This window comes from Bidens hawaiensis, unplaced genomic scaffold, assembly GCF_021521415.1.
Source record: "Bidens hawaiensis isolate Kalapana, Puna unplaced genomic scaffold, B.hawaiensis_p1.1 tig00003290_1, whole genome shotgun sequence".
Taxonomy (NCBI): Eukaryota; Viridiplantae; Streptophyta; class Magnoliopsida; order Asterales; family Asteraceae; genus Bidens; species Bidens hawaiensis.
Window position 1 is genome coordinate 211,053 of NW_027491182.1, and position 72,089 is coordinate 283,141.

General features: G+C 38.0%; 1 protein-coding gene and 1 pseudogene across 1 annotated transcript; one reads left to right on the forward strand and one right to left on the reverse strand.

Moving 5' to 3' along the window:
* Positions 1–839: 839 nt before the first annotated feature.
* Positions 840–27,165, reverse strand: LOC143623103 (putative LRR receptor-like serine/threonine-protein kinase At1g05700). The gene is made up of 13 exons (XM_077094084.1): positions 27,075–27,165; positions 26,460–27,003; positions 25,860–26,323; positions 24,188–24,326; positions 24,031–24,102; positions 23,874–23,945; positions 15,638–15,718; positions 15,386–15,552; positions 11,779–11,981; positions 11,416–11,542; positions 11,016–11,078; positions 10,734–10,923; positions 840–1,262 (listed from the first exon to the last, which is right to left on the reverse strand). Exons 1-13 carry the CDS (start codon positions 27,163–27,165, stop codon positions 875–877), a joined length of 2,601 nt encoding a protein of 866 aa, XP_076950199.1. The 3' UTR covers positions 840–874.
* Positions 27,166–67,254: 40,089 nt separating this feature from the next.
* On the forward strand, positions 67,255–68,147 carry LOC143623093 (fasciclin-like arabinogalactan protein 11 pseudogene; annotated as a pseudogene).
* The last annotated feature ends 3,942 nt before the right edge of the window (positions 68,148–72,089 follow it).

A 72,089-nucleotide genomic window follows, 5' to 3' on the forward strand; every position in this document is an offset into this window, starting at 1 on the left:
CAAATTTTCTTCCAAATTATTTAAACATGTACTTTCGATTTGGTCAATCAAATTCAGGTTAATATCACAAATTGAATTTTCTTTTACTTTAGTTTGATTTCCATCTATATTTCTCCATGGGTTTCAATGTCTTTCAGTAATGTTATTCTTTCATGTTAAATGGCTCTCCTTTCACTACATAACATCTCTAGGTAATTTCAAAGGAAAAGGTACGTTAATTTCTCATACTACATTACATGCTTCAAATTAGTTGTCGAAGTTCTTTTTAACGAGATTAGGGATTTTTTATGCTTCTGCAATTAGTTAGGGATGCAAGTTAAGCTTATTCGGATGTTTAAGATGATAATGAATTTATTCAGGTGCATGGTGTTTGAAAAAATGCTGCACAGAACTTTGAACTTACAACCTTATTGTTATTTATTTGTCATTGACCAAGTATAAAAGTTTTTGCCAAATTGCAAAAAGAATGCAATGTGTATGTACAGCCATATATACAACATAATTTTCTTTGCTTATAATACCACATATATCATCATCATCATCGTACTCAGTATATCCCACCAATAGCAATGCTATGGTAGGGTCTGAAGAGGGTAAGATGTAGACAGCCTTACCTCTATCCCATAGGGATACAACATATATAATACCACATATATATGTTTGTATATTCCTTAGTGTTCCTTTACAACAAGATACAAATAGACAACAAACCTTAAGGCCCATTAGGCTAATCAATGGGCCAAGTTGAAGTATACAATATTATTATACATTATTACTATGCAGATTCTCTAGTAGAACTTACAGTGGAATTTATTAATATAAACATACATACTGCACACAACCTGTTTCAAGACTTGACGGCTTCAAGAATTCTCTATCTTGCATTTGGACCGTTCACCGCTTCCACATTAAAGGATACATGTCCACTTTGATCATTTGGTCTATCGTTACCCGCTTTCTCTGCTTGCAAACAGTTCTTGAGCTCTGCTGCCACATTGTTCATGGTGGGCCTTTCGATGGAAGTGTGGGAAACACAAGCAATGGCCAATTCTACTACCTTCCAGGCTGAATTGGTGTTAAACTTCCCCTCTAACCTAGGGTCAATTAGGTAATTAATGTTTCCTCGTGCGACCATTGACTTAACCTGGTCAATCAAGTGTGTGTTCTCAGATGTTGCTCGTCGGCCCGTGATGAACTCCAAGAGTACTACTCCAAAGCTATACACGTCACTTTTCTCACTCAACCAGTTAGTTATGTAATACCTGCAAGACAACTAGCAGTTTAGATTTGGGTAAATTGAACGTTGAAGAAACAGTTTGTTAAAGGTTACAGCAGCATATGACTTGTTCAAATGGACAGCTAGCAATTCATTATTTTTTTAAGTTCTCAACCATTGTCATTTGTTATAATGATATAGGTTGCTAAAATAAATTCCATGTTAGTGTTGGGAATTACTGAACCGGTTTCGGTGAGTCGGGCCAAACCGGGAGTTCGAGTCGTAATCAAACTCGTTCTAATATTAAGGAATAAATAAACATGTTGGTTTATCTATTTAAGTATATTAGATAAAGATAGTTTGTGTTTGAGTTTGAGTAGAATAGGAGTCATCTAGTTCTTATAAATACTCTCTTCTGCACTAAGTTTTTTAATGTAGATTTTCTTATTAATAATATTACAAGTTGGCATACGTTCTGTGTTTTCTGCTGTGTTTCTGATTACCGATTCACCACTTGAATTGGTATCAGAGCTTAGTTATGATCAAGACCTGCTGCTGTGGAGATTCAACAGAGGAGACGTCCGGAGTTGGGTTAAGAGGATAGCTGCAGTGTGACTAGGGTTTATAGTCACGTTCTGTATTCAGAGCCATCAACACCAAAGTCTTTTAATCAGAAGTACAGTCGAACAAGAAGAAGGTCAGACATGGTTCAATCGAGTTCTAGTTCGACATCGGGAGCGACTAAGGACGGTGGGACGCCTGCCCTTCATTGCCCGATGTTAAACTCGATTAATTACACCGTGTGGGCTATGAAGATGAGGGCGATTTTTAATGTACATGGGTTTGGGATGCAATTGATCCTGGATCGCAAGATGCCAAACAGAATAGTTTGGCTGTTGCTCTCCTATTTCAAGCTATTCCCGAAGATCAGGTTATGCAAGTCGGGAACATGGCTACCGCCAAGGAGATGTGGGCGGCACTTAAAACTCGTCACATGGGTGCTGATTGAGTAAGAGAGGCTAGGTTACAAACCCTAACTCAAGAACTTGACAACATGAGAATGAAAGAGATAGAAACTATTGACGAATATTCCAACAGGTTGTCCGGTGTAGCTTCAAGATCTACATCACTTGGTGAGGTTGTGGATGAGACGAAGCTCATCAAGAAGTTTCATACTAGCCTTCCCCGAAGGTATATTCACATTGTTGCTTCAATTGAACAAACAATTAATTTGAAGGAAGTTGGGTATGAAGATGTGGTCGGTCGATTGAAGGCTTACGAGGAATGAATCGGTAACGAAGAACTACATGCGGACGGGAGGCTAATGTGGCAGGTCCGACTCGTATAATAACCGAAAAGGCGATAATGTTCGGGGTCGAGGACGAGGTAGTTATGGGAATCGGGGTCGAGGACGTGGTAGGTCGGGTAGTCAAGATCGAGAGCGGGTTAATAACGAGGCTGGTTCAAGCTTAGGAACAGCCAAGCCTAAGAAAGATCGGTCCAAGGTGCAATGTTACAGATGCGACCAGCTCGGACACTTCGCGTCAGCGTGTCCAGACCGAAAACCACTAAAACAACAGGAGGCGAACGTAGCTGAAACCGAAAGCCGACGGGGTCGTTTATATGCATGAAACAGTACACTTGAACGAGGAGCGTTTAAGGCCGGATTGATATGAAAACGACACCAAGATGGAAGAGGTTTGGAATTTAGATAATGGGGCTAGTAATCATATGATGGGAAATCGTGGGTTTTTCTCGGAGTTGAACAAACGGATAACCGGTAAAGTTAGGTTTGGTGACGGGTCGTGCGTTGAGATTAAGGGGAAAGGGTCGATACTTTTCCAAGAAAAATCAGGTGAACAAAGGTTAATGATTGAAATATATTACATACCGGAACTGAAAAGTAATATAATCAGTCTTGGACAAGCAACCGAGTCTGGGTGCGATGTTCAGATGAAGAATGAGTTCCTAACGATGCACGACACCGAAGATCGGTTATTGATGAAAGTAGCAAGAACGAGTAACCGACTTTACAAGATAAAGTTGAAAGTTGGAAGCCCGGTTTGCTTAATGACGGTGATTGAGAAAGACACGTGGAGGTGGCATGCACGTCTCGGTCATATCAGTTTTAACAAACTAAATTCCATGGTGAAAAAGCAGATGGTATACGGGTTGCCAAATACCCAACATGGAGAAAACTTATGTAAGTCATGTTTGGAGGGAAAGCAAACGAGAAAAGCATTCCAGAACGCTACCTCGTATCGAGCTACTCGGGTCCTAGAACTAATACATAGTGATTTATGCGGACCGATAACATCGACAACACTCGAAGGTAACAAATTTATTTTTGTTTAATTAATGATTTTTCACGGTATATGTGGATAATCTTGTTGAAGGAAAAGAGTGATGCTTTCGACAAGTTCAAGAAGTTTAAGGTGCTTGTCGAAAAAGAAACCGAGAAGACGATCAAAACACTCTGAACCGATAGGGGAGGAGAATTCACTTCACACGAGTTTCAAGGTTTTTGTGAAGATAATGGGGTCATTCGACATCTCACCGCGCCATATACGCCTCAACAGAATGGCGTGGTAGACCGTCGAAATCGGACTCTTATGGAGATGACTAGGAGCATAATGAAAGCATTACAGGTTCCTAATTATTTGTGGGAAGAAGCTGCCCGTCACGCAACATACCTTATAAACCGAGTACCAACCCAAGCTTTATTCAATCAAACGTCGTATGAGAAGTTAAACGGAACAAAACCGAGTGTGAAGCATATAAATGTATTTGGGTGTATGGCATACGCTAAAGTTGAAGCTAAGCATTTAAAGAAGTTAGACGATCGCTCAATATCACTAGTTCATCTCGGAACCGAACTGGGCTCAAAGGCGTATCGTTTGTACAACCCGAGAACTAGAAAAATTCATATCAGTCGGGACGTGGTTTTTAACGAAGGAGCCGGATGGAACTGGAATGAACCGGTTGAAAGAAACGAGAGTGAACCGGGTATGTTCACGTATATGTGGGGAAATTTGGTGCATTCTGGACTTGGATTGATAAATCCTACTAGGAATGAGCCTAGTATTGACAGCAGCCTGTCAGGTTCATCGAGGGGCTCAGAATCTGTTGAGAATGGCAGTGCAAGTCAGACAGTAAATTATGATTTGAGCCCGCAAAGTGCAGCAACAGAAACAGCCCACTTTGGGCAGCCCACAGTCCAAACTAAACTGAGCAGTCAACTAGGCAGTCAACGGACCTAGTAACAGCCTCAAATCAGGTCTAAGCTCAAACCGAAATTCGCAGATCTGAGCGAGTTCATATTTTACCTCGAAAACTAGATGATTATGTTTTGCACGTTGATCTCGACTATGATGAACTTTGGCTTACGACCGATGAGGAGCCAAATTGTTATGACGAAGCGAGAAAGAAGAGCGAGTGGATGAAGGCTATGCGAGCTGAAATTGACTCCATCATGAAGAACGAAACTTGGAGGCTTGTTGAGCCACCAAATGGTGTTAAAGTTATAGGGGTAAAATGGGTATTCAAGGTTAAAAGAAATTCAGATGGTACAATTGTTGGACTCGGTATGCCCAAGACACATATTTTTATTGATGTGGCTAGTACGTCATGATCCAAGTCGGGTTATACCCAATAACAAGCTAGACAAACACCAATAATATTTGTTTATATATGATATGATCATAACAAATGCATATTAACACTTGAGTTATTTGGAAAGGGTTTCCAAATAAAATGTACTTGTGAAATAAATCATATGGGTGATTTATACTTTGAGATAAAGTATGTTACCTACAATATGTTATTGTTGTGTATGACACAATATAAGTGTGTATAACACAAAGCATTGTGTATGACACAATGCAAGGTACATATAAATATAGAAAGTGTTATATAATGAAAATAAGAAAGGAAAGAGGGTGGGCCGCCCCTCCCTCTCTCTCCCTTTGCTTATTTTATTATTATTTTTCTCCTTAGTGGAGACATGCAATGCTTCCTATTGGCTCCTTGGGTGGTGCTATTTGAAAGATTTTATAATCTTTCTTTCTTTGTTTTTCTACTCATAAACAACACAACAAAAACACAAGTAACAAAAGCTAGAGAGGAAAAATCCTCTCAACTCTTCTTTCTCTCTTGGTGATTTCGGCCAAAGGAAGGAGCAAGAAGGAAGTGCTTTCAAGTGTAAAATCCTAGCTTAATCAAGGTGTATTGTCAGAGGCTTGGGGTATGCAAGCTTGAGGACCTTCCCTTTGAAGTTTTTGCCTTCCATCCATCTTCTCCTTCACTCGGATTTGATTTTCTTGAAAGGTAGCTTTAACATGCATGTACTTTTAGTGACATGCATGCGTTTGATAGTATGTATTTCGTATTTGGATCTGGGCTTGGGTTTTGCATGTGTAAAATCGGTTTTATACATATATAATTAACAAGATTTAAAACTTATTTCCGCTGCGTTTTTGGTAAAATAGGGATTTTATCACTTTGATAATCTTGTTAAAACCCAACAATGGCATTAAGAGCCGCTTATACGGATGCATGCTTCATTAGACCCAAAAATTTTCGGGTTTTATGGTGGGGTTTTTCCATATGGCCGAAAATTTTGGGGGTTTTAGTTACCCCATTGTTTTTCAAGGTTATACGTTACATGCATGTGGTAATCTTGAAAAACTAAGTCATTTGGATGATTATTTGTGTTGTTTGGACAAAACCCGAAACTTTCGGTTTTGTCAAGTTTGGGCCGAAAGTTTTAGGGAAAGGGGAACCAATTTTGGGTCATTGTGTTATTGCATATTTGGATATGTAATAGATGTTCATAACCTAGCCATGGCCTTGTGTTTGGTTGAATGTTTGTGTTGTGTTATTTATTCATTCGATATGGTTGTAATATTATTTGGGTTTGTAATCTATTTATTCTTTCAATTGGCTTGTAATAATAAGTAGATTAGGAGCATTTCTTTTACTAGAAAAATGTATTAGGATATATTTTGTAAAAGAAGATGCAAGGAAGGAAGCCCAAATAAAATGGATGGAGACCACAACACGGGGGTGAACACTTGGAGCATAAGGATGCGGGATCAAGTGGGAGTTCACCGACACAAGCTCGTGTCCTTTTGAGTCCATAAGGAGAGACTTTTGACACACTTGTCTTCGGTCAACAAGTGTGGTCAACATTAGGAGGCTATGGTTATGAACTTGTGGTTGTGTATATTTTATGCTTGCATGGTTGATTTACTTTTGTTTGTGTTATTGCAATGTGGTTTGCTAAACAACTTAAAATCAACAACTAGCATAAAATTGGTTCCTTAGAAATCGTTAGGTAATAAAAATGGGTTTTATTAAAGGCTAATGATTTCATAATAAAATGAGTTTTATTAATAGGAACTTTGAAAATGGGTTTTTCAAATGAGTACCATACATTTGAATGCATGCAAATGAAAGGTACATAAAAAGTTTTCCAATCTAGAATTTAGAAAACTAAAATCCCTTTTATAAAATAAGTTGAACACCATCCTTTTATATGATACTCGAATAACTTGGGAACTCGGTGTGGGATAAAGGTCACCTAACCGCATTAGAGGAAACTTGTGAGTTAAGGTGGGTTTGCCATATTTGTGGGATAAAGGTCACCTAACCACTTGTATGTGTAAACTCACACGTGTGTGTAAGTAGGACGACTTAAATTGGAAACCATGTGAATAGGGTCACCGAAGCATGGTGTACAATGGTGTTGATGGGATTAAACATGCCAACTAAGCATGAGATGCTTAACCGATCCCATAAAACTAGAAGTTGCAAAGGGTTGCAATCGTCAAACGTTGACTACCTTGTTAATTTAAATAGTAGGATAAAGGTCACCTAACTACTATTTGAATGTAACGTTGGGTTCTAGCTTTTAATCATTAATTGCCTTGGAGACATAAAAGGGTATTAACGATTAAAATAATTGATATCGAAAATACTAAAATTGAGCTTTGTTATATTTGTAGATAGCCGCAATCAACAATCCACCTAACGTTATTATTCCACCCGTCAATAACCTATCACTAAGATCTATTCTCGACAAGGATCGTCTTAACTATACAAACTTTATGGATTGGTATCGAAACTTGAGAATCGTTCTCAAGCAAGAAAAGAAATACTACGTATTAGAGGATCCTATTCCCGATAAACCTAGCATTGACGATGCCGAAGACCATAACAATTGGGTTAAGCACAATGAGGATTCGGTGCAACTTTCTTGCCTCATGTTGGGAACTATGATTCCCGAGATTCAAAAGGACTTTGAACTTCATAGGGCGTACGACATGATCACCCAACTTAAGAAAATGTTCCTTACACAAGCCAGGCTGGAACGCTTCGAAACGGTTCGAGCGCTTCATGCATGTCGTATGGAGGAAACCCAATCGGTCTTATCTTATGTACTTAAGATGAAAAGCCACATTGATCGTCTCGAGCGCCTTAATTGTCGCGTCTCAAAAGAGTTAGCCACAGATTTGATCCTGAATGGCTTAACTAAAAGGTTTGAGACATTTTTTATGAATTATAACATGAATGGATGGGACAAGAGCATTGGTGAGCTTCATGCAATGCTTAAAACAGCCGAGACGGGAATGGGTAAAAAGGTTTTGCCCATTCTCACGATCAATGAGGGAGACAATAAGAAAAGGCATCACCCGGAACCTAAGGCAAAGGTTGCCAAAGGTAAGGGACAAGTCAAGGACAAGTTCAAGGGAAAGGCTAAAGTGGAACCACCCAAACCAAAGAAGCTAAAGGTTAGCTCGGAGGATCCGTGCTTTGGATGTGGGGAGATTGGGCATTGGATGAGGAATTGTCCAACCCGTCTCAAAGAGTTGAAAGCTAAGAGGGATGCGGGGCAAACCTCGGGTACAACTTTCATGATTCATATTGATCTTAATCTTATTTCCTCTAACACATGGGTATTGGATACCGGATGTGGAACTCATATTTGCAATTCATTGCAGGGATTCAAGGGAAATAAAGGATTCAATTTGTTATTGTTGTGTATGACACAATATAAGTGTGTATAACACAAAGCATTGTGTATGACATAATGCAAGGTACATATAAATATAGAAAGTGTTATATAATGAAAATCAGAAAGGAAAGAGGGTGCCCCCCCTCTCTCTCCCTTTGCTTATTTTATTATTATCTTTCTCCTTAGTGGAGACATGCAATGCTTCCTATTAGCTCCTTAGGTGGTGCCATTTGAAAGATTTTATTATCTTTCTTTCTTTGTTTTTCTTCTCATAAACAACAGAACAAAAACACAAGTAACAAAATCCTCTCAACTCTTCTTTCTCTCTTGGTGATTTCGGCCAAAGGAAGGAGCAATAAGGAAGTGCTTTCAAGTGTAAAATCCTAGCTTAATCAAGGTGTATTGTTGGAGGCTTGGGGTATGCAAGCTTGAGGACCTTCCCTTTGAAGTTCTTGCCTTCCATCCATCCTCTCCTTCACCCAGATTTGATTCTTTTGAAAGGTAGCTTTAACATGCATGTACTTTTAGTGACATGCATGTGTTTGATAGTATGTATTTCGTATTTAGATCCGGGCTTGGGTTTTGCATGTGTAAAATCGGTTTTATACATATATAATTAACAAGATTTAAAACTTATTTCCGCTGCGTTTTTGGTAAAATAGGGATTTTATCACTTTGATAATCTTGTTAAAACCCAACAACAATAAATAAGCACAAGGTCCGTTTGGTGGCGAAAGGTTATGTTCAGCAGCACGGGATTGATTTCGATGAGGTATTTGCACCCGTAGCTCGTATCGAGACCATGCGCTTATTGATTGCTTTATTGGCTGCCAACGAATGGGAAATTCACCATCTAGATGTGAAAACCGCGTTTTTACACGGTGAGTTAAAAAAAGACATGTACGTGTCTCAACCAGAAGGCCTTGAAAAACGGGGCGAGGAATACAAGGTCTATAAGTTGTTTAAAGCCTTGTACGGGTTGAGACTAGCACCGAGAGCTTGGAATACCAAGTTGGATCAGATATTGAAGGATATGAAGTTCGTTCGGAGCTCAAAAGAACAATCAACAATCGGTGTACCGCAAGACAGGTGGAAAACATTTACTAATCATTGCTGTTTATGTTGATGATTTATTTGTTACAGGCACGAGCTTCAGCATTATTAACAAGTTCAAGAAAGGAATGGCATCTAAGTTCGAGATGTCAGACCTCGGAAAATTAACATATTACCTCGGAATCGAGATTTCACAAGAGCAAGGTGGAGATAAAATTAAGCAGGAGGCTTATGCGAGGAAAATTTTGGCTCAAACCGGGATGGAACCGAGTAACTTGACTCTCGTTCCTATGGAGTTCGGGTTGCAGTTTTTGAAAGCTGAAGATGAAGCCGAGATCGACCCAACCGAATACCGAAAAGTTGTCAGCTACCTCAGGTATTTACTTCACACCCGACCCGATCTCGCATACTCAGTCGGGGTGGTAAGTCGGTACATGCGAAGTCCACGAGAGCCTCACGGGTCAGCTATAAAACAGATTTTGAGGTATGTAAAAGGAATTGTTGGGTTCGGGATTAATTATGAACGAGGAGGAGCGAAGAGGTTTGTTGGCTTTTGTGAAAGTAGTCATAATATTAACCTGGATGACGGTCGAAGCACGTCGGGTTATATATTTTATTTTGGAAATAAGCCGGTTTCATGGTGTTCGCAGAAGCAAGGAACAGTGGCCCTCTCATCTTGTGAGGCCGAGTATATGGCTGCTACAAAAGTAGCATGTCAGGCGGTATGGTTTCGCGAGTTACTAAGTGAGTTGTTGGGTGAACCGCCTCAATGAGTAAATCTTTACATTGACAATACCTCGGCTATTGCACTCGTCAAGAATCCCGTGTTCCACAAAAGAACTAAGCATATAAAGTCTTGTTATCATTTTATTCGAGAATGTTATGAAGCTGAAGAAGTAGATGTTGTTCACGTCAGCGGAAGCGAGCAACGAGCTGATATACTAACGAAAGCGCTAGCAAAGATCAAGTTCAAGGAAATGAGAGATTTACTTGGAATTGAAGAACTCCTGAATACGGTTCAGAATTCAGGGGTGAATGTTGGGAATTACCGAGTCGGTTTCGGTGAGTCCCGACAAACCGGGAGTTCAAGTCGTAATCAAACTCGTTCTAATATTAAGGAATAAATAAACATGTTGGTATATCTATTTAAGTATATTAGATAAAGATAGTTTGTGTTTGAGTTTGAGTAGAATTGGAAGTCATCTGGTTCTTATAAATACTCTCCTCTGTAATCAATTTTTTGGTGTAGATTTTCTGATTAATAATATTGCAAGTTGGTATACGTTCTGTGTTTTGTGTTTTCTGATGTGTTTCTGATTACCGATTCACCACTTGAGTTAGTCTGTATATCGCAAATCATTCAAAGTTGGTTGCTAAATTTAGAAAAAAAGCGTGTAGTTCTATTATGTGCATCTTTCAAATTGAAAAACTTTGAAGAGAAAAACTTACTCAGGGTCGAGGTATCCACGAGTGCCGACAACTACTGTTGATTCATGGGTGGCATCTTCAGTTTTGAAAGCCCTCGACATCCCAAAATCTGCTAGTTTTGCTTGGAAAACGTCATTCAACAATATGTTTGAAGGCTTCACATCTCTATGAACTATTGGTGGCCTGCAACCATGATGCAGGTACACGAGCCCTATGACATCAAGCCGTGCATGCAAAAATTGTTAAAGTTGTGCTTTCAAAGCCTAAAAGAAACAGCCTGCATTAAGCAATCTAATAACTAACCTTCTGCTGCATCACATGCAATTTGTAACCTTGTTTCCCAGCTCAAGACACGTGGATTTCCATCTGATCAAGTAAAAGAAAATGCAAGGATATTATTACTAACGAGTTTTAGAAGAGCATGAATCACATAGCCACACAGGACATTTGAATATTAACAAGGGGGAGGGTGTTGTTTTCAAATGGATAAGCATTTACACCTACCACAGAAAAATGCGGGTAGGTCCGATAAATGAAACCTTGTAGTGACTAGCTAGACAAAAAGGTAAGGTGATAGATTTTCACCTTTTTTTGACATAATTAATTTTTATCAAAAGTGTGAATAAATCTTTTGAAGAAGTCACTAACTATGAGATATAGTGGTACTTAAATTAAGGACGATACTTCAATTACATTGAATTACCAAATAGATGCTTTTCTAAGTTCCCATTAGCCATGTACTCATAGATAATCCCCTTGTGGGTGTTGTCATTGCAGTATCCAACAAGTGAGGTTATGTTTTTATGACGGACATCCATTAAAAGCTTGACCTGCAGACAAAAATTTCTTTTATGGTTTATTTTCTTGCTATGACCAACTCTTTTTGTTACAAAAGATCGAGTTTGCTTCAACAGTCATTTACCAAGCTATTGTTTAAGCACCCTCACTTATTTAGCCAAGTGCAATCGTAATAAGTAATATATACCAGTAACATAACTAGTACATGAAGAGCTAATGGTACTTTTAAGTACAAATAGAATGCCATGGCAAAATTAACATAAATTACCTCTGCCTGAAATTCCTTATACCCTTGAACTGATGATTCGGTAAGCATCTTCACAGCAACCTGGTCCTTACCATTATATCCATGGTACACTGTTCCAAACCCTCCTTTCCCAATAACTGTTTTGAAGTTGTTAGTGATACTCTGGACCTCAGAATATGTGAACTGCTTTCTAGGTGTAAACAGCTCATCTTTTAGGTTCAAATCTACATTCATTGATTTAAACATCAATAGATTGAAAATTACTTCTCCATGTCCTAAGACTTCCTGTCAAACTAGAATTATATTTGTTCATACTATATATATATATAGTATATATATAGGGATAGGATAATATAAAAACTCACTCTACTTAAAAAAACTCTATCATGACCTTTGATATTGAAAGTGTACTATGATCCAATGGTTTAAATTAAACTAACATACTTTTTCACTTTATTAATATTTAAGTATCATGAAAGGGTATAATAGGAAGTATGGCAATTCCTCAGAGTCCATCTGACACAAATACATTCATTCTCTTATTATTTGCCTTATTCTTTTTTGTTTAAAATCATAATTTAAAATTTTACTTTCATAAAAAGGTGGTAGCCTTATTTGTGTGGATAAGGTTTAACTTTTAATTTGTTCTTTCTTTTATATTTTGCTTCTTATACTCAATGCATATATTAGAACGGCAAAGACGTAAGTGTATCTCATATGGATTTTATTTCACATTTTCATTTTAAAACCAAATTGATTTGGTAAAAATTGAATTTTTTTCACTCAAAGCATTTACATAAAAAGTAACAATATTAATAAAAAAAAGTAATATAAAAAAACTAAGATGTACTTAGTGACATAAAAATGTAACAACAAATTTACATATTTTAATAAAATTTTCATATTTTTAAGTTTAAAATCTAAAATAACTTACATATTTTAATAAGATTCACATAAAAAGTGACAAATAATAAAGAAGTAACATGATAAACTAAGATGTATTTAGTGACATAAAAGAGTAACAATAATACAAAAATAACATAAAAATTAAGATATATTTAGTGACATAAAAAAAGTAGCATAAAAAGTAAAAGCTAAGATGTGTTTTGTGACGTAACAAAAAAACAAGAATATAATAAAAAAAAGTTACATAAAAAAATTAAATTAAGATGTATTTAATTACATATAAAAGTAACAATATAATTATAAGAAAGTAATAATAATACAAAAAAGTAACAAAAAATTGAAAATATTAAAAAAAGTAACAATAATGAAAAAAAACTAAAAAATTAAACATATTAAAAAAAGTAACATAAAAACTAAAAAGAAAATTAAAGAACATCGCATATGAGAAGACATGATCTACCAAATATTAAATAACTTTTGATAATAAAACAAATAAAAAAGTGATCTAAATAAAAATCAGAAACCCAAAAAAAAAATTAAATACAAAGTCTCACACACACAGTGATATGAACTCAAGTTCAAACACCATAAATAAACAAAGAATACGAAAAAAGATATATATAAAAAGAAAATGAATTAGACAATAAAGAATATGCTGACAAATACAATTGTATGAGAGAGAAAAAAGAATTAAAATGACACAAATGCCCTTAAGGTAAAATCTAACATATTTGAGAAATTAAAGATGTGACAAATTATAGACCAAGTATGGGGTTTTTAAAGTTTTTATAACTCAAAGGAGTTTTCAAATTATACATTTCCTATATATATATATATATATATATATTGAAAGTATAAAATGAAAAACCTATTTGAGTTGTGAAAACCTATGAAAACCCTATGTAGCATATTTTTTTACATATGTAATATATGTTGCTACATTTAGTACAAAACATTGAAAAATTAAAAAAAAAATTTGTTTTGCTATTTTTTTACAATTTTTTACTAATTTATACATATGTTCTCAGGAGAGATAAAAAGTTATATTTACATTTATATTTTTTATTAACTTTAATTTTGAACCACAATATTCAAATGTTATTTAAAAACATGTGGTTTAGAATGAGTTTTTAAAGTTTTTACAACTCAAGTGGTTTTTATTTTAACCTAACCCATATATATATATATGTCTGTGTGTGCGCGCGTGCGCGCGTATAATATGTTGCGTGTGTGTATACTATGTTGCTAGACATCTACCACCGTCTAAGTTGAGATATGCTGAATCTTGTTTTAAGAGTGAAATGTTTGGATCTACATGCAAAAACATACCATGACAGTGTTGACATTGACATGTGATTATAAAGGGTCACACATTAAACAATTTAAATTGATTCAGCGTATCAAGATAATGAGTATTGTTTAGTAAAACAACTAATATAATTTATTGAAACATAATTAAGTGTGTGTATATAAACATACTTATATATATATATACTATATATATCAATCAATTATGATGCATGATTGTTCGTAAAATTCTTAACTTCAATCGTTGTAAATCCTGACCCGTTAACTATTTATTTAAATCATTTTAACCAAATGGGTCAAGTTCACATTTCTTTCAACTTTGGGGAGACTAGTCTCAATAAACGTCCATATCCTCCCAATTTTGTGATGTTCCTTGACATAATTAAGATGCTTAACTTAAACAAATAACACATCACAAAACGCTCATTAATTTTAATTATATACGTCTCAACAAGTCAAATGAGAACATGGCGATCGCATTATAGCATATAATCTAACTATGCCAAACTTTTCAACATACAGTATTCTTAAAACATATATAAACCTTAAATCATGAAGTATGAACTCACCGTCATTAGAATCTCCTACTTGTTGATCGTTGTTCACTCTATGTTGACCTCCTACAAGTCAATTTGATCATATATATATACATATATATATATAGGTGGGTTCTAGTGAAAACTCCTTTTAAATAGAAAACTTAAAAACTCCTAAAAACTTCTAAAAAACTATTTTTAACTTAAAAAAAAATTTTCTTTTTGAAGTTTCTTTTTTTTCCATTATTCTTATATGTTGTTATTGGTTCAAAAAAAAAAAAAAAAAAAACCTTGTCGGTATAGTGCGCTTGTGTAATAGTGTGCATTATATATATGTAAAAGTGTTTGTATTGCATAGAATACAACACTATTGCACATATTTGATACACACCATTGTATATATGCAATATAAGACTAATACACACATTGAATACATATTAGTACGTATGTGTAATACAACATTAACGCACATGTGCAATACATCGACTTTTATTTTATTATTTTTTTTCATATAATACAACACTACTACACATATACAATACACAAATATTGAATATATGCAATAAAACACTATTAAACTCAAAATACATAGTAATACACATGTGTAATTCAACGGTATCACACAGTAATACGTATATGCATTACAGCGGTTTTTTTTGTTTTTTTTATATTTTTCGAGTGAAATATAAGAAAATAAAAAAAAATGGCTAAAACAGAATTTTGAAAATATTTTTTTTATTTTTAATTAAAAATAATTCTTTAGGAGTTTTTAAATTTTCTCTCTAAATGTGAGTTTTCTCCTGATCCTCTCCCTATATATATATATATATATAGGATTAGGATAATGTCATAACGTTCAAAATACCAATGTTATGTACCTTTTGTTTTCCGTTGTTTAATTGTCCATATGATGGCTAATGCAATTAATAGCATGATGACACCACCAATTGTTGTTGTCACTGGAATAACAACGTTAGTACCCTTACTTTTTCGGCATGAACCCTCAAGACATGAGCTTTTATCTTCCTCACTGATTGATTCAATGCTGATATTGCAATTAATGTTAGAACAAAGGATACAATTATCTGTTTGATTTTTCTTATGGTTCAGTTTCAAAGTGAGGAGCAAACCTTAGAAACAATGATCCTTTATTTGACTTTGCTAGAAGTTCTGCTGGAAGTGGTCTTGTGAAATTGTTTCCTTTTAAGTTGCTACAAGGGAAACCATGTAAGATCATTACGCATTGTGTGAAAGCTTCTGATATTGTTAGATGTATAGCATCTAGAGTTTATGGTTTCTTCATGTATGAGGGTTCCTTTTATCTACTATTATTATTTAACATATATTCTATGTAAAATGACGTGTGAAACTCATTTTGTACATATGTTGGCCGACTAATAGTGAAGAAAAAGAAACATAGAACCGTGTTGACTAGATTATGATCTTTAACAATTGATCGAATAAGAACACAGATGAACATAACTGAAAACAATATGAACTTTATTGATAATATAATGATACAACTTTAAAATTCTCAATGATTTGACTCTTCACCATCAACCCTATTTGAACACCACCAACAGACAACCTAATTTGACATTTGTCATGGAAGTTATATACTTTCCATATTGACACTTCTATACGATAAACTTACATAGACATTCTAAATACATACTAAACATATTTTGACACAATTACACTACGTATAGAGGTTATTATGTCAGCAATAGTATCACTAACCATGATTAATTAAAATGATCGGAGTCTCCAAATTTGGATATAATCAACATGCTTTTTTTTACGTATTCTTTTAGGAATTATTAATATTCATTTTGAAATATACGTAAGACAAAATCCAATGAATCTTAATCTATTTATTTCAAATACCCTACTATAACCTATAACCATATCGTGGTCTTTCGTTTTATAATACCTCGGGAGCTAATGAAACTAGTTAGTAAAATTGAACTGTCTCATTTCTCGGGCAATTGCAAAAAAACTCGAGTTCCTTTTGGATTTCCTTCTTGATCAATCACAACTGCAGCATTGTCATCATATCGTATTATCATACCATTGTCATGTTTAAGTTCTTTACAAGTACGTACACATAGGACCTCCGTCCCCGAAGCGAAGAAAGAGGAGCAGGAACAAGAGGTTGTCCTCTCCCGCCCAGTAGTTTCGCGACTACTACCATGGTTGTTGCCAATGGAGATCCCCCATTCTGAAAGGTTATTGGGCAGGCCGTTAGGTCCAAGGTTGTATGCCATAACTATGGTCCGATAGATTCACTACTTCAGCGCCATTATCGAAAATTTCAGGCTGAGCATCTCTTTCTCATATATCGCTCCACACCAAGAAGATAGATGCATACCTGTAGCAACAACAAGATGGTACCATAGGCTTCTTTGCTGGGAGCATTTTGGGGTATGGGTCTAACCATCTCAACTCCTCGTTTCTGGCATGCTATAGTTATTTAAGTCTCTCGACGGTGGGAATGGGAGATTACCGGTAAGCCAGATGCTTCGCGAACTATATTCTTAAGGCATTTCATTACACTTAAATCCCCTCATGAAAGGCGCACTCGATACCATTGATGTCCAATAGCTTTGATAGTAATTACTGGATTTACTACTACTTCGTCCATTGAGTATAAAAGAGAAAATGATGGTATAGTAATGAACATCAGCATGATACTAGGAAATATGGCCCGAAGAATCTCGATAGTAGTTCCATGAACAATCCTTTGCGGGATTGGATTTTTTTCTCTTTGGAAATGCCATAAAGCGCGAACCAAGATTCGTGAGACGAAAACCAAAATAAGAATGAGGAAGAAAAAGATATCGTGATGTAAGTCTATTATTCCTTGCATCATAGGCGTTGCCGCGCCTTGAGATCCTAATTGTCATGGTTCCGTTGCATCACAAGGAGCAATTGTGAGAAATAGTCATTCTAGAACAATCATTTGATATGTTTCATTCTTTAACTGATTTGCTCCAAAAAAATGGAGAGAGCTGTTCTTGCTCTTCCAATTCAGGAAGACTTATTTCGTAAGTTGGTCCAACCAAGAAAGACATGGGAATTTTGGGCGTCAGGTTCTTCTTCTTCTCTTACTTACAATATTTCAAGTTCGATGAACAGATCGCTCCTAAAATCAGTCATGTGATCTTATATACGATACCCACCAAACGTGCCCCAGCTATGAAGAAGGACATCGATGCCTAGGCCGAGGCTAGTCCTAATTCTATGCTTGAAACCTAAGATAGAGCTAGAGCTTAAGCCTAATTATAAGTTTCATCTAAAGTTGAAGGCCCTCCCTTGCTCATGAAAGGGCTCTGCTGCAATGGATGGCAGAGGGTCCGCAGTACACGAAGCACTAGAGTGATCCAGTAGCCGGGAAGGGGCGTAGAAGTTCCCACTGCTACACCACACTACACTTAGCTTTACACATTTACAGAGCTAACCCCTGTCCAGTTCCTATTAGAGCTAAGGGGGCTTTAATCCTTATTCTTTATCCTCATCTTCGCCCAGGCTAACGGAGCCTTACTTATTCAGGGAGGAGAGTGAAGCCTTGAGAAATCCAATTTGAGCATCGCGTTGCTTACTTTCTCCCCCATAATTTATTAATCCATGCCGTTAACATCTTCATGCTTTATCTTCATTCTCCAAGTGAATGAGGTCTTCATCTTCTTCTTGATCTTCATTACTTGCTGTTTGATCTTTCTCCATGTATTGATCACCATCATGTGCTTCCCCATCTTTAGAACAAATGTGTTATAGCAGATTCTTCTATTGAAACTTCAGTTTCTGTCTTTCTGGTAAATGACATCTTCTTTGATCCTAACTTGAATAGATTTTTCCTTGTTTTTAAATTTGTCTTGATTATCTTTATCCTGAACTTGTTCAGCGTACTCTTCAACTTGTGTCGTTCCATCTTGTAGAGTCAGATATGGTTATGTTTGGCCACGCTAAACACGGTTCAAGCCAATTGGAACGAGATGCCTCAAGCATTCACCATCAAAGGTCAAGACTACAAGTTGCAAGGACCGCCACTGAATCTTAAAATATCTACCACTTTCCACCATCTCACGCTAACCGTTTTGGAAACACTCACAGAAGCAGCCAAGGTGATTCCATCTTTTCAACTTGAGGACAAGTTGTTTCTCCGGGCGAGAAGTATTGACACAACTCCACCTTATCAGTTGGTCGACCAATTTGGGTTCAAAAGGTCTCGGGTCATTTATCTTGACCAAGTCAATTAGGAGCAAAGGTTTAGTATTGAACTAGTGATGGGTTGACTATTGACTTCAAAGGCTGAATATTAGAAGGCATTAACTACCAAAATTATGTTTAAACATTCTATATCTTTTTCTAGTTTAATTTGTCTTGTTTATATTTATTATCAAGTTTATCCTATAGCTAGAGACTTACCATCTCAATTTGGTTAAATCAGAGATTAGCGCCTCTCAAATCGGGCCAACTATCTTATAATTTCGATAAGATAAATCCTTTGTTTTCTGGGTTCTATCAAAATTTCATTTAGCCTAGTAAATTTCAATTATCCAAATAGTTTGATGGCTACCAAATACACAAACATTTTAAGTATAGTGTTTGTTCACATATTAGGGTCACTTTACTTAATTTACTGTGTTAGTTAGCTTATCTTTCTACATTAAACGAGGCCTGAACCTCACAAACAATAGATAGAAATTATATCTCGAATGTGTTGCCCGGATATGATCTTTAACAATTGGTCGATTAAGAACAAAGATGAAACAAAATTGAAATCAACAATAACTTTATTATATTCTGATGATACAATCTTTACAACATTTCTAATTGATTTTGACTCATCACTATCAACCCTATTTATACATAATGAACATGCATGTTCGTTAAAAGTCGTGACCCTTCAAATCTAACCCTAAGCTGACATCTGTCATGGAAGTTATAAACTTTCAATATTGCACTTCTATACCTTATACTTTCATAGACTTTCTAAATACATTGGGATTACTCCATAGGATAGTAACCAAGTTTCAGATTTTTTCCAATCAGATCATTGATGTAAAGTTTTGTTCTATTTAGGTCACTTAATCTTTATTTAGTGTTTCAATCCTAGATATTTGACCTATATAGCAGGTTATCTAGTTTTTTTTTTTCTATTTTCAAATATTTGACATTGCATACTAAACACCTGTTAACTTAAGAGGAGTGCATACTAAGCACTTGTTAATATAAGAGGAGTGCAATGTAAACACCTCTTAACTTAAGAGGAATGCAAAGTAAACACCTTTTAACTTAAGAGGAGTGTAAAGTAACAACTGTTAACTTAAGAGAAATGCATACTAAACACTTCTTAACTTAAGAGGAGTGCATAATAAACACCTGTTAACTTAAGAGAAGTGCAAAGTAAACACCTCTTAACTTAAGAGGAGTGCATAGTAAAGACCTCTTAACTTAATAGGAGTGTATAATAAACACTTGTTAACTTAAGAGGATTGTAAAGTAAACACCTGGTAACTTATGAGGAGTGCACGTGTTTACCTCTTAAGAGGAGTGCATAATAAACCTAGATAACCCGTTATCCAGGTCAAATATTTAGGATTGAAATACTAAATAAAGGTTAAGTGGCCTAAATAGATCAAAACTTTACAATGGTGATCTGATTGGAACAAAACTAAAACTTGATTACTATATATGGAGTAATCCCAAATACATACTAAGCATAGTTTGACATAATTACAATATGAGCCCTAAGCTTTGACTCGCATGGATTAATCAAATTATAGGCCAACATCTCCCCCCCCCCCCCCCAATTTATTAATCCATGCCTTCAACATCTTCATAGTTTATCTTCAATCTCCATGTGAATAAGGTCTTCCTTCTTCTTGATCTTCATTGCTTGTGTTTTGATCTGTCTCCATGTCTTGATTATCTTCATCTTGAATTTATTCACCGTTCTCTTCTTGATCCTATTTATCTCTCATAATTTCCATTAAGAGTGTCGTTCCTCGTCTTCTTGCACCAAATTAGATTATTCTTGTGCTGGTTTTTTCTTGGACAATCTCTTGCATAGTGTCCTAATTCATGACAATTGTAACATTCTACTTCTCTCAAATCTCTTCCAAATATGCTTTAGTCTCTAGGGTGCTTGACTCTTCCATCATAGTCACCATAATTGTTTCTGAACTTTCTACGTGACATATCTCCTTTTATTCCCTTTCGTGGACGATTTTCTTCGACTTCATCTTCGTCATCTTCTTCTCTAGGCGTTTCCTTATGACAATTTCCTCGTGACGGATTAAACCTTACTCTCACACGATTTCCAAATCTTCTTTCACATCCTAAGTTGTTGTCATGATGTGAATACAACAACCTATCTTGACTACCTCCAAGGCTTACCTTCATGAGCCTTATCCTTTCCTCATAGGTCTTCAACTTCCCAATAATCTCATCTATCAAGACTTCATCTAAGTTGGTACCTTGTTCTATCGATGCAACAATCTGAATAACCTGATCTGGCATGGATTTTATGAGTTTCCGTACAAGCATTGTTTCATCCAAAATTTTTCCCAATTCACTAGCCTTAGTGACAAAGGTATTAATCTTTTCCATGAAGGTATCTATCGTGTCCTCTTCCTTCATTTTCATCTTTTGAAATTCAATCATCGATGATTGTAACGAGCCTTTTGCACTCGTTCAATGCAGATATGCCTTTTCCTCAACACTTTCCTCACATCCTTAGTCGTTTTGCAATTTGCCACTTGCAAAATAACACACTCTGGTATCGCTTGATATAGGTACGTAATCGTTGCCTTCTCCTTTCGAAAATTCGGTTGGGAATCACCAGTAGGTTCAATCAATTCCTATAAACCATTCGCCTCAAGTATAATTTTGATTTGAATCGCCCAAAAAGTGTAGTTTGTTAACTTTATAATAGGACATTAATAATGGGTTAGCGATCCTACTTATTTGTGAATAACCATTGCGTTGTTATTACTTGTCCTCCCGAATCTGACATACTTTCTATGCGTATAACTTTAATGGCTAGGGTTTCCAAACTATCCGTATAGGAAAACCTAATGGTTGCATATACTAAAATACAAAAATTCATAATAAGATTTTGCCAACTGATGGTTGGGTAAAAGTTAGTTATTATTATATATTAATTAGTTAATTTTAGTTAAATAAATGAACGAACATTGGTACTTCAAGCATTGTTATGTGTTTTCAGGAACTTCGATGCTATGGAGCTTATTGATAATATTTACGGGCTTGGAATGAAGGTTTAGAAATGAAAGATGGAAGTGCACACATCACGAAGCATTAAAGGGAATAAAAGAATTTTTATGCTGAAAAATTTATCTTCGCGATACGCAAAGATGCAGGAGGGGCAACTTCGCGATACGCGAAGTTGCAGGAATCAGACGCGACTATTTTGTCCTTCGCGATACGCGAAGAAGCAAGCCAGAACATCTTCGCGATACGCGAAGATGCTTAAAGTTGGCAAAAATTAGGGTTTGCCTTATATAAACGATTTTTCGACCCCATTCGGCATATATCGACTTCCAGAGGCAGAATAGGTGTTCTAGGGCTACTTTCATCCATCCCGAAGCTTCCGGTTCCATCATTGATCATATGTTCATCAAGATAAGTGCTTTAACGATTATGTCGATGTCCGGCTAGTCGTGTGTGTTCGTTCTAGGCTAAGGTTTTGTGTGAAATACTGTTATGATCAGATTCTTATGCTTAATAATTATAGCTTGATTGATTTTATATGAATTTGTCTTGCTTAATTAGTTATTTGGTTGATTAAAGTTTGTGTTTGCGATTATTGATTTGTTTAACGTTTGTTTGGATGTTCATCAACATTTAGGGTTTAAGCTCTTGTGTCATTGAACTAAAATCATCAAACCTTATCATTGAGTTAGTTGTCCTAGACATAGAACTGGCAACTGTGCTGTCCGGGTTCATTTGTGTCAACAATTCGGTTAGGGTATCGTTTGTCATCATAAATCAAACCATAGGACTAGCAATTATTATAAATCCAGAGACTAGAAAATCTGTGATTAATGTATGGAACACATAACCCGAACCTAGAATGAATACTTTTAATTAATATTGTTTACAAATCTTTTTAAGTAATAATTAGTTTTAATTAAATCTTTTTCAAAAAATCGGTTGACATCGTCTGTCCGCTTAAATTAAATAAATTAGTTATAAGTTAATAAACTTGCACTTTCCTTGAGTCCATGTGGAGACGACCTTACTTACCCGTACTAGTTATAGGTTTTTAAGTCTTTAATTAAATTGTTTTTTAGTAGACCGCGACAGCCTACGTCACCAACCTGAATTTTTCTATATTAACCGAAACCTGCAATAATTCCTTTTGTCAACCTTGATTATTCCTAAATTGATACTTGTTTCCTCTTGAAACGTGTTATACGGAATCACCGTCGATTATCTCTCAATCGATACTTGTTTCCTTTTGAAACGTGTTATACAAACTGATCAAATCGAAACAACCCTTGTTTATCTTCTTATTGGTTTAACAAACTCAAACAGACTTTCCTACTTTTGTGGATCTGATCACAAAACATGCGATCCCTTGTTCTTTCTCTTTGGTTACCCGGAACCACAAAGCACCGCGTTGTCTTATGCCAGAAAAATACCACAGCCGCAAACCACCATCGTCCCTTATCGCTGAACACCACCACATTGCCGGGATCCCCCGTCACCGCTGCCTGGCCTACACCGCCCGAAATACCACCGCTGATGCCTTCTTTTATTTCCCAGAAATCACAACCGGCCACCACCAAAAATCACAACCCTCTTTTGTTGATATTAAAACCGGAATCACCACTAATTTTGAATTGATTGCCGGAATCCACCGCCAATCACCACCGCTTGTCTGATTTTCGATTAACAGATCAAAGAGCCTGATACTGATACGATACCGATTTTTGCCCAAATATGATCTTTATGAATTGATCGATTAAGAACAAAGATGAAACAGAATTAAAATCAACAATTACTTTATTATAATATGATGGTATAATCTTCACAACAATTCTGAATGATTTTGACTCCTCACCATCAACCCTATTTATACACACAACTAAACAGGTACATTCGTTAAAATTCATGACCCTTCAAATCTAGCTCTAATCTGAAATCTGTCATGGAAGTTACAAACTTTCCATATTAACACTTCTATACCCTATACTTACACAGACTTTCTAAATACATACTAAATATAGTTTGACACAATTACAATATGACTCCTAAACTTTGACTCGCATGGATTAATCAAATTATAGGCCAACAGAATATGTGATTATAGATCCTATATAGCAGTGGACTTACAGAATCCTCAAGTGGTCTTGTCGAGCGAGAAACTCTGGCACATCACCTGTCAAGTTATTGTAGGACAAGTCTCTAGAAAAGAAACAAAGGGAAACAAGCACTTTGAGAAACAACTTAATTTGTTAAATAAGACTAGAATTAAAAGAGAGAAACTTACAGTGATTCTATCATAGTGAGATTCGCCAATGCAGTAGCTATCTGTCCACTTAATCGGCTAGAAGAGAGATTCCTGCATTAAATTTGCTTGAGTATTATTGATCGTGATTGCAATATTGAACTGTTACAAAGTGACGCTCGTGAAATGGAACACATACAGGGAAATGATTTTAGCTGCCCGTAGGTCACCATAGTTACAGCCAAGACCATCCCAAAGAGATTCACTTGGGATGCATGGATCGCCTTGCCAGTTTCTCTTTAATCCATATGTTGACTTGATATTCCAGATTGCAGCAGCTAGTTTAACAAAAAGACAAAGGGGTAAGACATGTTTAAATGCAAATTAACGAATGCTACTGGTAACATAGATCTTATTTTAATAAATATCTTGTGTTCCCATATATGTACATCCAGTGAATAAGTTTTGTTTTACGGTCTCTCTCCTATTAAATGATGATCTTAAACAATTAAATATTTCAAATGTACCATTAAAATAATACAATTTTTATAAGTTTTTATTTTTACAATTTTCCATTTATGAATGATAAAATAAAAAATATGTTGTTGTTAGAAATCAAACTCACTACCTTATTTTTAAAATGTGTGTAGCTTACCAACTCAACTAAGATGAATTGATATTAGTCTACTCTTTTTCTTAACTAGTATAGATTCACAACCTTCCATTTTGATTTCTTTTAAAATACAAAAACAAATTATTCATACTAATTTATGTGTTTTTGAAAATTATGTATATCTTATGATTCCATAAAATATGTTACTATGTAAATTATTAAATTTAACTTTTTTTTTTAATTTTTTAACCACCCGTACATCACACGGGCTCTATCTTAGTTTATTCTAATTTTTTTGCTGAACTTACTAAATCATAAAAAATTCCAATTATATCTTATGTTAAAATACATTTATAATTCTTAAATCTTTATTATTTGTTATTTGCAGTTCTTGGGGATTATTTTTTTATTTCAGCAAAGTCTAATGACGTCCAACACTAGGGCTGTCACTTTTACCGAAACCCGAAACCCAACCCGAAAAAACCCGTACCTCAACCCGAACTAAACCGACCCAAAGAAATCGAACCTGAGAAAAGATTAACCCGAACCTGTATCAAAGTAATTTGGCTTGGATCTCCGGTTTGATTTATATGTTTCGGGTCAACCCGAAAAACCCAAATAAACTTTTAGATTTGAAATTAAATATTTTTTTAGGTATAATAAGTTAAGTATTAGCCACTAAAGTTATCAGAATTTGGCTCTAATCGACTGTTGTCATTCTAACTATTATGGATCGATTGTTTATTATTAATTTATGTTTTCTGTTTATTACTAACAACAACCTAAATCGAATAACCAAATCAACTCCCGATTGAATATTATTAAGGCTCGAGTTAGTTTTACTCTTCTTTTGAATTGTTTGATCAAGTTATGTTGGTTTGTTATTTGATTATTTGTGTTATAAGCAAAGAAGAATGTGTTGTTTTAATTAATTTAGCATTGTAGTTTTTAAAAGTTTTTTGTTTTTGTGTTTTTTCTTTTGTTTGTTTGTTTTCTAGGATACTCGAAACCCGATTAACCCAACCCGAATTCCCCAAACCCGAAAAACCCGTGAAAGATTTGGGTTGGGTTTTGGGTCAAGATTTAAAACTCTGAAACCCGAAGAACCCAACCCGAAACCCGAGAAACGAACCCGAAGAACACCCCTATCCAACTCCAACATACAAATCTTTATCAAAATTGTTGGTTTATAACATGTTGGATTAATTTAACCCATGTAATAGACGCATTTCTAACCTAGTATATAATATATACATACCGTCCTGGTCATCTGTTTGCTGTCGTTGGAACTGCTTTACACGGTAGATCTCCATCGCATTGACGAGAGGGGGGAGGGTTGAACTAAGTGTTTTATTTATTTTAAATGTATAGCTCGAGGAACCAGTACGAGGAAGTTTACTTTCAATGGAGATTGTGTTAGTTGATGGAGAAAGTGGTCCATACCAGAATTCCTCATCCAGATAAATATTGAATTCTCTGGTCTCGTTGCTTTTAAGTATTTCAACTTCAGCAAAGTGAAGATAGAAGAAATACTTTTCGTTGATAGTAGCATCAAACGTCAAGTATATATCATTTGTGGAGATAGTAGGTGTAATGGCAGTGCTCATGACTTTCGATGGCACTTTAAAATACCTTGGAGATATTGTATCAAAAGTCTTTGCAACTCTAGTGCCACGCACAGTCCACCGATACCAAGTTCGGTCATACTTATCATCTACGTACCTTTGTCAGCAAAAAAATGAACATAACATAATTACAAAGTTAGTCGCTTGACACGAAAAATTCATATAATAAGAATTCACTAATCTTGATGTATAATCACACAGCTTGAGCATTTTAAGAAATTTAAAATTCTGACCTGACTCGTTCAGTTGAACCAAAATCAGCGCGGTTATAAGACAGTTGAAGTGATGCCGATGGAGGCTCATCCATGCTGATATCCATAAACCTCAGTTCTATTGCTGAAATGAAAGGATTTGATTCACCTGTCTTTACAAGGCAAATGTGTATGTAATCTGATGAGGCCAGGTGTATTATCTCACGGTAAAGTTCATCAGATGGATCTGTACTATAAACTTGTCCCCAAAAATCAGCTCCAAGATAGAGATCAAAATCTTGGGTTTGATTTTTAGAGTCGTAGTTCCCATACATGAACCACACCCTTATCAAATACCTATTATTCTTCCCTTGCTTGGGTTTGAGAATGTAGCAGCTTCGTTTGTTTTGAGGAAAACTCCTAAGAGTTTTGAGAGGGAAATCAAGGTTACTATAGACATATTCAGGCAATATTTCTGCAGTTACTCCACCTTCTATGAAATCTGCATCTGAAACGTAGGTTATGCCTGTTTTTGCATCGGTGTATTTTGAGCCTTCAGCTATTCCGCAATTGATGCTGATGAAACCTGCAAATAAAGTTATAAATGTTAAGTGCATTTGATATACATATTTCTTTAAAGAAAACATTCGTAGGTACCCGATTGATCATCCTGAGCATGAACCATAGCCAACAAGGTGAGAGCCACATGAAGAATCCAAACACTATAGAAACTTCTCAACATTTTCATTTCTACAGCAAGAGATATCAGGCTGAAGTTTATACGTGGAAGTATATTTATAACTTAGTTAGTGTTTACATATTAAATTGTTTGTATGTTTGTATGAGATCAGGCTTATGGGATTAAGAAATTAATACAAATATTGCAACTTGTGATGTTTATAGTGCACTAAAAGAATAGTAAACACAAATTATGGAACTAAACTAACGATCTTAATAATCAATTTCAACTTGTGATGCTCGTTCTTTTATTAAATAATCAAATTTCCCGCTGAATGATTCACATATTGTTTACTGAATGCTTGGTTCATTTACATGCCTACCCTTGATCCATATTAAATTGTTTGTATGTTTGTATGAGATCAGGCTTATGGGATTAAGAAATTAATACAAATATTGCAACTTGTGATGTTTATAGTGCACTAAAAGAATAGTAAACACAAATTATGGAACTAAACTAACGATCTTAATAATCAATTTCAACTTGTGATGCTCGTTCTTTTATTAAATAATCAAATTTCCTGCTGAATGATTCACATATTGTTTACTGAATGCTTGGTTCATTTACATGCCTACCCTTGATCCATATTAAATTGTTTGTATGTTTGTATGAGATCAGGCTTATGGGATTAAGAAATTAATACAAATATTGCAACTTGTGATGTTTATAGTGCACTAAAAGAATAGTAAACACAAATTATGGAACTAAACTAACGATCTTAATAATCAAATTTCAATTTGTGATGTTCATTCTTTTATTAAATAATCAAATTTCCCGCCGAATGATTCAGATATTATTCACTGAATGCTTGGTTCATTTGCATGCCTACCCTTGATCCATTATCCTTATAGAGTTATAGTTTACCTATTTGTTCCGCTCCTTTTCTTTAACCCAACCCTTGACCCACTGTCATTATAGCTTACATTTTTGTTGTACTTACATAAGAAAAAGTGCATCCAAAATCAAGATGTACATAAGAAAATGATTTGATATTTCTAACTAATACATATCAAAAGTCCTTTGGTTTCTCTTTAATCTTAACATGGTATCTATTGGACATGGGTCACTATTATATTAATAAATATATTAACAAAACAAACAAAGAGACTCTGTATATAGGAAACCGTTGTACATATACCGTATACAAATCTAACAAGAATAAGAGTAATACTCAGGTATTAAACCTTATTCATATCGAGCTCCTTAGCTAGTTCTTGACTATCAAATTCTCGAGCAACCTTCGACGAGTTGTAGTGCGGAGTAGCCTTGATCATCATGTAGAAACTGCATTGTCGATCATCTATCACGTGTTGCCCGAGACCCGAACATTATCTCTGTGTCGTCTCTTCCTCCACTTGGTGAATCCGCCTTGATCACTCAAAGACATCTTCATCCTCTTAACTGCAAAACTGAACAAACATTGTTCCCGGTGGTTGAGGATTTCTGTTAAACAGATGTTCCTTAAAAAAGATTTCGGGTACTTCTGGGAGCCCGTCTGTTTCCCGGGTACAACAGCCGAAGCATTGTGTACTACCGGGATTACCCTAGCACTCGAACTATATTTGTAACGAGAGTTTGGGATTGAGTGATGGAAACGAACTAGTCTGAACTTTGGTTGTGACTACTAAGTTTTGTGTATTATCATTGAGCTGCCATATGTGCTTTGCATGAATATGTTATGGTTATGATTGCATGTTATCTCATCACCACCTTTCTATATATAGAAATGCATGAGATGAGTCAGCACAACACATGGTAGCCTGTGGAGAACGCATCACCAGGAATTGACACCTAGCCGCTGACTCATCACAAGTACACGACGCATATGGATCCAACAAACTGAGGGTTGATAAAAGATGGAGTTGTGGAATGAGACTAAAGCCCATGAAAACAGTAAGTGCAATGTGGCAAATCTCACACACATGTTGGGGTGACTCACCATTCATACTGACACTTTTTAGGCAAACACATCATTATGTCATTGTCAAACATCTAGCTAGATTCTGACTTCAACTAGTTGGCATTCAAGTCTAATCACCGATTAGCTCATTATAATCGTTGTGTACTGCACTAGCTCACACGTTTGCAATAATCTTTATTACCAAACATTCCAAGTTCAAATGCAAGATACCCCACATTGAAGAGTTATTGGAGATGGTATAAAGAAAAGCTCTTTCTTTCAATTACCATGGCAAGCTCTTACTTTTCCTTTATCCAACTTACTGACGTGATAAAGAAAAACTTTCCTTTCTACACACGTTTGATATATAATTTCAATCATCTAAATTAAAGAAAAGCTCTTGCTTTTGTCATAGGTTTGAGATATCATTTCAACGGTATCATCTCAATTACCATCCCCTACATTTCTTGCATTTTAACATAGTTTGTTTAAGTTTACTTATGATCGTACATCGACACTCATGATTTGAACAATGCCAGGACATTGTATCAGTGAGCTCATCGATGTTACCAATAAAGCAATGCATGCCTTATCATAAGTTTCGACCACTTTCTAGTCTCTAAGCTAATCTTTATCATACGGCAGTTAACAAGCTATCACAAACTTAGTCACATCTAGGAGAACTTAGAAAGTTGAGATCTACTCAAGATCCTCAGGAGTTATATTATTACCTTAGATTAAGTGAAATCTCTCTTTAACTTGTCTATACACATAAGTTTGCTTTGAATGTTCCACGCTAATTACTCTTCGTCAAGCACCATAATTAACAAGTATAGTCCAGCATGCTTAGACTACAATACTTAGGCATGTGAACAGAAGATTCTTCACAGCCTTAAGAGATAACACATGATCTCTTCCCAACATTTATTTATTAGTTTAGACAAGATAATCCGATTTCATTTAGCATTCCTAAACCCCTAATTTTAGAACGTCCTAACACTAAAGTTAATATCATTTTCTAAGGTTATAATCCGTTTACCTTTAACCTTCAAGGCCTTAACCTTTGACTCATAGAGACTTAAACATAAGTCTATAATCCAAGTCACTTTTATGAACATATTTATCACAACAAGATAAATGATACTTATCTACAATCATGGTCGACAAGGAATTACTCATATTGACATTCAACACCATGGCGATTACATATGCTTAAATTGGGAACAAATCATCCACCATAGTTCAAACAATACTGATAGTGATATAAGTACCAACAAGTTCATCATTATTGAAATTTACTTAAATAAATACCACAAAATTTACTATAGTAATTTACAATAATAACATATTCCTTTCATATGCTTATAATCATCCAAACCACTTATGCATTTTCATGTTGATGCTCTCAACATTGAATAACATTTATCCTTCTTGTGTATAAAACTCACCAGTTTTGCACTTGACGTAATTAGATATTTTATGTCTTGTCACAAACTTATTGCCAACAGAACAACTCTCATGTTGTTTATTATGCAAATTTATTTTAGCACTATCCATTAAACTAAATCTATAAAATAACATTTTGTAAGTCACAATACACATTGATTAATTTCAATGTAAAATTGGACGTGCCATCCAAATATATTGAACACAAATAATGCAACCGAAATTAAAACATAATGTGTACAAATCTTTTTAACAATGTCACATACCGACTAGCAATTACGGAAGTATAAAACAGGAATATAACAGAGACCTCTGGTATCAACCACATTGTTTATAAAGAAACATCAACAAACTAATTTAAAATATATTACATCATTCTAACTTCGTTTAGAAACTAGGTGATACAGATAAAAACCAGTTCAATATACTGCTTTACTTCGTACCAGTATAGCTGCATCTATCTACGTAGCATCGATCACAATCCAAACATGCAGCACATAAGCATTCTACTCCAATTTCAGTACACCTGAAAAGCATATTAAAACGGGTCAACTACGAACAGTTTGTGAGTTTTACGAGTTTCAACGAAATCAGTTATGCGTAACCACAACAATCATAGTTTGTATATACGTACGTATGTACATACGTACGTACGTAAGTATGTATGTATGTATGTATGTATGTATGTATGTGTGTGTGTGTGTGTATGTATGTATGTATGTATGTATGTTTGTGATGTAATTATTCTAAGCTGCAAGTGAAACCTTGACTGCTTGTTCGTGCTACGTGGCATCCACTACCCACATCTACCACTATGTCCCTCCTTCTGCCCACAACATGCCTCTAGTAGCTATGTCTAACACTACATAGCGTGTTTGTATAAAAATGGTCATGTGCAAATGGTGATATGTCTTGGAATTCATGTCGGCCCCATTTGGGTTTGTCAAACCAATAGTATTTTTCACAAGCCACTGGCTCGAAGTTAATCACTTGGGGACTTATTGTGTATTAGCACTTAGATAATTCACATCATAAAGCATAAAGCGTTTCCAGATATATACGTATAAGCAAACATGCTTTTCACCCCCAATTGTTCGTAAAACAGTTTAAAAAGAGGGGTCATGAAACTCGCCTTATAGTAATGTACTCAGCACAATATCGGTTTACAGCTCATATAACTTGTTACAACTTGATTCCTAAAATCGGTATCAAATAATATTTTAATATTAATATAGTCTCTAGACTAAATCGGGCCGTATATCTAGTCTGGGTAAAGCTGTCATGCCCAGAACATGTTAGTAGTCTTAGATTGTGACATTGTATAATGCCTAATGTTCAAAATCGAATTTGGCTCAGTTTCATCGTTTCACGTGTTTGGCCAAGTTTCTCATTTACGCGTTTCAAAAATAGGAAAGAACGCACAAATTTGAGTAAATATATCGGTTGATAAAATGATTCAATTTATAAAGAAAATTCATAGTTTAGATATCTGGATTCGCAAAAGGGTTCGTTTCCTGTATTATATAGTCTGGTTTGGAGAAAATGCGCCCAATTCGCCCGAATTGTCGGAATTTCTCACAAAATTTTTGGATTTACTCTTAATCCAAAATATAATATTTGAGCACTCTTGATGTTATGATATTCCAGCAAGTTCGTTAATAAGAACATTGTTGGTTTTTATCAGAATTATATTTGTTTAACTTTCAAACTAGCACAACTAATTATCTGATTATCGTCAAATTACGAAAATTTATACACTCACTAATTAATAAGTGTAGAATTTAATAAAAATAGTTTTGAAAATACTTAATTATTTATTAATTTATAAAAATTCATTTTAAATACTATTTTTAACCAATAAATCGTCCGTTTATACAAAACGATTTCCAAAAAATCCAATTATTTTTCTGAGTGATCAAAATGGTTTCTAAAAATTCCTGTAAAATTTTCAGAACAAAAAAACTTGGCTAAAATACCTTTTTGTGCAATAAATATCTGTTAAAATTCGATTAAACGCGAATCCGGAAATCATAGCTAGGTTTCTCCGATTGACCCTAAAATTTATGTGTGACCTTGTCACTACAAAAAAAAAAGTCACCATTAGAAACTAACCTTTTAGGGACTGATATATTAGTCTCAAGTACCTAATATTTGAGACTGTTAGTTACCAATACTATTGGGGACTGATTTTTTTGCGACTAATGTCAGGGACTGATAATCAGTCGCTTACATTATTTGAGACTAAATTTTAGTCACAAATGTCTAAACAATATAAGGTTTTGGTGAAAAACTTATTAGGAACTGAATATCAGTCCCATATAGATAATGAAAAATAGCATAAAAATTAGGTGACTATTCTTCAGTCTCTAATATGGAAGGAACATATTTGAGACTGAAAATCATTTCTTAATATTTCCAACACATATCGAATTAGGGATTGATATTCAGTATTTGACGTCTTTTGTATATGTAAATATCAAGGACTGATTTTTAGTCTCTATTTGTTTGGAGTAAATTCTACAATCTATGGAAAAATTATTTGGGGCTAAGAATCAGTCTTAGAAATCATGTAATCTGCCTTTATCTGCGACTGATATTCAGTCTGTAAAGGTGTTTGTTGATAGAGTAGTTAGGGACTAATATATAGTCTCTAATAACCGACGAATATTGGGGACTAATATAATATCAGTACCAAATAGATAATGAAAAAAAGCATAAAAATTATGTGACTATTCTTCACTCTCTAACATGGAAGGGACATATTAGAGACTGAAAATCAGTTCTTAATATTTCCAACACATATCGAATTAGGGATTGATATTCAGTATTTGACGTCTTTTGTATATGGAAAGATCAAGAACTGATTCTTAGTCTCTATTTGTTCGGAGCAAATTCTACAATATAAGAAAAAATTATTTGGGGCTAAGAATCAGTCTCAGAAATCATGTTATCTGCCTTTTTCTGGGACTGATTTTCAGTCTCTACAGGTATCTGTTGATGGAGTAGTTAGGGACTAATCTTTAGTCTTCCATAAGTCATCATCACTTCAATCATTTAGTGTCTACAATTTTAGGGGCTGATATATTAGTCTCAAGTACCTAGTATTTGGGACTGATTTATCAGTTACTTTACTGATTGTTTTTAGGACTAATTTTTATGAGACTATCCGTCGCTACCATTATTTGAGACTAAATTTCAATCACAAATAAATTTTTACAATATTAGGTTTATATGGGAAACTTATTGATTTGAGTCTCAAACAGATGATGAAAACTCAAATTTTGGTCTTTGTTTTTCAAAATTTAACTTTCTTAATAGATTATTATTAACCAATGATATTAGAATTGAGAAATTATGATCAACTTAAAAAAAACTACTTCAGTAAATAATTTTCAAACAACTTATTTTGGTAAATAGGTTTTTTCCAGCTCTATTCTGGATAGAATCTTGTCAATAGTGGCTAAATTGAATAGATGGCCAACTAGCATGCTCATCAATAGTCAATTAGAGTTAATGACTTAAAATTATAGTCAATGATGATCGTTTGATATTTTAATAGTTAATTTGGGTTATTAATGGTTAATTGAGACCATTTATGGATTAATAGGGTCAAAGATGACTAATTAGAGTTTTTAATTGTATATCAAGGTTAATGATGGTCGATTAGGCCTTCATATTCAATTGTGGTTGATTACGAACAATTAGGGCTATTATAACACTTAAGGCCCTATATAACTAATAGAAATACATCTGACACATTATAAATTATTATAATGATTTATGTTGGTTAACACAAGTCAAATAGGATAATCAACATAATTAACCGAGAGGTGCATAATTAATCAAATTTTAACATGTTAAAGACCTAGTGTGATTTTATAACCCATTATGCTCGTCTATGAGTCATTCATGATAAGTCATAGGCATAATTAATCAAATCTAACACGCTAGGACCCAATGCGATCAAATAATGATCATTATGCTTGGCTATGAGCCATTAATTATTATTCATGGTCATAGTTAATCAAATCTAAGATATCATATGATCTAATAATACCATTATCCATGTCTATGAGCTATTATCTCTTAAGACTCAACATAAGTGGTCGAGAGGGGTCTTACTTTATTATGACTCATACGAAATATTTAAGTAGCCAACGTGCAAAAAACATGTTTGTAGTAACTAGTTGTCAACACCCTTATTCTTAATTAGAAGTGGCAATCTTGACCAAAAGCATTTCAAATGGGTCAGTCTGGGTTGATTTTTTCGATTTCTGTTCATTTTCGGGTTTTTTAATTTTATTTACTAATTTATTTTTTAACAAGGACAGCAAAGGAAACATTTTAGTTTTTTTTTTTATTTAAGTTATGACTTTTTTATTATTTTTTTAGAGATTTTTTATCTTAATAAAAACCCCTCGAAGAAAACTTAAAAAAACAATAAAAATTTCATGACTCAAAATATAAATTAAAAACAAAAAAAAAGTAAGAAAACTAAAATGTTTTCTCTGTTGTCCTTGTCCAAAAAAAAACCAGACCCGAAACCCGTTTCGAACTAGACCCATTCTGACCCAGACCCGTTCCGCCCCAAACCTGATGACCCTGACATGTCCGATCCGAACCAAAATAACCATTTTTTTAATTGACCCATTCTGACTATAACCCGTTTTGACTTTAATTGTTCCGACCTATGACCCGTTTTGACCCAACCCAACCCATGTGCCACCCCTACGATAATAATAATAATAATAATAATAATAATAATAATAATAATAATAATAATAATAATCCCAACCCAACCCATGTGCCACCCCTACGATAATAATAATAATAATAATAATAATAATAATAATAATAATAATAATAATAATAATAATAATAATAATAATAATCGATGGTTGTAAATTATTATGATCATAATACAATAGTAATCATAGTATAATATATTTACATATCAGATATAATTCCAGAAAGGATGTTGGTTTCTTACTACGGATATGGATGACTAACAAATAATCACCATTAGAAAAAAAATCTTTTTAGATGCGGTGAAATTGATATTTAGATGCGGTTTTAGACCGCGTCAAAAATAGTGATTATAGGGGTGAAAACGAGCCGAGCCCGAGCTCGACTAGGCTCGAGCTCGGCTCGTTTAACTTACACAGAGCTCGAGCTCGAGCTCGGCTCGTTTCGAGCTCTATTTTCAAAGCTCGATCTCGGCTCGTGAGTAGATTCTCAAGCTCGAGCTCGACTCGTTTACTATTTATCAATTATTTTTTGTATAATTATAATTATTTATATATTTTTTTTCTATTATAATTTGATGTAAAAAATAATATATATTATTTAGTTATGTTTATTTATTTTTTTCATAACATTTTATAAATTAATTAATAATTATTAAATATTAACATCAAGTATTGTTATTAAGAATTTGCTCTAATTGCTGCAAACTGAGCTACAATATCATCATAATTAGGTAGTTTAGGATGAACACGTCCGGGCCGAGGATTCACCATCGAATCAAGATGGCACTTAGCCGCCCTCTCATTCAACTCCACCAGCAGCTTCTGCAAACATTCCATCTGATGCAGTTTCGCATGTGGCATATAACCCGTCATTCGCCACCGTTTGTTCATCACAAATGGTTCTGCTACAACCTTTTCATTATCCCACTTTCCGACATTTAGACAATCATTCGAAAAATCCTCGTTTTCTTCATTGCCAACATGTTTGGGACTTGCATTTGTTTCAACATCATCGTCCGGTTCATCTTCTTCACGATCATTGCTATCATCGTTTATTGTTTCTTGAACGTTAATCATCCAAAACAGAACTGATAGCTGCAAGTGAAATCTTAGCAAACAAACACAAAGTAATACCCTGCACAAATTGTAACTCATACGCATCAATCTGAACACATGAAATAAATTAAAGAAATTAGAAAAATCAGTCGTGATACCACGGGTCCGGTAATCAGGCGATATCGAACCAACGGATCAGCAGCAGCAATGTCGAACCTGGTCAACAGCAAGTCAAGCTGGAAAATGCATACACATACACAAGATTAACATGTGTTATACCTAAAAGCCCAAAAATTAGCATGTATTATGCCAACAAAACATAATCTTATCCTAAACATTACAATCAGCAAACACCAAGTAAACAATAACTAAAGCTAGAAATCAAATAGTCTGATCACCCAACTTGAAAATTTAACTTTATTTTGATTCTTGTTGCCATTTTCAGTTAGAAATATACCATTTTCAGGAAACCGCGTCAAAAAAAGAAACCCAAGGGCATCAAAAGCTCATTTTTCTACTAGTGAATAATCACAAACATCAAAAATGAATAAGCACCCTGCAATATATATGGCTTCATGTTTGTATCAGGCTATAAGATGTTTTATGTTAATGCTTATAACTCATTTCATTCGACCCAGAATTAATACTTTTTTCAACGACCCAAACTCATTAAGCTTATAACTCGCCTTGACTCGAACCAAAATTGATACACTCTAAATTCAACACATACATAATTACTATTTATTTACACAATTGCAACAACAAAAATTTGGAGAAACTGAATAATAATAGCAAGGATCATACTCTGTAGCAAATATGTAACTTTTTACTATTTTTTAAAAATAGAATCAGCTAAAAGAAAGAAAGAATGAACCACTGAACCACACAGTTTGGTAACCTTAATTTTATCACCGAACCGATACCGGTACCGTACGGGTACTGAACCGAACATTTCGGTACCGGTACCGGTACCAACTATTTCCGAATTTCGGGATCGGTACCGGTTGGTACCGGTACCATCCCGAGCTCATCTATTTTGATCGGAACCTAAAATTGATTTTTTTATGACCAAAACTCATTTACCCGAACCAAATATGATGCTTTTTTAAATGACCCAAACTCATTAAGCTTATAACTCGCCTTGAACCGAACCAAAAGTTGATACTCTTTTATAAAAAAATGGCCTGAACTTATTTTGCTTATAACTCATTTCAATTCGACCAAGAATTAATACTTTTTTCGATGACCCGAATTCATTAAGCTTATAGCTCGTCTTGACCCGAACCAAAATTGATACACTCCAAATTCAACACATACATAATTACTACTTAAAAAGAAAGAAAGAAAGGAATAGAGTCTGACCCGCATGTCCTTCCACATATTGCTGCAAAACCAACAAAACCAAAATTTGAGTTTTATAAAAGCATATTTCAATGGCCAATATTTTTATAGTGACAGATTACATATATCAGTAACCAGATTAGTAACATATATCATTAACCAGATTAAACTAAGTAGCTTAAAATTCCAAACCCAATATGATTCAGTTAGTAAAAAATGGTTTTTTATGGTTCAGTTACTAAATATGATGACCTATAACCTGTTATAATTTTGGTTTTTTGTTGGAAGTTACACGAAGTTGACTTTTATGGATTTGTGAATTTGTGTATGTATATAATTGGCTTCATGTCTGTACGTATAACTTTTTGACAAAATCTTTAGACCACGTTCTTGATTTTTTTACAACCCAACATCATTTTTAGTTAATATGTTAAATTCTTGTTTATGTATGTTTGCTGTTAAGTAGAATTTTGAAATGAATTTGGATAAGAGCTGGACTAAAATCACGAATAAGGTCGATCCAACGTTCATTAGAGGAGCATTTGCTTTTGCTAAAAGGTCTGAAACGTACGCTGACAGTGAAGGTCGGATACATTGTCCATGTAAAAAATGTGGAAATGTATTAAAACACACTTCCATAGTTGTTGCTAATCATATAATACAAAATGGTTTTTGAGTCATCATACACCATATGGGTATATCATGGTGAACATATACCAGGTTATGAATCAGATGAAACAAACAATGAGTGTGAAGAAAGTGAAAACGAATCAAATGACGGTGTCGATGATTTACTTGGTGATGCTTTTCCTACGCGCGGTGATGTCGAAGGTGAAAACTTCAATGGCGGTGCTGATCCTTCCGTTGCATGTAGTGACCCAAATGTGGAGAAGCTGTTTGTTGATATGGAGAAGCCTTTATATCCTGGGTGCGACGAGTTTTCGGTACTAGGCTTTCTACTAGAGTTGATGAACATTAAGGTAACATGTAAAATGACAAATGTGGCGATGGATATGATTCTAAATCTATTTAGTCGAGCTTACAAGGATGTGAATTTGCCTAAGAACCACTATGAGGCAAAAAAGTATTTGCATACTCTTGGACTAGGATACGAATCAATCCATGTTTGTAAATATGATTGTGTAAATATGATCATACACCAGCTGGTGTCCACGCAAAGATGTCAGCGTTTTTCTGCAGTAAGCGTTTGAGTAAGGTGCGGGTGGGATCAACGATTGTTGGTCCAATGGTAACGGCCTGGTCGGGGTATTTGCCATTGAAGGCCCATTTTTCCGGTTCGGTGATGGTTGGTTTAGCCATTTTCGGTTTGGGTTTAGATGAGACAGATGCGATGCATACCTGGGGAATGCCAGTGATCATCGCTACACCCTCAGCTGTTGGCCATCCCATCATGCCGTGGACTGAAGATACCACGGTGTTGAATCTTGCCATCCCGTCTCTTCCGAATAGGATGTCGTACGTGTGGTGTGGCTTTCTCATCACGACAAAATCCACGTCTTCTGTGCGTGAATGATTCCCATCGGTAAGAGTAACGGGGAAAGATAGGATACCCAGGGGGGTTTCTGTGCTGCCGTCAAACCCTTCCATTGAAGCGTAGACCGTTTCCAAGCGTTCTTTGTCTTCATCATCCAGCTTGTCAAAGAACTGCCTGTACATCACTGTCGACGAAGCGCCGTTGTCAACAAGAGTGCGGGAAGTGATGTAATGCCCCAGCTGGCTTTTGATGACGATGGGGCCTTCTTTGCTGGGGCCTCCTGGCACTCGCGGGAAGCGCACCTCAGCTTCCTTCCACGCGCATGGTTCTGTCACTCGTCTTTTTCTTCCTCCGACCTTGCCATGAACCATGTTGATGCTGATGTCGACGGGCTTTCGTCCGTTACCTCTGTACCGGTTGTCATTCCTTCCTCCCTTCCTGATTGATGCCACGAGATGTGCAAGTCTTCCATCCTTGACAAATGTCTCAACAATATCCTTCAAGGATGTGCACTCTTCAGTACCATGACCCTTTGTCCCGTGGAAATCACAGGATTTGCTTTGATCCGCATTAGGTTTCTGCCAGATCAATGGGGCTTTTGGCCATGGCAATTTTTCCGTGGCAAATATCTCCGTGACGCTCTTGGTGAGTGGCGTCCACCGGTGTTTTCGGTTTGAAGGGTGTGTGTTGTCCCTTCCGCCAACAAGAGGGCGAGAGCTGGATGAGGTGTCAAAGTTTACCCTTGACTGCCAAATACCTAGCCGCCTCTTTTTGTTCTGCCGGGCGGTCCTAACGTTGTTCTCCCTTGTCCTCTGCGTGTAGAGGTGTGTACTCTGGGGAAGATCTCTTCCCAGCTGCTTCTCCGTCTCGGCAAAGCGCTTGGCTGCCGTCATGATGGCATCCCATGTGGATGGCATGCCGTCCTTACCCGTCAATGTGCGGATAAGCTCTGGGTACTCGGCGCCCTGGATGAAAGCGGCGCGAACAAGATCTTCACTTACGTTGCCCAGACTCAGCTTCTTGGAGTTGAAGCGGGTGATGAAGTCTAGTAAAGATTCATCCTCCTCTCTAACGCAGTTGAGGATCGTCCACTGCTCTTCAGTATACTTCCTCTGCTGGCTGAAGTGCTGGCTGAACTTGTTCTGAAAGTCCGCCCAGTCATATATGTGGTGGACCGGTAAAGGATCGAACCATGCCCTGGCTGCTCCGACCAGAGTCATCTGGAACATGTAACACCACGTGGGTTCCGTCCAGTTACTGACGGTAGCCCCTGCAATGAACCTGTTCAAATGGTCGTCTGGGTCGGATAGACCATCATAAGTGCCAATGTTGGACATTTGTTTGGCACTTCTCGGGGCAATTGCTTCCGCAATGTCCCTTGCAAATTTTGACTTTCCTGCATTCGTAGCAGTTGGTCTAAAGGTTTTGGAGAAGTCACGCGGGTTTCTCTCCGCATTTGTTGGTTTAAAGGCTTCCCCAAAATTCCTTTTTGGTTGGGAGTCCGTTTCCTTACGCTTCCCTTTCGCCTTATGGCGAGGGTTTGCGTCGGTATCGGACTCCTCCCTCTCGTCGTCCGAGTACTCGCCCTCGCTGTTCATAATGAGGTGTTGGCGAGTACTGCCGAATTCGTCAGCCTGTTGAACTGAACGCAAGCGTTCGTCCAATTCAGCTTGGAATTCTTTCTGACGTGCTTCGGCCCACGCCTTCACTTGATCTAGTGTTTGGCGAGGGACCCTCGTTCGTTTTTCCAGCTGGGTATCGGTGAACCCCAGTGGAATATTTACTGCACTTGCCCCGGCTTGGGTAGTCGGGGTAGTGTTCGTAAGGATTGTATAACCGCCGGTGTTCCCCCCAGTTGCTGGGGTTGTTACCGGGGTTTCTTGGTCGGTTACTGGCTTTTGGACCGGAGTAACGTTAACCATTTTTTCAGAAAATTCGAAAAAACTAAATTAGTTCTAGCTTTTATGCACGGATGGCGCCAATGAAGAAACACTAAGTGAACCCTGGACAGATTATAGATAATCTGGGGGTTAAGTAATGTTTCCCACGAGAATGAGGTCCAACAGAGACGGTTGTTCTTCAGGGGACCTGCAAAACAAACACCGTAAGCTCGTCCCTGAGAAGGGGAGGTTCCTCCTTGTGACCACCCTCCGGCGTGAGAATCAGACTAGATTGCTCTGAATATAAGTGTATATTAAGAGATTGCTAGATAACAGGATAGCAGATGATCTTACCATTCCAAGATGTTGGAGTATTTATAGCCGAAGGTAGGTTTCCTAGAAGGTACAGCCGGCTGAATAGTATTCCTGTTCTACCAACAGTGGACTATGCACAGGCCATACTGGTTGGTGGATAGGTTACGGCCAACAGTAACAAAGTCGGCTGCACTATTCCACCAACTGTAGATTATGCACGTCCCACCTACTGTGGATTATACGCCGGCCATGCTGGTTGGTGAATAGGTTACGGCCAACAGTAACACTATTCCACCAACTGTAGGCTGCGCACGCCCCGCAGTAAGGGTTGGTGAGTAGGCAGCGGCTAATAGTGACAAACAGTACTAGAGGGTGCTCCTCCTCGTACTGTTGTCGGTGAGCTGTCACCCTGTGATTGGCTCATGGGCTGTTCTGGTCAGATTGTCTGTCATATCCATACCTTGGTAGGTATAGTACATAAGATCTTTCAGAATCATACGGACTGGCTCATTTTGGCGGGATTGTTCCCGCCTTGCTCATTCCTTCATGTGACTACTGAAGTATCTATTGTCTTGTGCGTGTAGCCCTGCTGTCTGCGGGTAGCCTTCCCTGATGGCTTGTATCCGCAACTGCGGGAACAGGCGGGGTACTTCACCATTGGGAGGCTTTCCCTGCGTGTACAGCTTGCGTACTGCGCGTAAGGTTCTCTGAGCATGGTGGGTCCTGCGGGAGCAGATGGCCTTTGCGCAGACGTCCCTGTTCAAGGTGAGTCTTGCGGGACCAACTGGGCTCTGCTGGGACCTACCTCTTCAGTGGCACTAGTCATTATTATGAAAAAAGTAAGAGTACAAACAAACCGGCAAAAGTATTGCGTTACTTTCCCATCACAAGTAGACTGAAGCGGTTATATGCCTCAAGGCACACTGCTAAGGAAATGCAATGGCATGATCGACATAGAACCAAAGAGGAGGGGGGTCTTACGCATCCGGCAGACGGAAAGGCATGGAAACATTTTGACACTATGTTTCCTGATTTTGCGAAAGATCCTAGAAATGTTCGCCTAGGGCTTGCGAACGATGGTTTCAATCCTTTTGGCACGATGAGTCTCTCATATAGTATGTGGCTTGTTATGCTCATACCATATAACATGCCGCCGTGGAAGTCTATGGTCGATGCTTCATTTATGATGGCATTGTTGATTCCAGGAAGAGATTCGCCAGGAAAGGATATTGATGTATTTCTGCGTCCGCTAGTAGATGAGTTAAAACTTCTATGGGAGAAGGGTGTTGAAACGTATGATTGTGAATCAAAGCTGAGATTCAACATGCGTGCCGTACTTCTATGGACAGTTAATGATTTTCCAGCGTATGGTTACTTATCTTGATGGAGCATGAGTGGCTACATGGCATGTCCTACATGCAACAAAGATGCATGCAGTATACATATACGAGATAAAATAGCATATGTAGGCCATAGACGATTTCTACCCGTTAATCACCCATGGAGGAAAGCACGGGATTTTAATGGAAAACGAGAGACAAGGCTAGCACCTAAAGCTGTCAATGGAGATGATTGATTACGCCAATTAGAATATCTCACTCAACATCAATATGGAAAGCATCCTGATCATGTAGTGAAGAAAAGAAAACGAAACACATCTGATTTAAATTGGTCAAAGGAAAGCATCTTTTTTGAACTCCCATACTGGTCTAAGTTGTTAATTCATCATAACCTCGAAGTGATGCATATTGAAAAAAATGTGTGTGAGAACTTGTTAGGAACAATCTTAAACATTAAAGGAAGGACGAAAGACACTGACAAAGCTCGACTAGATTTGCAAGATATGGGCATATGCAAGGAGCTTCACTTGGTGGGTAAAGATGACCACTGGATTAACCACATGCTTTGTATGTTTTAACTCAAGAGGAGAGAAAACAGTTTTGCAATCTACTTAAGTCAGTGCGTTTTCCAGATGGGTATGCTGGAAATTTAGCTAAAAATGTCATTGTCGAGCAAGGTAAGGTATATGGGCTTAAATCTCATGATTGCCATGTCTTATTACAACGCATAATTCCTATTGTAATTCGGCCCTTTTTGACAAAGCAAATTCGTAAAGCATTAGGGGACTTGTCTCAGTTTTTCAAGAAACTTACTGCTGTCACCTTACATGTGAGGGAGTTAGAAGTGCTTCAAGAATAGATAGTTAAGATTCTGTGCAAACTTGAAAGGATATTTCCCCATCTTTTTTTACAATCATGGTGCACTTGTGTGTTCATCTTCCCCGATAGGCTATTTTGGGAGGACCTGTGCAATCAAGGTGGATGTATCCGATAGAAAGATACCTTGGTCATTTAAAGAGATATGTAAGAAACAAAGCTAAACCTGAAGGCTCAATTGCAGAAGGCTATATTGTTGAAGAAGCAATAACATTCTGTTCACACTATTTACGAGGTGTTGAATCAAAATTTGACAAACGTAACAGAAATGATGACAAAACCTCTAGTGATACTCGAAGCATTGTACTAGATATATTTAGAGTGAATGGCCGGGGTATTGGAAGGAAAGAAGCTCAATTCCTTCCTAGTGATCTTATCAAGAAAGCACAATGGTTTGTCTTCAATAATTGTGAAGAGGTTCAAACATACTTAGAGTAAGTATTTATTTTATCTTTGTGAATTAAATTTAAGTGTCACATGTTCTTAAATTTATGATTCGTCTACACTTTACAGAGAACACTTGCAAGTGTTACGAGGGAAACATCATGCATCATCAAACTTTTAGCAGATTCAACAGTCTACATTCCCGGATTGGTTTGCAAAACGGGTAACATTCACACCATATTTTTTTTGACTTGCTAATACTTAATAACGTATATAACTATATTTTTTTCTTGTTAACTAACACTATCTATTTTTTGTAGGATGTGGATTTTTATGTTGGTGATGATGGCTACTGTTTCTACAAGAGAGAGACCCGTAGAAGAATCCGAACAACGTAGAATGCAATCATGTGTCGATGGAAGTGAATCTGAAAGAAGACCTCATTCGACACGTAAGCGCAATCATCATTTGCCCGACACTCAACCTACCGGTAAGTTTCAAAGAAATTTGTTACATGCTGTAGACTTTGTATAATTCACTATTAATATTGGGTTAATTAATATAAACTTATGCTAACTGAAATGGGCAAGTGGGGGAATTAGCCTACTCGACTAAATGTTTATTTTTTATAAATCTTGGATCTGCCATGGCAAAATGGGCTGGGCGGGTTGGGCACGGTAATGGGTCAGAACGGTTTTCGGGTCAAGCTAGATCAGGTTAGGTTAGGTTTCTGGTAGGCGGATGCAAAACGGTTTTCGGGTCAAGCTAGATCAGAATGGTGCTCTTTAGTTTTGTTCATTTTTTATTTGATTGTTTAATCTTTTAATTTGTATATGATTAATTTCATTTATTTACTTTTATATACATATTTTAAGAAAAGAGTCAATAATAACATGTTATTCATTAGACTGTTTAAATAATAATAATAATTCAAGTATTATATAAAAAGTCTCATTCTTATTTAGTGGGATGGTAAAGTGGTTAAAGTATGAGAAAGTCATGAGTTCAAACTTTATAAAATTTAAAATTTTAATTATGAATACAAAATTAAATTTCTACTGAGATCCGAGTAAAAAGAACGTTGTCGCAGCTAATTCTCCATATCATCTGTAATTACTATTTTCAAATTAGACCTTTTTTCATTTAAATTTATAGATACAACCTTATATATGGCTTAGCTTTTGAAATCATATTGACCAACACGCAGATCAACCACCGGTAGATGAACCAAATAGGCGTGGTCGGAGTATAAACCGTAGTGCTATAAATGCTTTGGAGAATCTTCCTGAAGGTTCTAAAATTTCTTTGACCAAAGCTCCTGGTACAAAAAACTTTGTTGGGAATTTAGCCACACAATTCGCAACTGAGTGTGGGATTGTAATTCGTAGTGTTTGCCCAATGCCATAAATGGGAGTTGGTACCAAAAGATGTGAAAGATCAGATGTATGAAAAGTTACAAGTAAGTTGTTTATATCTTTACTTTCAATTATCCAGAAAATATTAAGATTTTATATTATCATTAATATTATTAACGTATGTGTTTAATGCAGGTAAGATTCAATTTATTGCGAGCAGATAAAGGTTTTATGGAATATGTGGATGCTCGACTACATGCACAATGGAAACGCACACGAGGTACTTTAAGTGACTACTGGAAGAGTAATAGAGGATACAACAATCTGGAACTAGCGAGATCAAAAATGAAGCCCGGTTGTCGGAGTGAAGAAGATTGGACCCATATGTGCGATTATTGGGAGTTAGAATCAACCCGGGTATGTGTCATTTTTATAATTCAAACGCTTACTTCTTAGATCCTCTATATATTATAGTTGTTCTAATATTATGCTTTATTTGGGCTCCTCGATTGCATTGTCGGGTTCCACGGTCCAGACTGGATTGCTTAGCTCAAATACGTATCATAACTTTTTTTCTTAGGTTGTGAGTTCTAACATGTTTGGTAAATATTGTTATATAGAAATACAATAAGCAAATGGAAGTTATCAGAAGTAAACAAGTTATTACAAGTAGAGGAGGCTCCCGCTCAATAACTAATCATGTATTCCAGATGGTAAGATTTAAACCTTACAAGTTACAGTTTTTTAAACTATCATGGGGCTGTATTCTCTATTATTACACTTTTTATTATCGTAGACAAATCACAAGACTCAAGTAGCACCTACCCCATTTGAAGTTTATTACAACTTGCATTTCAAATCTAACAAAAATGGATGGTTAAATGATCACGCGGGTATTGAATATGTAAGTTAGTTACTCTCTTTTATGGCTTGATGTCGCTACTGTATGAGCTGATGTGCAGCTGCACATAATACGCACTCTTGTTGGCAGCCGCACATAATTTACTTTTTTTATTTTATGCATTATATATCAAGACTCGATAAAGCCCAAACCGTGAAATCAAACCGTAGCCAAACCGTTACTAATGGTTCGGCTTTGTTCGGTTTTGTTCTGTTTTAAACTGCAACTGTTTGGTTTCGGCTTATAATATCAAAAACCGTTACTAACGGTTTGGTTTACGGTTTGATCTAAAAACCGTCAAAACCAGACGGTGAATACCTCTATTACCAACAGTTCTATCAGGTGTTTTTTTTTTTGTTTTTGTTTTGTCAAACTTTGAGCCAAACCGTTAGGAACGATTTTTTATATTGAAAACCAAAACTGCACAATTGGGAATCAAAACCGAACTAACCGAACCTTTACCGACAATTCGATCAGGTTTGTTTTTTGGTTTTTTTTTTATTTTATTTTGTCATACTTTGAGGCAAACCGTTAGGAACACTTTTTTATATTGAAAACCAAAACTGGACTATTAAGAATCAAAACCAAACTAACCGAACCTTTACCAACAGTTCGATCAGGTTTGGTTCGCGGTTTGAGCTTTATTGGGCTTTCATAAGAAAATGCATAAGTCCAAAAATAAAAAAGCTATCCAAAATTAAATAAAACAAACTATCTAAAAATGGATTAACTGATCATGTTGAAATCCATAAACTTGTACACTAAAGGAATAAAAATATTTAAAACAAACAGAATGTTTTGATATACAATTGGTTTTGAGTGTAAACCGTAAACTAAGGTGTTCATAGTTTTAAAGCGAACCATGAACACCCCTAGTTATGATTAGTTTTAACTGTTTTTCATACCATTTCTTTTGTTAGAAAAATATTCTTCACCATAAAGAGGAGGCTATGGCTAAGTTAACTTCAGAAGGAACGATTATAACTGCTGATATGGAACGTGAGCTAGAGAAAAAGGCAATAAAAAGTGTGTGTGCTAAAAAGCAAACAACAAAATCTGCATGGGAGGTAGGCGTTGGACCGGTACTGAGGAAAAAGGATCACTGGATGATATCGGAGTCGTCTCAACCACCTTCAAGTGAGACCGAAAATCTTCAAAATCAGGTTGTTGCACCCAAGGAGGAACTGAAACAGAACAAGGAGAAACTTAGAGAAAGTAATGAGCTGTACGAAAAAATGTCAATGTTCATGAGTTCAAAGTTTCCGGATTTTGAGAACGTTGTAGCTGCATCTGCGAGTAATGGAGGAAATGGATCGAGTGGATAACTCAATGAAAGTGGTAGCGAAGACCTGATCTAGCTAGCGTGTTAGTTAAGACTTAATCTTTATGGTTTATTACTTGTTTTATTTACTAGCATTTTAATGTTTGGAAATACTGAACCAGGTTTTGTTTCTTTTTTATGTCTAGCGTTTCAAAGTTATGATATTGTTGATTTAGCATTACACAGTTGTGGTGATATTGACAGTTAAATGAAGATATATGGAGACTATTTTTAGTCCTAAAAGTAAATAAATTAAGACAATGCAAATACATATTAAGGACTGAATAAGATTTTATTGGAAACTATTTTCTAGTATCTAAAATAACCAAATTAGATTTAAATATACTATCAAAGACTGATTTATAGTTACTGATGGAGTGTATTAGAGATTGATTTTCAGAATCTGATTAAACGTATTGGAGACTGGCAAATTTTGTTATTAGAGACTGAATTTTAGTTTATATAAAAAGATATTCGAGACTAAAATGGCAACGCATTTGAGATTAATTTCCAGTCGCTAAAAAAACATATTAAGGACTAAAATGACATGTTATTAGAGAACAATTTTTAGTTACTAAAACACTTTATTAGAGATTGAACACTGGTCTCTAATGCACCTTTTTAGGGACTGATCTGGTACAGAGTTACGAATATAATAAAACGCATTAGAGACAAATAGACATGACTTAGAAGACTGATTTTTAGTCCCTAAATAAATGCAATTGGGACTGAAATATCATAATACTAGGGACTGATTTTTACTCACAGAAGATACATATTAGAGACTGAAATGACGTGGTACCATTGATCAGTTTAAGGAGTGAATTTATGTGTATTGGACACTAAATGTTAGTCCCTGTTGATGCCACACAATGGGGACTGATTTTTAGTCACTAAAACTACATTCTAGGGGTAGAAATAGGGGACTGACTTGGGACTGGAAAAATCAGTCCTTGATAACCATTAGGGACTGATTCGTTAGTATCAGTGTAACACCCCGGCTTAAGCGGAAACGCCCGAGTGTGACGTACAGATTGCTCAAACACACGTGGCACTATTAAGTGACCATAATAACATTAATTCATTTAATAAGCCAAGTAACACAAGTTCGAAAGTAACAATACAAGTTCAAACTAAAACATAACCATAACAATAGTTCTTTTATTGAGATACCCTAAGTAATCTAAGTGTCTTCAATACTTCAACCTCTAATCACGGTACCTGTAACATATGTATAAAATATGGTCAGCTATAAATATTGCTGGTGAGTTTCCACAGTTTAAATACGTACATAAAAACCATACAATTCATAGACATGTGGTAAACGAGCAAGTAAGTCCTTTCCAGTTGGTACAACCAACGTACTTGGATAATCGCGCAAGTAAGGTCCTTTCCAATTGGTAACAACCAACGTACTTGGATAATGAGGCCCTTTTCCACTCGATACAAATGGACCGGAGTGCAAAGGAGGGCATATGATCATACTTAATGAGGCTTCCCAATCGTGCAAGTAATATTCGTGCAAGTAATAAAAGTAACACACAAGTCCATATACGAATTGTAGTTTTGTAATAGAAGAAATAATACTTGAATTTTTATAACGATACATATGCTACCCCAAAACATTATAACATTTAAAAAGGGGTGGTGAAAAACTCACATTATGAATAAGGTAATAAAAGAAGCTTGAAAGCGTTGAAGAATGCACGCAACCGAACCCGTCACGAAAGCCGAAACGTGTGATCTAAAATAAGTAAGGACAAGACTAAATCGATAATCGTACGGGGTGTTTTTATTGTATAACTTGTAATGAAAACTCTATATTATTTTCTATTCTTTGATTATAATATTATTATTTATGTTTTAACGGAAATCGATTATTAATATGATTTAAATATTTTAACGGCGAGAAAACGAAGTTTATATGTTCAAAAAGCTTGAACTATTGATTATAAGTTATAGTTACAATTATTGCGTTGGCAAAACAATTTTTAGGAATTTAAAGTTTACTTTACGTTTATTAAACGATTTTTTAACAACGACTTACAAAAACGAGGAACTTGATTTTCAGATGTAAAATGGTGAGATATATTTTATAGTTAATTTACATAATTTTTATTTAATTCAAAAAGGTTCTTATAAATTTTATTTTGATTTTTAATTGATTAAAAAGGATAAATTAGTTATTATAATAAACTGAAAATTTTAAATAAAAGAAAAAGAGTGATTGACCCGGGTTTCAAACCCGGGTCTTGGCTGTGAAAGCCAAGTGTTTTAACCAAGTGTTATGGGAAAGTCATCCGTTATGATATGGTTTTCAGTTATATTTACATACTAACTAGTTTAATTAATAATAATAATATATAACAGTTTATAAAAAGAAAGGGTGCGTGACCCGGGTTTCAAACCCGGGTCTGTCTTGTGTTAACCAAGTGACTAACCAGTTGGGCTGTATATCAAATTCATTTTATACTTGAAAAACATTAGATATATATAATAATAAGAATTCATCTTCTTCATCTTCAAGAACATAAACCCTAATTTATCAATTGGGGTTTCTGTTCCTTGTTCGTTATAATTAACTTGGGGTTTCTGTTTATTGGTTCATCGACATTATAATACACATAACAATTACCTTAATATGTTTTGTTTTGGCCGAAACCCGGTTGCCGGAAAATAAAATAAAGAAGCTCCCAATTACAGAAAATCCGTGTATTAGAGGGGGATTAAGAGGAGTGAACGAGTTGTTTAGGAGCTTAGGCATCTATTTATACTGGGTAGAGGAGCGTATACGCGTTTATGTAATTAATTTGATTATCCGGAAATTCCGGTGAGTATCACGGGTGATTCGCAGTGTTAATACGCAATTAATTAGTTTGTTAGGATGTTATATTGACGATTATCGAGTTTTATATAATTTATTCGGTTACAAAATGTGTTTTAAGGGGGTGGCGGCCACCTCCGGCGCCGGATTCCGGTGGCCGGAGGCCCGCCGGAAAAGCGTGGACGAGGGAAGGGGTGGGGGGCTGGGTAAGGTTAATTAATATATTTATTATATTTTAAAATTCATATTTACACTTTAAGCCCCTCAAATTTCATAATCTTTTAAGTTGAAAATTATTAATTAAATTTTCATTTTTAACCTTGGACTTTTATAAATGAATTATATAATTTTTGGTTTTGGATAATTTATGCATTTAACCCATACGGCTCGATTACTTTAAGGTTTGGAAATTTATAAACATTTGAATAACAACGGACATTGAACGATAAATACCGGGAACACTTTTATTAATAATAATTGATACATCGAAATGAACCAACGGGTCGGGTTTACAAATACAAATCCGAATCGAAAATTGACGAATGTCACAATCAGTGACTGATTTTTCAGTCCCAGATACCGCATTTTTTTGTAGTGTGTGATGCATTACCTGAGTTTTTAACAAAAATTCATAATTTTCAAGCTGTTTAAGTAGTTTTCCCAAATAAACCCTAACAAACGGTAATAAAAGAGCCAAATATTCTCCGATTATCGAATCATTCCCAAATGTGGACAGGGACTCATTTATATGATCCCTGATATTCTTGCAAAATTTCATAGGCTAATAACAAGCATGTCACAACCTAGACACAAGCAGCCCCTAAGCAAGTATTCGGTTAGTACCTTTGCGGTTTTCGGTTGTTTAGGCTCTTTTTCTCACCTTTCCAGTTAGTACGACACTCTATTGACACAAGCACATGACACTCTCCAGACACAAGCACATGCCACCATCGGGTCGGTTGTCACAAGCACATGACACATGACGGCAGATCTTACACACGCACGACACTCTCCTGGTGTCGACACATGTCGGGATTAGTCACCATTTATAGTGACACGTGTCTTAAGACCTGGTCCAACCACCAAACATACTAAGGCGGCTCTCAAGCGTACGAAGTGCAAGGTGTGCCAACAAAGCCTCACATTGCGGCCATCTTGCCATTTCACCCATGTTCAATTTCTCAACTATACCTTTTAGAGCATCGAAATCGCATTCATATTTACTCTTTGGACACATTACGAATTTATTTAAGGGCATTTACATATATCCCCTTCTTAAGTTACCTCATTACATATTTACCCAACCCTTAAAAATCAATTACATATTTCCCTCTCTAAACCACATATATTACATATTTCCCCATTTCACTAAAATTAACTAGAAATGACTATTTTACCCTTAATGAATTAGTTAAAGACTTATTTACATATATCCCCCTTTCTAACAACAATAATTACATATATCCCCAATTTAACCCAAGTAAGTCCGTGCTAAAACAAACATATCGAAGCTAAGAGGCTTAAGGAGGAGATATATGTAAAAATTTCTTTTATTATTATTATTATTAGTACTTTGACGTAGCTAATGTTACAAAAGTGAAATGAATATTATTTAGTATAAGAAGTGGTAGTCTGAGTTGTTTATTTGGACTTATTCAAATGGACATATGTCTAGATTTAATAATTTAAATTTATGGATATTATTTTTGAAACATCACTCGACGCACTGAAATCTTAAATGATACAAGTTGAAATTCATCTAAAATGTTTGTAAACTTTTATAAAACTTTTAATCCCTTTATTAATATTATTATTATTATTAACACAGGCGTCAATTTTTTAATCATTAGCAAATATCAAAAATATTTTTTACATGGGTGGCATATGAACAAATTTTGTCACATAATAAGGGTAAAAGGGGTAATTACATGCTAAAAGGGGAAATATGTAATTAAGATTTTAACATTGAGAAAATATGTAATTAAGAGGCTTAATGAGAAGATATATGTAGAAGTCCCATTTATTTATTAGTAGCAAATACTTATTTATAATTATTATATTGTCCAAAATTTTCAAAAGTATCAACAGTTTTGGCAGGTTAGGGAATCAAAACTTGGTGAAGAGGTATGTACCCGCCTCAACACCAATCAAGGCGGGTCAACCCGCAAGATAAAGACATTATGAAGGCACAAAGCCAAAACCCAGGCGCATGGCGCATACAAAACATGCTCAGGCATCATATGCTCGCGCATCACATATGCGCGCGGCGCATATCGCATGCTCTTGCACATCACATATGCTCGCGCGTCACATATGCGCGTGGCGCACCAGCGCGCGGCGCATATCACACGCTCGTGCATATCACACCTGCGCATGAAATATCTGCGCGTGAGAATAAAAAGAAGACTTCGCGCATCCTCAGGATGGGCGCATATCACACGTGCACATAATCAACCTCGTCCTTATCCAAATCAGGGTTAGGGCAACCTTGATTGTGCACGTCAGACAATCTTCTAGAAGGCATCTTTTTAAGGAGTAAGAATATGCTGATGTTGACAGCTGCCAAATGAAAGGTCGACAACTCAGCATGACACATGTGCTACCACATGATTACAACCAACGAGAAAGCGCCAGGTGTCCCAGAGGACACATGGCGCAGTGCGGTTGGAGGAGGCCAACGAGGCTGAGCCCAACCAGTGGAAACCCTAGCACTATAAATACAGCATCAACTCCACTTTGATGACACATTCATTCACACTCAATCATTGACAGTTACAAGCAGTGATATCACATTCAATCATATTGAATCATACTCACTCACAGTCAGTTACAGAAAGACACACAGTCACATCATCAAGGGTATTCAGCGATTCAGCAATACTCTTGAGATTCACTTACATACAACATTATTATCTTCTCAAAAAGATACTGATTCTCACGCCGGAGGGTTACCCCAAAGAGGACCCCTCTGTCCCTTTCTGAGGGGTAAGTAACGGCGCTGTTCATTTTGTAGGTGGAAGAACTCGGATCCAGAAGAACCATCGGTGAAATAGTTTAATCACACCCGAGGAAAGTAGATCTGCTACTAGTGAGTAGATCCACGTTTCTTCATTGGCGCCATCCACTGTTACAAACGGCAATCAGATCTCATCCAGATCTAAAAAATTCAATCACCATGGTTTCTGGAGTTCGTAACGTTGACCAAGCTCTGGAGGATATTGAACGTGAGGGTGTTAACGACGGACAGCAGGTTCTGAGGGTTCCGCGTGATTCTACGCGTACCACCAGCAACCGTCCCTTCGTCACAACCCCTCACGGCCAGACTGAAACTCCTCCAGACGATCGCACGTTACAAAATATGGCCGGCGCGAAGCTGAAGGGACCAATGGGTCCAGAAGATGAAGCAGACGATCCGAATGAATGGCTCATAAATGAGCAACGGCGTCTGATGGAAAAGTACACTGAAATGATCAAACAGAAGAAGCTAGCCGACCAAACACAAAGGCAAGCGATGGAGAAGCAGCCCACAAAAAGGCCGCGCGCGCCGGAAGAAGGGCATTCTGTTCACACTGCACACACAGAGTTCAGTGATGAAGAGGTGCATAGCATGAGAAAGACAAGGGATACTCATGCAGGAGGCTCGCAGCTCCGCGCGCCTGTGAACATGGCGCCAGGAGCCAGAGCAGATCCGGATCTGCACATGCCATACAGCCCACCGGTCAGAGGGCAAGTGGACGTAACCACACCCTACAGACCAGCCATCCTGGTAAAACACTCAAAGTTTACTGCGCGCATCGCGCAGGCTCCCATCCAGCATAAGACCAAGATGCCAAGTGGTCTGGGGAAATATGATGGCACGACAGATCCAGATGACTTTTTGCAAGGTTTCTATAACACGGGAAACCTAGAGAGCTGGACGATGCCAACGTGGTGTCATATGTTTGCCCGCTGCCTCACGGGCGCAGCGCGAGTATGGTTCGAGAGCTTGCCGACAGGGCAAATTGATGGGTTCGAGGAACTATTAGAAAAGTTCCAGGCCCACTTCGTACAGCAGCGCAGGCACACGCGCGATCCTGATGACATCATGCACTGCATCCGCAGGAATGATGAAACGATTGAAGATTACATCACTCGTTTCAATCAGGAGTCCCTGGCAATCGGGGGCATAACTGAGCAGCTCCTGCGCGTGGCCTTTATACAAGGCGCGCGCAGTGATCAGTTACGACGAGCTCTCGTAAGCAAAGATGGTATGCCCACCACGTGGGCCAAGTTAATGGAGGCATCGCGAGTTTTCGCGAGAAATGAGAAACAGATTGCCCAAGATAGGGCAAGAGAAAGAGCGCATCAGGCTGAATCACCGCGCAGCAAAGAGAAGAGGGCCAAACAGAACTCTGTATGGTCCAGGTTGCAGCCAACAAGTTTTTCTTCCGCGGAAAAACAAGCGCAACCAAGCTCACCCCAGCCCCAAAAGGATGCTCGTAAACACGGGGAGGGTGACAAGAGGGAGGGCGGCAGAGATCCTAGCAGACCTCTGCCAAGAATATGGACTCCTCTCACTAAAACACCTTCACAGGTGTTAAGTACTGAGAATGTCCAATTCAAGCCTCCCAAGCAACTACACTACAAGGGGCCGCAAAACAGTGGTAAATATTGTGAATTTCACAGGTCCCCGGGCCACAACACCGACGCATGCCATCATTTAAAGGATGCGATCGAGAAGGATGTAAAGTCTGGCAGGCTGGCTCACTTGGTGAAAAACCAAAGAATAGAAGATGAGCAACCGGAGGGAGCCTCTGCCAGCAAGAAGTACAAAAGAATCTGTGTGGCTGAGGGGGGACGACAAGGGCAGACGTCAAGAAAGAGAAGCGCGCAAATTCACGGAGATTGGCGCGAGCAGCAAGTCATCTTCCCAAGAATCAGGGGAGGCCCTTCAATAAGCAGTCCTCTCGTTATTACCACACACATTGCTCATTACGAAGTGTCAAAGGTCCTGGTGGACACTGGAAGCGAATCTGACATTATGTATGAGCAGTGTTTCAGAAAGTTAGACCCGGCAGACCAAGCTCGGCTCGAAATTGTGAACGCACCAATCTGTGGTGTCTCAAATGAAATCATACATCCCCTAGGCCAGATTCAATTTGAACTAACTATGGGGGATGATGAGCACAAGCGAGCCGAAGTTGTTAACTTCTTGGTCTTGCCCACCACGTCATGCCACAATATGATCCTGGGTAGGGGAACAATTGCCCAATTTAATGCTGTACCATCGCCAGCGCACGGCGCATTGGGGATCCCTACACCAACAGGCGTAGCATTTGTTTACCGCGATCATTTGTGCGCAGTGACAACCACGCCGCGGGAAGGGAGAATGAAACTTCCAACGGCGGACAATGCGCCAGAGAAGTGGATTTTAAACCCAAAATTCCCCGACCAAACGGTCACAATTGGCGCTACCATTTCAGACGACACGAGATTGAGAGTGAAAAGGTTGCTCACAAAATACATGTCGGTCTTCGCGTGGCAACACTCCGATATGACTGGGGTCCCGCGAGACTTGGCGCAACACTCTCTTAACACGTTCAAGTCGGTGGAGCCAATTGCTCAGAAGAAGAGAATCATGGGGGATGAAAAGGCGAAGGCCATGAATGAGCAAGTTGAGGACTTGTTGCGCGCAAACATTATCCGCCCGATCCGATACCAGACGTGGGTAGCCAATCCTGTGATGGTAAAGAAAAGCAACGGGTCATGGAGGATGTGTATTGACTTCAAGGACCTCAACAAAGCATGTCCGAAAGACTGTTACCCACTACCAAACATCGACGCAAAGGTGGACTCCGTGGCGCCTTTCAAGCTCAAATGTTTCCTGGATGCCTACAAAGGCTATCACCAGATTCAAATGGCACCACAGGATGAAGACAAGACGGCCTTCAGAACCGACAAGGGTGTTTTTTGTTACACAAAAATGCCCTTTGGTTTAAAGAATGCGGGCGCAACCTATCAGAGACTTATGGATTCGGTTTTCAGTGAACAAATCGGAAGAAATCTAGAAGTCTACGTCGATGATTTGGTGATCAAGAGCAGGGAGGAGAGACAAATGCTCAACGACATCGAGGAAACTCTTCAGCGCCTAACGGAAGTTAACATGAAGCTCAACCCGAGCAAATGTACTTTTGGCGCGGAAGAGGGGAAATTTCTTGGTGTAATGGTCACTAAGGAGGGTTTCAAGGTGAATCCTGAGAAGGTGGAAGCCATCCTTGACATGCCTTCACCATCCACCATGAAAGAGGTTCAGAAGCTGAATGGTAGATTGGTGTCAATCAACAGGTTCCTAGCGAACCACGCCAGCAAATCTACTCCATTCGTTAACACCTTGAGGAACTGTTTGAAGAAGAGCCAATTCAAGTGGACGCCTGAGGCTGAGCAAGCTTTCAATGAGATAAAAGAATGTCTCATAAAGCTGCCCGCGCTCACAGCCCCACTTCCTGGCGAAACCCTTACATTGTACTTGTCAGCTGGAGATCGCGCCATTGGCGCAGTATTATTGGTGGATCGCAAGGGGATCCAAACGCCAATATACTATGTGAGTCGAGTGCTCACAGACCCTGAGACGCGCTATTCCATCATGGAAAAATTAGTTTTGTCACTAACACACGCGTCGCGCAAGCTACATAGATATTTCAATGGTCATCCTATTGAAGTACTGACTGGTTACAACATCCAGCAAGTCTTGCGACGTCCCGCGCTCTCCGGAAGGCTGACAAAGTGGGCGCTGGAATTAGGTGAACACACGATCACTTATAAGCCCCGTCCAGCAATAAAGGGTCAAGTTTTGGCGGATTTCATCACGGAAATCCCAGAGGGAAAGATTGAAGAAGCTAAGCGCGAGGTAGACCCTCCGCGACCAAATGATGAAGAAGATGTTTGGAGGCTATTCACTGATGGAGCCTCCAACAGCGAAGGGTCTGGCGCAGGTCTCAAACTGGTGGACCCTGATAATCATGAATATACTTATGCTATCAGGTTGGACTTCAAGAGTACCAACAATGAGGCTGAGTATGAAGCCCTGCTGGCTGGTCTGCGCATCGCGCGCAAGTTTGGGGTTAAAAGACTAGAGGCGCATGTTGATTCTTACTTGGTAGCTGCTCAGGTCAACGGCCTATATGACGCCAAGGAGAACACAATGCCTCTGTATCTAGAGCAGGCAAAAAAGCTCGTTGAGCAGTTTGACTTCTTCAGAATCATACACATCTCGCGAAGCGAAAACAAGTCCGCAGACGCGTTGAGTAAAATGGCATCAACTAATTTTGATCACTTTGGCAAAGATGTCAGGGTGGAAATAATGAGCAGCCCGTCAGTGCAAACGCAATCGGTCCTGGTAATTCATACAACTCCTTCATCCTGGATAACTCCAATAATGGAATTCCTGAAAGAGGGGAAGTTACCGGATGATCGCGCACAGGCGAGAAAGATAAGACACAAGGCACAGAACTATGAACTACTTGATGGTACAGTGTATCGGCGCTCTTATCTTGGACCGCTCATGAAATGCCTGGATGCGGAAGAAGCAAGCTATGTGATTAGGGAGATTCATGAAGGAATCTGTGGAATTCACGCTGGTCCGCGCATGGTGGTTGCCAAGGCGATGAGCTCAGGCTACTATTGGCCAGGCATGTACTTGGATGCGCTAAAAGAAATCCAAAAATGCAAGGCATGTCAGAGCCACGCGCCAAACACCATGCGTCCAAAGAACAACTTGATTCCAGTCACCTCCGCATGGCCTTTCCACAAATGGGCCATTGATATTGTGGGGCCCCTGCCGCAAACGCAAGGGCGAGTGAAATTTTTGGTAGTGGCGATAGACTATTTCACAAAATGGGTTGAAGCCAAGCCACTAGCAAAAATCACAGCGGAGGCGATGAAGCAATTTATCTGGAGCCACATCATTTGCCGTTTTGGCCTTCCTATGGAAATTGTGAGCGACAATGGCAAACAATTCACTGACAGGAAGATGTCAAGCTGGCTCAAAGAATTGCACATCAACCAAATCTTCACGTCCGTCTACCACCCTCAGGGGAATGGCCAAGTGGAGCGCGCGAATCAAAGTTTGCTAAATGGGCTGAAGAAAAGATTGGAGGGAGAATCCCATTCTTGGCTCGAAGAGTTACCTAATGTCTTGTGGGCGCACAGGACATTAAGCAAAACTAGCAATGGCGAATCCCCGTTCAGCCTAACCTATGGGACAGAGGCTATGATCCCAGCGGAAATTGGATGCCCATCCCATAGGGTACTCATGATGAGCAAAACTGATAACGACCGCGAAAGAAGATTGGACCTTAACTTGCTTGAAGGGCGCAGAGAAGCGGCTATCATTACTGAGGCCAGATACAAGAAAAAGCTGGAAAAGTATTATAATCAGCGCGTTAAAGAGTGCCACTTCAAGAAAAATGATTTTGTCCTTCGAAACAATGAAGCTAGTCGCGCAATACCCCCAGGAAAAATGTCCCCCAATTGGGAGGGACCTTATCAAATTTCAGAAGATCTGGGGAAAGGCGCGTACGCTTTAAAAGATTTGAGCGGAAAAAAGATACCGCGCGCGTGGAACGCGGCACAACTTAGAAAATGCTTCATGTAAAAAGTTCAAATTTGTAATCAAGGCTTTTAAGCCATCATGAATGCTGATTCGCGCTATCTTTCAATATTGGTTCTATTACCTTTGCATACATGTTTCACACTTCCTTTATTAAATTGGAACAATATGACAACATTATATTGACTTCAAAACAAAATAAAGCGAAGTAAAACATACATGCGCGAGCCTTAGCTCAAACGCGTTAAAGAGTCTTAACTCTAAAACGTCAGGGCCTTAGCCCAAAATTACGAGCCTTAGCTCAAACACGTTAATGAGTCTTAACTCTAAAATCGTCAGGGCCTTAGCCCAAAACAAAGAGCCTTAGCTCAAAACACTCACATACATCCATCTTACACCCCGCGCAGCCTGATCATAAAAATCCTTAAACAAAACTAAGGCAAAGTACATGCCATATCATGTTAAGGTCTCAGGTCGACGCCGCGCGCGGAACCATAGTGGATATCTGAGTAACACAAGCTGACATGTAATGGCTAAACTCATACTTCCATACCGCGTGACACCAACGCGCGAAAAAGAAATAACGAAAAATTAGCGTGCATGTCAGCATGAGCAAGATACTGCGAGAGCCACAAACAAAATAGAACAGAGGTTAAGTGAATAATTTCCTTACAACCTTGTTCTTATTTTAACGTTCAAGCATATCTTATATCTATACAACCAAACATGAAGAGATGAATGGAAATGCGCAAGATACGAAAAGGAGATAACAAGTTTCATTTCATTGGATCGAAATTTACAAGTATGATGAGTTACAAACTACAAGTATAAAAGATAAATATACAAAATTTGATGAAGGGCTTCTCAAGTCTCCACGTCGACGTCAGCCGCTTCATCATCCTCATCATCTCGCGCAGCATCTGGCGCGGTCTGCTCTTCATCTCCGAACTGACCATAGTCAAGTTCTTCCTCCTCATTGGAGTCTTCGATCACAACGGTGTCACGAGCAGATTCTTTCGCCGCGCCAGAGCCGCTGGCAGGGGCAACATCCCCCGCGCCACCATCATCGCCACCAGCCCTCTCGCAATCATCAAGCAACTTCTTTAGTGCGCCGAGGTCGGGCTGGTCAGCAAGCGCAGCTATCTGTAAATCATTAGAAAAGTAATGAGTACAAACACTTAGAAATGTTAGTAAAGTAAAACTCATTAAGATCAAGGTACCTGCATAAGGATGGGGATGGGAGTATTCATATACTTTTCCCCCACCGCGGCCATGTCCGCGCAGGCCGCATCGAACTTGTAAGGGTACTCGGATGGGTTCTTCCTCAACATGCCATATTCATACCCATCCGTAAACCCTTCAGCTCGGCCCACCAAACGCGCGGCGGCATTGCAGTCCATCACAAGGGCTTGAAACTCGGCGGAATATTTCATCGCCAAAGCGCAGCGAGCCATGCCCTGTGACACCAGCCATTGGCGATCCTGCGCGAGGCCAGCAACAGACGTCTCGAGGGCAGGAACCTGAGAGTTTAATAACTCAACAGTTTCCTTAGCCTTTTTTAGTTCCTCCTTGTCAGACGCTGCTGCTGCCAAAATTTTTTCTTTCTCCGCCTGCGCAGCACCAAGTGCTTCCTGGCTGGACGCCGCCGTGGCCAAGGCCTCATCTCTATCGGCCTGCGCGGCCGCCAAATCCCTTTTCAGGCGCGCAACCTCGCTCTCCAACGATGATTTCTCAGTAATACTCTTGATGATAGCTTGGTCACGCGCCTCGGCCTGCTGTTCCAAGACACGCACTCTGCGCGCGTACTTGGCAACTTCGGCCTCCGCCAACTGCTGCTTCTCCCGCGCAGCCTGGAGCTCATGCCCGCGCTTGATGTATGCGGTGTTGGCACTTGCTCGGTTTTCACTGAGCTCCGCCTGGAGTTTCTCAGCTCGCGCGCGAGCATCAGACAGGTTCCAGGCGGCCACCTTAGCCTCTCGCTGGGCTTCCACAAGAGCGTCGCGTACTTTAATATAATCACGACGAAGCTCTTGGGAAGCAGCGAAAAAAGCCGACCCAGCGAAAACATGGTCGTTCAGCAAGTCCGCGCGAGTGCGCTCCTCTTGATACCTCCTTTCAGTAGGAGGCACGGCATGAGCCCAGAAGTCCTCGCATACGCCCATGGATTGAAAGGAACTTTCTTCATTAATATTCCATCTCGGGCGGTAAACGTGGTCACCTTCCTGCAAAAATGTAAGAAAAGTTCTAAGTCATAAAACATACTTATAGGGAGATACGCGCAGCGGACCAACAAATCAATACATACCTGCGGGGATGAAGCAGGAAAGTCAGCGCCAGCCCCACCAGAGGTCTGCGCTGCGAACACTTGCGGCATCGCAGGGCTGGCGCGATCTCCTAAGGAGTCTTCACCTTGAACCCCCTCGTCCTCCTCGTCTCCTTCAACAGGCCTCTTCTGCTGCGACCTGGAAGGCTCCAAACCAGCCTCGCGGGGAGGGCTACGTGCAGGAGGAGGCGAAGGAGGTCTCGACGCCGCCAGTTCGGCGCGCAACACCGTCTCCTGCTCCTTGGTTATCCCAACAAGGGGAGACTCAGCACTAGCAGGAGCAGGACCAGAACCAGCGGCGCCGGCAGCTGCGCCAGGAGTATCATCAGCAACTGTTGTACCAGCTACAACTCCTATGAAAAATTAAACAAGGAAGGGTTTATGACTAAGTCCAAAAGGAAAAATTCAGAAGACAAATGTGCAACACTTACCTTGGCGCAACTCTGTTCGCGCGTCGAACATCGCCATAAAATTCATCCTACCCTTTTCAGAGGGTAGAACAGGGGACTTCGATGGAGTCCCCGGCGCAGCCGTAGCACCTTGTGGCGCCTGCGGCTGATCTGTTACCGTCGCCGGCTCTGCAATCATTCAAATAACCAACGGTTTAATAATAACTCAGTCAGATGAAGATAAGCAAAGTATACCTGTTGCAGGCGCGGCGCGGCTTCTCTCTTCAGCAGCGCGAACGGAGGAGGCGACGGCACCATACCTCAAGTGGACAGGAGGTCTGCCCACTCTCACAGGCAGAGAACTTAAAGAAACCTTTGTGGTTTCCTTAGGTCTTTTCGTTTGAGCATGGGGATGAGCGACAGGGGTGTCCTCTTTCTTCTGTTTCTTACTGGCCCCTGCGCCAGATTTCCCCTTAGCTTTGCGCTTTAGTAGAGGCACCTCCTCTTCCTCCTCCTCCTCTTCCGCGAGCTCTAGCTCGTAGTTTTCAAGCGCATCTACAAAAACAAGCGACAGAACTGTTAATAAACTTGGGTATTCTAAAGGAATGAGCAGGATTGCGAAGGCTTACCAGACGCGTCACCGTCAAAGTCAAAATCCAGATCCACTGGGATGAACATGTCATCGAAGCGATCCGGGAAACCAACCTCCCCAACGCCAAGTTCGACGGAGCCGCCCTCCACATGTTCATCATAAGCGGCAAGGATGTAATCCTTGGTGACTGCGCAAAGACAAGTTAAATGATATCAGCAAAAGAACGATGTTCGCGCAACAACAAAAAACAAAAAAAAATAACAAAAACACTTACACAACCCGTCGACTTGGATAACGGGCTCAAGCGCGCTGTCGGCCCAGAGCCTGCTCATCCCGACCCCAACCAGCGCCTCCTCGCAAATTTTCTTCGCGGGGGATGGTTCGGCGGTCAGCTTTTTAACCCATGCGCCAGTTGGGTTCTTGAGGACATCCTCATCCGCAGGCGCAGAAGTGATAGAGCGCATGGTCATACGGATGGGGATCACACCGGCCTTAATGTAAAAAAACCTCTCAGACCAGTCATGAAGGCTCTTGAATGAAACAGTGGAGCACTTCACCTTCTGACTGCGAGGAATAAAAGAGATCCAATTGTCTTGGATCTTGGCCTTATAAAAATATTGAAAGCGCCGAGGAGTGGGTTCCTCGCGCTGGGATTTGCACATGAACTCAAAGTGAGTCACGCGCACGAGTCCAAACGGATGGACTTGGGATATGTGAATCCCATAGAACTTCAACAGTGCACCCACAAACCTTGTCATCGGGAGACGAAGGTTGCAGTGGGTGAAAAAGTGGCTATATAGGGATATATAGCCGGCAGGCGGGTCCGCCGCCGTTTGCCCGGACCTAGGCAACATGCAGCCAAACAGGGTGGGAAACCCCTGAGAGGCGATGAGGTTGTCGAGATCGGCCTGCTTCAATTTGCAGGGGATTTCATTCCACCTTTTGGTGGCCTTGGTCCTCCCTACTTCCTCCGATGTGGTTTCAACAACCTTCTTCCCCTTTCCTTTTTGCTTCAATGTCGACATCACCACAGATTTCACACGGCGTCTTCGAGAGGCAACGGAGGTGATTGAAGGGCTAGACGAGTATGAACTATCAGACATACAACTATAATAGCCGATAATCGAGGATTCCAATCGATGTAAACACTCAAATCAGAAATTGAAAGCAGAAATTTGAATTTTAGAAACAATGAAGATGAAGATAAAAATTTCCTAAGGGCCTGCTTTTATAGGACCAGGAGAGAGAAAAGTGGCAGCTGATCGGATTCCACGCGCCCCCACTCGCAGGGGCAACCCAAGGAAGGCGCGACACGTGTCCCTAACAGCTGTGTGAGGGGACAAAAAGATGTAACCGACCTGCCACGGAACAGACACGCGCTCTCACTCGCAGGTACAAACCAATGCGAGTGCGACACGTGTTCAAGACAGCTGTGAGGGGACGTGAAAGGCAACTGTAGCACCTCGAGCACACGAAAAGTCTGACACGTTTACGGCGCACGTCATCACCAACCAACCACGTGTTTGGACCTTTCGTTTTCAACCAAATGGATAGAACTTCGCGCGACGATGGAAACAACCAAGAAAACGACAAAACCCCCTACAAAAGGACAATTCAGTGAGTCTAATATCTATCTTACCGCGCTCGCGCGAGATAAGACACACATTAGACTGGGGGGGCTTGAAGAGGTATGTACCCGCCTCAACACCAATCAAGGCGGGTCAACCCGCAAGATAAAGACATTATGAAGGCACAAAGCCAAAACCCAGGCGCATGGCGCATACAAAACATGCTCAGGCATCATATGCTCGCGCATCACATATGCGCGCGGCGCATATCGCATGCTCTTGCACATCACATATGCTCGCGCGTCACATATGCGCGTGGCGCACCAGCGCGCGGCGCATATCACACGCTCGTGCATATCACACCTGCGCATGAAATATCTGCGCGTGAGAATAAAAAGAAGACTTCGCGCATCCTCAGGATGGGCGCATATCACACGTGCACATAATCAACCTCGTCCTTATCCAAATCAGGGTTAGGGCAACCTTGATTGTGCACGTCAGACAATCTTCTAGAAGGCATCTTTTTAAGGAGTAAGAATATGCTGATGTTGACAGCTGCCAAATGAAAGGTCGACAACTCAGCATGACACATGTGCTACCACATGATTACAACCAACGAGAAAGCGCCAGGTGTCCCAGAGGACACATGGCGCAGTGCGGTTGGAGGAGGCCAACGAGGCTGAGCCCAACCAGTGGAAACCCTAGCACTATAAATACAGCATCAACTCCACTTTGATGACACATTCATTCACACTCAATCATTGACAGTTACAAGCAGTGATATCACATTCAATCATATTGAATCATACTCACTCACAGTCAGTTACAGAAAAACACACAGTCACATCATCAAGGGTATTCAGCGATTCAGCAATACTCTTGAGATTCACTTACATACAACATTATTATCTTCTCCAAAAGATACTGATTCTCACGCCGGAGGGTTACCCCAAAGAGGACCCCTCTGTCCCTTTCTGAGGGGTAAGTAACGGCGCTGTTCATTTTGTAGGTGGAAGAACTCGGATCCAGAAGAACCATCGGTGAAATAGTTTAATCACACCCGAGGAAAGTAGATTTGCTACCAGTGAGTAGATCCACGTTTCTTCAGTAATCATACAAACTAACCTTTATCAGAGAACCCTCCAACATTCCTTGTGTTTTTTTCTGCCATTACAAGCAAAAATTGAATGCCATAGGACCAATTCTTATAATGGATATATATAGCTTCTTTTCATATACTTTTTTTTTATCAAAATGATAATTTTTATTAACTGAAGAAAAATGATCGTGTGAACCTTCCGTCAATTAATCTTTTGAGGGTGTTCAATGGTGGTGTAGGTATGTAGGATGCTGATGGTGGTGATCGATCGAGTGAGGGTGGAGAATATGACAGAGAACTAAAAGTTTCATAATAAAAGTTGTAAAAACTGAAAGTTTGATGAAGTAAGCGCATCGCCAATATACATTGTTGTAAAAATCGCTAATCGCTAGTCGGGCGGTAAGGCTGGGACTAACGACTAATCGGGATTAATTATCGGATCATACTTTAATGTACAATTTTAAGTTGTATATATACACACACACGTTTTTGTATGTAATTTTCAGTTTTATACATACACAAACACATTTTGGTTGGAAATTGGCTAGAATCTACTTGAAACCACTGATTTTTGCTAAAATCTCGCAAAAAACCGTTGATTGTTGCAGGAATCTCGATGGAAACTGCTGATTTTTGCTAGAATCTCATCGGAAACCACCGATTTTGGACGGATTTGACCATTGACCGATTTATTGGCTGATTAGCCCAAAATTAATTAGAGAAGTGGGGACTGGCGATTAATCGGGATTAATCGATGCCTAGTCGGGAGTTTTGGGCTGGTCATAGGAATTAGGAGATCAAACATATAAAATAGTAAATGCTAATAATGTAATTGATTCATCAGTGTAAATTTCCAAATACAATACAAATAATAATAACAAGCGTAAATTTCATGCATCTAATAATTAATATTAAGAACCGAATTGACGTACCTTTTTAGTAGAGTTTAGAAAATCGTGCATAGTAACTTATATCGGCTCATAAGAACTGAAACTTTGTTTTTAGTATAATTGAGTTTGCTATCCGAAAGGGGGTTGCGGCGCAGCTTGTTGCCCGCTTATCTGTCACTTCATTGTAAATCGTTTAGATGTTTTTTTACCAAGCAATCAATTGATCATTTTCATAAAAAAAAATATATTAAGTAAATTAGATTTTTTTTGGGGACGCTTACGCTAATAATTTGTTATTTTAATTAATGGTGTCATATCTTAACCCGGGCGTTATAACATGAATTCTTGTTAAGAGAGAAGAATCAATATATCTAAACTATGTATGAAATAATTGTATCCCGTAGAAAGGCATCAATGCTTCACAGATATATACTTGCCATACAAGTTTTTATAATGAATAATGATACCTCATCTGTCACGTATATGAGTATTAATTTGAATATCTATAATATCTTTTTCAATCATACAAATATTTTGTGGTAAATTGGTAATAAATCAAAAATATTTTTAGTTTTTTTTTTTGTTGTGTGTGTGTGTACGTGTGGACAAAAACATTAGATCGTCAACTAACTCTGGCTTTTGTTACTTTGTAGTGAATGTAGGTTTTATAGTCTGGAAATCTTTGGATAATCTTACCTATATCACTTCCATGGTAGCTCGTTAATGGTTGACAAGCATGTCTAAAGTAACTCAAATATTATTGTTGACACCCCTCAACTTATGTTGGTTTACCACTAACAACAAGTTATCATAGATCATGGTTGGTGTTCATGATCTCAATGGCTATCGATGATTAGTGAGAGACTGAGACCCGACTAGGGGGCTTAACACCTTGAGCTCGTCAAGAGGCTCAACCCCTTGGACAAACCTACTAAGGGCTTAACCCCTTGGGCCGATCTGGCCTTCCCAGACCCCTTGATTAAACATGTAGTTCACAAATACTGACTTGTATTGATGTATCGTCAAAATTCATCTGAATCTTAAGTAAAATCAATTATACCAGATGAGTAGGAAACTAGGAATTTTAAAAGTCACCAACATCGAAAACCCTCTATTCATGTAATTAAGCATGCATACTAATTCCTTTAGCAAATAATACGTTTTCAGAAAATCAACAAAAGTTACATATTTTCCTTACACGACTAAAGCAATGTGTACACAAACACAAGAACACATATACGCATGCACATACACCAGAACAGTGAACATACGAGCATATACGCATGAACAATGAAGATGCGATAACACATACAACCAAAACTGCCAAAACATGTATCCATGCGTAAATGTAATGGATGGATATATACGTGTAAAATCAACTAGACGTTTACTATAACAAATAATGCATTCTTAGTTTCTTACCATATGAATAGACCATATGAATAGTTATCCAAATATTTAATAGTTTCCTCCCTTCTTAAAATCCCTTCATCCACCAACCATTTTCCAAACATACATTCCCTTAAAAAAAAGATTTCAAAATGACATCATTCTTCCAATTTCTTACACTCCCACTAGGGTTACTATTCATCCTCACTTGCACCACCACCACCACCCTATCTCAGCCCACCTCCACCGATCCGCCACCACCCGGCCCCACCAACATAACCAAAATACTAGAAAAAGCCGGCCAATTCACCGTCCTCCTCCGCCTCTTCCACCTATCCCAAGTGGACAACCAAATCAACACCCAACTCAACAACTCCGACCAAGGAATAACCGTCTTCGCACCCACCGATACCGCCTTTTCCAACATAAAACCGGGCTTATTAAACTCCCTATCCGATCAACAAAAGGTTGAGTTAATACAATTCCATGTCATTCCAATATTCCTCTCAACTTCACAGTTTCAAACCGTTAGTAATCCGTTAAGGACACAAGCTGGAGACAACACTCGTTACGAGTTTCCGCTAAACATAACTACTTCTGGTAATAATCAGGTGAACATATCCACCGGTGTTAATGATGCCACGGTGGCAAACACTATCTACACCGATGGTTCTCTTGCTGTGTATCAAGTGGACCAAGTGTTGTTACCAATGAGCTTGTTTGGTCCTCCAGCACCACCGTCGCCTCCGCCGCCACCCGAACCCGAGAAAAAGAATAAGAAATCCGTAGCCGATGATGACTCTCCGGCGTCCGGTGCTGACGTGTCAGATGGGTTTAGGGTTAGTCAGAATTTGCGTGGCTTTATTGTGGGCACTTTTGAAGCTGTGGTTTTCATATTGCTTTGCTTGTGACGTGGACGGCTTTGATTCTGCCAGCTCGGATTACCCAAATGGGTCCCACCTTTCTTCTTTTTTTTTTTCCCTTTTTCTGTTTTTGATTTTGTTACGTTTTTGGTGGTTGCAAGTTGCAACTTTTGTCATTCTACCATCCATTTCTAAAAGACTTAAAAAACCTTTTTTGCAACGAATATTTATAGTATTATAATATGATTCATCTTGGATTCGATATGTTTAATGTACAAGTCTTGATCAATGTTTTCAGACCTGACCCGAACATTGATATGGACACTTTACCGGGTCAAAGGTCGGACTGACTCGGGAGAACGAACTGGTGTTTGACCCGGATAACTTAATAAATAATTTAAACATATTTATATATATACATCATATGAGGATGGATCTTGCGAGAAGTGATATTACAGCGAGAAGTGAAGGTGTAACTCCATTAATCCCTAATTTCACTTCATTTCTTATGATGTTACCTACATGTATGTAGGTTGGTTGTATTTATATCTTAGTTACACACATTCAAACGTACCTACACACATATACATGCGTACCTACACACATTCAAACCTACCTACACACATATACATGCGTACCTACACACATTCAAACCTACCTACACACATAAAATGTACCGACCCACATTCAAACCTACATACCTACACACATACAAGCATACATACACATATACAAAAATACGTACCTACACACGTACATACGCATCTACACAATAAGAAAGAGAGTGAAATTAGGGATTAATGGAGTTACACCTTCACTTCTTGTACTTCTCGCTGTAAAAAACTTCTAAAATGATCCAATACCTACACCCTTTATATTTATATATACATATATAATTTATATATATATAGAAAAAATAATATTAAGAAACTTTCATGTCCATCTATAATGTTTATTTTCACTATATTAGATTTATATTTCAAGTAAATATCTTAATTTTGGTTGGTTAGTTGGTGGATGTTTATTAAGCATTTCATCTCGGAAGACTCTTAGGTTCGAGTCTCAGCGTAAACAAAACCTTTTTTTATTTTATAAAAACAAGGTTTTAACGGTTTAACCAACGCTTCAAATGTTTCGGTTGGACTGCCAACCACCACGGGTCATTAAAAAAATAATTTTATATGTGAACCGGACCGGCTTGCCTACCGGGTCCCGGTCAAACCGGTCGGTCCAGACCGGGTTTCAAAACATTGGTCTTGATAATATTAAGTGTGTATCCATACTATATATATATAATACATGAGTAATGGACAAATTAAGACACCTCATTTTTATGGATATGATCTAAACTGAACATCACCTTCAATTTAAATTCATTTAGTTCAGAATTCTGAATAAGATAGCATCAAAAAGAATAGCAAGCAATAAAAACTTAAATTGTAACTTGCAGGTGCATTCCTATACCAAGAAAGTACTATATTAGCAAGAAACTGAATAAGCGTCGTAGACCGCAAATCAATTTAAAAATTGAGCCACAAATCACAAGACATTAAATCGCAAAAAAAAAAAAAGAAAGAAAAAATCAAACCATATAACTTAAAAGAAGTAAGAGAAAGTGTAGGCTCGTTCTATGCCACTCAAATCTCAGTTCATGATCCAGTCTTTTGTATGTCTTTAATCTTTCAAGCTTTAATATGTGACTTTGAATATACATTCTTTACTGAACATTGCTTACAATTGTAATTCTTTAATTCTATTTGCTTTTTCACTATTCTTTGTGTGGTGCATTTGTCAAGATTTCCAATTGTAATTCTTTAATTCTATTTGCTTTTTCACTATTCTTTGTGTGGTGCATTTGTCAAGATTTCCTTGAAATTTTGTTGCTCACTTAATAGGGTCTAAAAAGTTTCGAAGTCGAAAGTAATTATATGATTTATATCTAACTCAATATCCTTTATAAAAAGGGGTATTGGATTTTAATACTCCCAAGTTTTACTTATTGGCTGATAACACTTTCAACTTTTACTTTATCTCTAATCACTCTCAACTATGACTCTATTTGTTTTTGTCACTCCCTTTCTAATGGACAATTAACATCGTTAGTGGAGATGCTGATATTGACGTTTATTTAACTGAGTTGGCATGCTTATGTGTTGTATGTGGGATGTTCCACAAGGTCATCATCATCGTCATCATCATCATCGTCATCATCATCTTCATCTTCTTCTTCTTCTTCTTCTTCTTCGCCCTAGCCACCACCATCACCACCCGTCAACCTCTACTGCCACAACCAACCTCTACCACCACCCATCCTCCAACTCTTCCACCACTCACCAAATTACATTCATACACTCGTAAGTCGTAATAACCAGACTCGCACCACTCTAATTTGCAATTGCCACAAATCAATTCAATCAATTCTTGACAAAAAATTGAATGCGAAGACAACGAGGGCATTTTGAACTCACCCTCCCTCACATTAGAGCCTTTGTTAGAACTCACATTAGCCGAAATCGAAACCAGCTTCAATGAATTAGGAACCACAACAACTCTAACTCCATGAGGCGGCCCTTCCTCGACCTCATTATCACCGTTAATTGTCGGCAATGGAGATGATACACCATGGTTAATCAGCCTGCCCCCAATTTTTGATAAACCTAAACACTTTCATATGGTAACTAACGTCATTAAACACTCACATAATTTTTTTCACGATCTAGTGAATATTATCCCATGAATACCAATTTAAACATACACATAGAAAACACAATTAAGCTAGGGTTAGTGTTTGGTGATCAGAGAGAAAACATATAATGCAACAGGGACAAAGGTGCCAGTGATGATGTAGAGTTCGAGTTCTAAGTTGTGATAATGAAATCTAGTAGAGGTTGGTGGGCGGTGATGGAGATGGCTAGGGCTAATACGATGAAGAATAAAATGAGTTGGCCTTGTGAGACTTACATATAACACATAAGGATGGTATTTTCTAATTATATATATACACACACAAATATTTATACATATATATATATATATATAAAAGTTAGAATACAATAATATCTTATCATACAATAGGTATGTGACTTACTATGCCTTTGATTTAAAAAAGAATAATCCAAACTATGTCCTATGAAATATGATATGCATTCCATATGTTTATACTAGCTCGATTAATTAATTCATTTAAGCTTAATTTTACAAAAAAACCTCTGTACGAACTAAATCATAATCTAATAAACCCATTTAAAAATCTTAACTATTTAAATCCAATAAAAAATGTTTTTACTTAAAACACAATTATATTCTTATTTTTGATCCAAATATGCTAACGATTCTCGGAAACAACGTTGCTAATTATGTTTACAAGATTTCACTCAACACAAAGTAAAACTAAAATTTTTATTAAAGAGGTGGAACATAACATTTGCTTTAAAACTCTCAATAAAATAGATTTTGAAGCATTAGACAAGGTAAAAAAATCAACAATAGTCAACTCTTTACCCTACCATATATTTTGAAAATACATGCTAAAATAGGCCACTTACCATATGAGTCCAAAATTTAACTATATATTTTAAGCCACACATATTTTTTTTGTTCACTTAAGATGTTTCGTCCTTACGATCGAAAAATTTTGACCTGTTCCCTCACACACTTATGTGACAATTCACTGCATGAAAATGTACCTTTGCTCATGATCATTTACTGACAAAAAATTATGTCGATGATTATTGAATGATTGCCGCCATAAGCCACAATTCGAAATACATAATTAAAAAATAATTATATTGTTTAACCGACAGTAATCCTTGATATTTAGTGACGGATCAATTATGATGAGCAGGTCGTCGGTGATCCGTCGATAGTTACATAGATAAGATATCATAGGAGACTTGCCAATATTTTTTTTCATTGTCAGTTGAAACCAATTAAGTGTGACGAGACTAGCCAGATGAGATTACGTCATGTGACTTGGTGTTATGTTAGTGAATTTGTCGACCGTTTAACACCCCCCCCCCTCCCCCGGGAGTCAACACTATGAAACTTGCCA

Bases quoted from the DNA above. Each gene is read 5' to 3' on its own strand.
- LOC143623103 (XM_077094084.1), bottom strand. From the start codon at position 27,165: ATGAAAATGTTGAGAAGTTTCTATAGTGTTTGGATTCTTCATGTGGCT. The intron at 27,004-27,074 runs GTACCTACGAAT...CTTTATTTGCAG, and splicing joins TGCTCAGGATGATCAATCGG to GTTTCATCAGCATCAATTGC. The intron at 15,719-23,873 runs GTAAGTCCACTG...TTTCCCTTGTAG, and splicing joins CAAGACCACTTGAGGATTCT to CAACTTAAAAGGAAACAATT.